Source organism: Melozone crissalis, unplaced genomic scaffold (genome assembly GCF_028551555.1).
Source record: "Melozone crissalis strain CALT ecotype California unplaced genomic scaffold, PUWL_Pcris_2 ptg000034l_1, whole genome shotgun sequence".
Classification (NCBI taxonomy): Eukaryota; Metazoa; Chordata; class Aves; order Passeriformes; family Passerellidae; genus Melozone; species Melozone crissalis.
In genome coordinates this window covers 9,092,079-9,164,167 of record NW_026535812.1, presented here as the reverse complement: position 1 = coordinate 9,164,167, position 72,089 = coordinate 9,092,079, and the positions used below count along the sequence as shown (strand labels likewise).

Genomic DNA, 72,089 nt, shown 5'->3' with positions numbered 1-72,089 from the left:
AATAAAGGGGACTAAACCACTGAAAATATTCAAGTGCTCAACTTGAACCCTCACCTGACTACAGATCATAAATTAAAGATCACTGGAAAAGTTGAGAGCTGCTTGCCCAGCATAAGGTAGAAAGCTTATGGAGACACTGATAAACATCCAGCTGCCCAGTTAAACACAAGCAGAGATCAAATAGGAAAGCATGCCAGGAAAAATCTTTTTAGAATGGGTTCCCAGCAGCTGCTTTGTGGGTAGGAGCAGCCACACATCACCTGGCACCACTCAGACAGGCTCATGTCTCACCCCAGGTAATCTCTTCCTCCTCCTCAGTTCTGTGGGCCATGGAGAAGCCCAGCATGGCACGGTCAATCTGCTTTGAGCATTTTAGAAAAAGTGATATTTGGAAGCCAAGGAGAGCAGGAGAGCAGGATTCTCTCCCATGAAACGAGCAGGGCAAGGTTCACACATGCAGCGGCTTCACTTGCCCAGGTTCAGAGGTGTAACTGTTCTCAAAGCTGATCACACTTCAGAGAATTCGAGAAGAAAAACAGACAAAACTTTAATCATGAGGGAAACCACAGACTCTGAAATCAAGGAGACAGCTCTTGCTTAGTCCCGCTAAACCACAGCACTGTGGGTTTAATTTTCATAGATCAAGGAACGGTAAAGACGTCAACATTTAACAATGCAAGCTCGGCCTCAGACATGCCCAGAGCTCCCCCTGAATCCAGCAGGAGTTTAGTGAGTGTTAGGAATACAACTGCTAATACAGGGCAGGATACCAGTCCGGCTTCCAGCAAGGTCTGTGTCAATTTTTCTGCCCTGAGATTAAAATACCTGTCAGTAATAAGGAGTACTTCATATCAAGCTCTAACACTGCTCTTGAAAACTCAGAGTTCAAAAGAGATTGCAAACAGAGGAGATCATGGCATTTACTACAAAAACAATTCTACCCTTTTAGGAACTCACACCATAAAGTAAAGACTTCAACCTGAGTGTCACAGTGATCTCCCACCCTCCCAAGGACAGAAAACACATGCAGGGGGAGATTCACTCTCCTCTCCCAGAAATAGTGCAGGGCAGAGATGAAAGGAACAGAGAATGCTATCACAGTAGCACAAATCCAGCCCAGCCAAAGTCAAAGCACTTGCAGGACCTTAGAGGAACAACCCACTTTTTTTTTTTTCATTGTTATTTCTTCCAATTCCACCAAATGAGTTCACAAAGAAAGAAGCAGCCCTTCCTTGTTTCACAGCCATGTCAGGATAACATCCCGGGTCACTGTGACCTTCAGCAATTGTGAGATTTTCATTTTCACATGAGCACCAGATGTTGAGCCCTCTCCCTCTGATATTCACTCTTCTACAACACCAGGCACTCCTCACCATGTGTGTTTGCAGCACTCCCTCTGAGTTTTGCTTGTGAAACCTCCCCTTTTAACTGTAGCTGTTACAGCAAACATCCATTAATTTCAGCTCTCAACCCTGTTGACCTGAATCTTCATGGGATTTCAAATACAGCTTAGATTACATCACTGCTGTTCTCAACAGCAGTCCCTTTCTAGCTGAAGCAACTAAGATAGCACTTCAGTTTGATCTATTACATCTTGGCATCTGTTGACTGTACTCACTTTTTAAAGCATTCACTTTTTAAATACTCAGAACAGCTATTTGTATTCTTGTTCCAAAAGTCTGCTTTGGAAACACAACAAAAGGAGCAAAATAGCAATCTGGGGTGTAAAGAGCAACAATAGGATGAGCCCCAGGTGTACAGCAGAGAGGACAGAAGGTGTACAATAGAGGCAGCAACAGCTCATGCATCCTCACCAAAAGGAGGGGTTCTGCCAGGGGAGGGAAAGCATTAAGCTGTGATTTCTGAACCTGAGGCTAAGATTTGTTCCTGTGTTTCAGTGTTTTGGTGTCAGTCCTGATAGCCACAGCTGTGAGCATGCAGGGAAAGGATCCCTGAATGCAGAATGCAGAGAATGGGCTGTGAGCTATGCAGGATCATGCCAGCTCTAACAGGACAGCATTTCTCTCTTCTTAACTGACAGGAAAACTTTATTTCCTTCAGTTAACACAAGCACTCCTAATCCAGCCTTGCGTGGAAACTGATGGAGTCTGAATAATCCAATCCTCCACTACCAGGACCTTGGCTAATGTAACAGCCCCCCAAAACCTCCCATATCTCCTGCATGAAAAACCTTTGGAAGGAGCTCCAAGAGAGCTGGGAAAGCCCAAGGAGAAGCCCTGAGATCCCCCTCCCCATTGCTGTGTGTCCCCCCTACAGACCAGGCACACCCAGGGGTTGCGCTGGCATCAAATGAGCAAAGCGAGCAGCCCCTGGGAATCCCTGCCACATTCCATGTTCTGCTGGCTCTGTGCCCACACCAGCCATGGCAAACTGCCCCTGTGCCACGTGGGGAACAGAAACAGGGGGGAGCACGCATCCACAGTGCAACAAGGCTGATCAAAGGAACCCAAACTAAATTCCCAAATGGATTATTTAAAAATTATACCAAAGAAAAGAAATATAGCAATAAAAAAATACCTACTCTAGACAGGGTGGCTTACTCACAAATGATAAAAAAACCTCAGAGAGGATGTATTTTTCAAATGCAATATTTTATATCTCAGTGGGCAGACATGAAAAAAATTTGTTAAAGCAAAGATAACCATTGTTTTGATGGAACTGTGCTTTTAGGACTTAGGGGAAAACTCTCTCTTCCCCTCTTGGCTGCTTGTAACATGTGAATAATCAGCCCAAAGTAAACAACATGTGGTCTTGTGTGGTCTTTTCATAGGAGGTTTGAATTTCACTTGAAACTAGGAAGTGACAGGAAGTGGGGAGTTCTGCACAGATACAGGAGACCCTGTGCTTTCCCAACAAGCTCTGGAAATGCTGTGTGTTTGAAGAAAAAAAATCATTCCTGTTGCAGATGGGAAATGCAAAAAAACTTACATCTAAATACATAGAATGAATAAATGTTTGAGTCACATAACTAAAGAATTTTGTGTAGCCTAAGTTACAACATTTCCTGACTCTTTCATGAGCATTTCGATGCTCCAGCACCACTGAGTACCAGTCAATTCTTAAACTGCAGTGTTAAAGGAGTTCCTGAAAGCAACATAATTTGCAATATAGCTCTTGATGTGTGGTGGTGGCTGACATAAATCACCCACCTGGGAAGAGGAGCAGTGCCAGGCAGGCAGAAAGGCTCAGCCCAGCAGGGGCTGTGCTTCCCGTGTGAGGAGTCCATTGGCTGCTTTCTTCAGCAGGCTCCTGAAGGAAAGATGAGTGTTTAACCTGCTGCTGCCCATTTTCACACACACATGGGCTGTGGAAGGTTTGTGTTGGTTTTCTGAACCACTGCCTGCTCACCCAGCCCCAGCATGCCCCAACTCCTCCCACCATGGCAGGGAATCACACAAAGCATCAACTCCCCGAGTTTTCCAACTGTCTGCTCCCTTTCCCTGCCCCAAAACCTCTCCCCCACATGACCTATCCATATCCCATGTGGTTTTGACCCCCACCCTGCCCAGCCATTCAATCCACTCAGCCAAAGCCCAGGGTTTGTTCCCTCCAGGCACCTCACAGGATCTGGTTGGGTCCCTGGGTCCCCCAGGCTCAGCTCTGTGGAGTACAAGGGTGAGGGGACACAGCCTGCTCTCATACACAAAATCTGCCACCCTGAACTGAAAATGCAAACTGGAAGCCACTGCTTTGAATACTGGGGCTCATGTGGTCCTTGCCTTCATTTCTGGGCTTGTCACTTCTGAGTTAAACATCCCACCACCTTCTCCCTCAGTGGCTCTTGTCACCTCTGATTTCTCTCAGATTATCTCATTTTCACAATGAGTCCTTCAAAAAACAGGTTGCCAAAGCATCTCCTTAAAACCCCTCTAAAATCAACCTGCTATCTTGTAGGCTGGGAAGTGAGATAGAAAAAAGATTTTAAATAACAGTAAAATACTCTGAAAAATACTCATGTGCTCTCACAGTACACGTCCTTACACTTGTCCATGCCTTCTGTGTCTTTTCTCTGACATTACTGGCTGTGAACACAATGTGTCACATCAAACCAAATGCTGTGTTTGTGCTGGAGCAGGACTGTGTTTTTCTGGAGCTAAATACCTCACATTTTTCTGAGCCCTGAGATAGCAGTCACGCCCCATACACTGGGGAAGCACTCCAGGCTGGGACAGCTCTGCAGGGCTCCAAGTGCTTTCCCATCACCTCTCTTCAAGAAAGAGCTGCCCAAACCAGTTCCTTCCTTCTCCCCAAAAATGAAATCTCTCTGCCACATTTCCCTGGGGTGCAGCTCAGCCCCTTGCTCCCCACAGCACCAGCACTGGGGACATTCCAGAAATGCTTCCAGCTCCTAACTCTGCTCCTTTTCCTGAGAGCTCACCTATGATTTAGTCAGATTTTTTTTAATTTTAGATAGTTGTTCATTTGAAAGCAGAGAGGGGTGCATCTATTCTGGAAGGCCCCTGCCCAGGTCCTCATTGTTTGGTATATCCTATTAGGATTGGAGCACAGACCAAGAAAATATTAATCTGAATTCATTTCCATTTGTAAATAACAGATTGAAATGAAAGAGTGAATGCAGATTTAACAGCATTAGGATTAGCTAGCAGAATAAGCAAAAAAAGAACCATGAAAAAAAAAAATCCATGGTTCTTTGGGATTAAGGAGTTTTGACAATTAAGCTTTATGATTTGCTGCTGAATCAACCAACAAGTCAAAATATGTCATTATTTTTTTCTAAATCCAAGAACTAACAAGGAAAAAAAATAACTCCAATCAATGTTTTGGTCTATTATAAAGGCTTTTTTTTTTTTTAATATCAGGATCTGAAGATCACTATAGAACATAACTAAAATGTAAACAGCGCAAGATTGCCAGTGATGAGCTGTGCCAGGGTGCAAGTTTGAGATGACAAGGGCAGAACCAACTTGTTCTGTCCTCCTGCATGATGTGGGGGTGAATAAAACAAAATAATCTCTTCCAGTTACAAGCAGGATGAAAAGCAGCTGCAGAGTCACTCAGAGAGGCACAGGTCAGAAATGCCTGGGGATAACACAACCCTCACCTGCAGGAGCAGCAGGCAGGACCTGCCCCTGCTGCAGCCCTCTCAGGAGGCAGGGCTGAGCTGAGGGACATCACAGGATCCCAGATGTTCCCTGCAGGATGCTCACAATCCCCACAACACTTCATTTTAAGGAAAGAAAGTACTTCTTTTATTACAGGCACTCAACCAGCACAGGCACAGCCTGGGAGCTGCTCGGGTCCACAGGACACAGCAAACCCACACAGAGATCATTCCTCACTGAAGTGCTGGGCTGGTTTGTTTTTCTGTGAGGTGAATCATACTCTGCCCTTTGGGTTTAATACCTACATCCTTTTCTAGAAAAACTTCCTACCACCTCAGCTCTGTGAATTGCCTCATAACATCCCACTGATGCCAACAGCAACAAGGGTTGGTCACCACTTCTCTGTGCCCCAGAACAGCACAAATCTGCCCCTTTGCAGCCACCTCCAGCTCTCACAGGTCAGTGTTTGCTGGTCCCTGGTACATCTCTGCCATAAGCTCCCCTCAAACACAACTCATGTGGACTCACTTTGGTATTCAACAAAGCACAACAGGTTTCCTGCAGGTGGGAGCTGTGATAGATCCTGTCTCATCAGAAATCTCAGGGTAGGGAAGTTTAGATCACCACTAAAACACTAAGTTGCCTTTTTAGTTTTTTTGGTGTTTGGCTTGTGTCTTTTTATCCTGCCTCCCCATTACTCGTTTCAAGTTCTGATGAGACACAAAAAGGAAAGAAAAGAAAATGAAACACAGCCATTAATTTGGGTACCCAGTGCTCAGACACTTCCAATAAATTGCCCAGTGCCTTGCTGTAATCTAGCCCAGGAAAGCAGCCCTTTTGCTAAATTAAAGATATTTAGAAGCTTTATGAATAAAGTGATCCTAGGCTTTGCCCCTTAATTCATTAACATTTTCATTTAATTCCTCTTATTTTACTCAACCTCTCATTTCAGAGCTGGTCAAGTCACAGCCTCATAGATTCATTATCACATGGAGAAATCCACGTGCAGGCCATCACCACGGGCTGCAGCAGCACCCTGATGTGGGATCTCAGTCTCTCAGAACTGGGGCGCAGGGTGAACAAGACCCCCCCTGGGGGGCTCGGGAGTCCTGGAATGCTGCCAGAGATGTCTGGTGGCTGGACTTTGATCCCACATGGGAGATGACATCAGTATGAGGACGGGAGGATTTCACTGGGGTGAATGGTGAAGGGACAAGTTAATTGGAGTGTGAGATACAGGGTTTAAGATTTCTGTACAGGGGGGTCTAGAGAAGTAAGATGGAGGAATTGGGGCGTGCCCTTCTCCTTCTTCTTCTTCCTCTAGACCTCCATCTTCTGTGGTGATGTTGGCACTCCGGGATTGGACCTTACTAGGGGAACACTGGTTAATAAGGGTAGAGGGTATTGGAGAAAAATGATAAATATTGTATACGTAACTCCGGGTATAAAGATAGGTGACCGCCCCAGGGGCTTTCAGTGTGTGCCCATGGCTGACTGCTGAGCAGAACTCTGTCAGGCCAAGAGAAAATCTTTTAGATAAGCAATTAATAAACACCAAGACCAAGAACAAATCTGAAGCTTCCTCTCGTCCTTTCGAACCCGGGGGCCCAAGGCCATCTTTGGGCTTTTCCCCAGACCATCTGAACAGCCCAGAAATCCCACAATTGGCGTCCCTGGGTGGGCTATCTCCCACCAAACCTTTCGGGGGGGGGGAAAGCCCTGAAGAGCTGAAGAGCCAAGAGAACAGCACTGATAACTCCAGAGGAGGGAAGCCTGAAGAAAGAAAGAAGAAAAAGAAAAAACCGGCCGGGAGAAGCTGCAAAAATCAGCAGTCACTGAGAAATCCCATCTCTCAGCTTCTGCTGAAGACAGCTCGTAGCAGAGCGGCCTGGACTGGGACCAGAAAGGCGCCTCTGATCCATCCCTCGTAATCTGCTGGACGGAGAACAAGGGCCTCCAGACCACGCTGGCGACAGATTCGGTAAGAAGGCCAAAATAATATTATGGGGGCAACACTCTCCCAAGAACAACGGGAAATCTTATCCACCTTACAAAGTGTAGCAGAATTATATACAGAAGGGATCCCAAAGAAAGAATTAAAACAGCTGTTATTATGGGCAAGGCTCAATTACCCACTTGCAGAAACATATCTTTTGTTCGAAGTCGGGTTTTGGCAAGAGATTAATAGGCATTTATATATTTTAGCAACAAAAAAAGATGAGACAGCGTTAAAGCTACTCTCGCCGGCAAGAATCATGTTACAAGGTATTGCAGTCCAGTCTAAAAAACTGGAAAAGCAGCGAGAAGCTGCGGCACCCTCAGAGGAGGGGGCGGAGCGGCAGAGCTCCGGGAAAAAAATTGCTCTGGCTTTGAAAGGCCAGGGGGAAAGGGCTCTCGAAAAAAGAGAGCAGGAAAAAATATTAAAACCCCCGATCAAAAAATGCAACAAACCCCAAGGGCGTCCTGAAACTCCAGAGAGTGTGGAGGAGTCAGGAGCAGAAGGGGGGGAGCAGGAAGATAAGGGATCGGGGGGGGGGCCTGCTCGCGGCGAAAGCGGCGACGCGGCGGCGGCGGCGGGCGCGAGCAGCGCCGGTGAGGATGAGGACACGCGCGCAGAGGGCGAAACTCGCAAAAACCGGGGGATAGACTCACATACCAGCGCGGGGGCGGCGAGCGCGCAAGGCGGGCTGAGGGAAAACGCGCAGCCCCGGAGGGCCGCCGCGGCGGGACGCAGGAGGCGCGCGGGTGTAACGTCAGAGCCGGTGCGACGATCAGCTCGAATCGCGGGTAGAGCCGGGGTGCCGGCGGGGGAGGCGAACACAACGTCAGAGGAGGAGGGGTCGGATTCCGGGACAGACCGAGGGGCGGGAACCTCGGAGGTGAAACAGGGGGGAGACGATGATGACGTTACCTTGGGGGACACCGGAAGTAGCTCAGAGAGCACGCACGCGCAGAGAGTAAGACGCGGGCGGGCCCGAGCCCGGTCCCCTGTGACGTCGCGGGTGAGGAGGGGCCGTGCTAGGGATTCTACGTCCCAGGGCTCCACTCCGTCTCCAGATCTGGTGCCTTTGGTCTCGAGCCTCGGAGTTTCAGTTCCTTCCCTCCATGGGAGACGCCGAGCCGGAAGAGGAAGTAGGGTAGTCGAGATTGCACCGTCATCCGAGCCAGGGGGGCCGGTGACAGCGCCACCTAGTGGCAGGAGGGCAGAAGTGCACGACATGCCGGGTCGGCTCGGCGGAGCCACAGCGCCATCTCGTGGCGAGACTGCAACAATGCAGCAATTTTTTCCAACAATATATAAAAAGAAAAGCACCTCGAAGAAAACAATGTTAACACGACAAAGGGATTATCCATCCACTTCGGGATTTCATGAAGATGATGAAAGCTCAGATGAAGAACAGCTACAAGGGGAAGATGTCATAAGGATCACAGCATCGGAAGGTGTCCCAACATGGATGCTATCAGCAGCAGAAGCAGCAAAAAGCCTCTTGCATTCATTCGATACAGTAAAGAAGAAATATCAACAGGATCCTCGAGTTTCCTTTTCGGATTTAGGAGCAAGGCCAAAAACCTCAAGGCAAAAAATGAGACACTATGAATCACCGATGACATCTACAACACCATTATTCATGCAAATCCCAATGGAATCTGATGAAGAGGGGTTTCAAGAGCCGGTGAAGACAATGGATTGGAGGCAAATCAGAAAAGCATTGGAAAAGGAAAAGCATTTATTCCCGGGATCAGGGGATTTGACAATGCCAGTGACATATGATGCCCAGGGACAGAATCCAAGGTGGGAAAGGATGGGTCATGAGACACTCAAAGACCTAGGGAAGGCAGCTCAGACTTTTGGGCTGAACTCACAATACTTCAAACAGCTATTAAGAGGGACATTCTCTATGTATGATCTCACACCATATGACATTCGAAGTATTGTGGCAATGATCCTCACTGACACACAGAGTCTTGTCTGGGAAAAAAGGTGGAGAAAATATCTTGCTGAGTTGCGGAACAGATACCAAGGTGGGCCGAATGCGAACCTCACAGAAGGGCAATTAGCAGGGGATCCTCCAGATGACAATCCAGGGGAACAAGCAGCGCGGCTTCCACGGAGAGTGTTAAGCGACATCAAAGAAGCAGCGCGATTGGCAATCATGCAAATTACGCCGACAGGAGCTCCGGATGTCCCGTTCTCTTGCATCAGGCAAGGTCCCACAGAGCCATTCATGTCATTCATCGACCGACTCACGCAAGCCGTGGATCGACAGGTGACAACAGAAGAAGTGAAGAGGCCTCTCTTGGAGAATTTAGCTTTCGGCAATGCCAACCCGGATTGTCAACGGGTGATTAGCACCATGCCAGGACGGCCATCCTTGGCAGAGATGGTGGAGGCATGCAGCAAGGTGGGGACGCCTCAGCACGTCGCAGCGATTGTAAAGGATGAACTAAAAGAGGAATGGGAGAAACAGCTAAAGGGACGCTCAGAAGGGCAATCAGAGGACAAGACATTGGAGAAGATGTTCGAGAAATTACTTCATCAACAGGACGAAAACATCAACAAAATTCTCGCGGCAATGCAGGAAGAGAACAACCCCCAAGGAGGACAGTGCTACAGATGCGAGGAAGATCATTAGTGCTTGTCCAGACTGTCAGCTTGTGCAGCCACCTTCTTCTACCGGGGCCATCAATCCGCTGGGGCTGCAAAGTCTTCAGTTGTGGCAAGCTGATGTCACGAAATACCCATCTTTTGGGAGGCTCAAAAATGTTCAAACAACACATAGGCAAAGCTAAGGGAAAATCCTTTGGTTTTGATCAGAAACCCAGAAACAGGTTAAATAGAGGGTCCTTTCAAACTAATCATTTGGGGAAAGGGTTTTGCTTGTATCTCCACAGATCGAGGTCTGAAGTGGGTGTCGGCACGGCATGTGAAGCCATTCCGAACGCGAGAACACGAGAATGCTGATCCAAGAAGCAGAGAGACGAGTACTCAGACAGAAGTCGAGACTCGGGCTGCGAAAAACGACCCAGAAGAGAAATGAAAAGAAACTGAGGACTTTGGGGGGTTTTCACATAAAAGCAAGAAAAAGATCTTTTTGGTGCAAACAGAAGGGGGAGATGTGGGATCTCAGTCTCTCAGAACTGGGGCGCAGGGTGAACAAGACCCCCCCTGGGGGGCTCGGGAGTCCTGGAATGCTGCCAGAGATGTCTGGTGGCTGGACTTTGATCCCACATGGGAGATGACATCAGTATGAGGACGGGAGGATTTCACTGGGGTGAATGGTGAAGGGACAAGTTAATTGGAGTGTGAGATACAGGGTTTAAGATTTCTGTACAGGGGGGTCTAGAGAAGTAAGATGGAGGAATTGGGGCGTGCCCTTCTCCTTCTTCTTCTTCCTCTAGACCTCCATCTTCTGTGGTGATGTTGGCACTCCGGGATTGGACCTTACTAGGGGAACACTGGTTAATAAGGGTAGAGGGTATTGGAGAAAAATGATAAATATTGTATACGTAACTCCGGGTATAAAGATAGGTGACCGCCCCAGGGGCTTTCAGTGTGTGCCCATGGCTGACTGCTGAGCAGAACTCTGTCAGGCCAAGAGAAAATCTTTTAGATAAGCAATTAATAAACACCAAGACCAAGAACAAATCTGAAGCTTCCTCTCGTCCTTTCGAACCCGGGGGCCCAAGGCCATCTTTGGGCTTTTCCCCAGACCATCTGAACAGCCCAGAAATCCCACACCCTGACAGCAGCAGGGGCTGCAGAGGAGGGAGCTGCACATCCCAGCCCGGGTTGCCATGGCTACCAGAGATGCTCAGCGAGATGAGATTGCCATGGCACCGGCAGCAGAGGCCACCGGGGGCAGGGGACACTCTCCTGAGTCCAGACGCCATCGTTTTAATTAATCAGGGGTTGTAATGGAGCCAATTGCACACAGGTAATGCAGATTTATTTCTGGGGCCATTTCTGCTGGACTAAACTTAGCAGAGGTTCTAATCCAGCTTTAAAAACAAGTGGCAAATCCGCACGAGTTTGTTAACAAAATAAATCACAGACAAAACATATTGGATTTCTATTGTTGCAACAATAAAGTGGGGGTAATTAATATGGATTAAACACAAGTAAAAACCAGATGAGGATCCCTCACATCTACATGAACTCCATACTACTTTCAAAGATGAAAGGTGGAGGCTTCCATCCCAGGAGGAAGATACAGGGCAAGGAAAACCAAGCAAGCAGCAATCTCCTCTGTACCAGCATTTTTAATCCTGGAAATTTGTCCACAACTGGGGGTGTTCAAAACTCACTCTGTGTGACTCACAGGCACTCCTGAGCAGGGCCACGTTATCAGCTGCCCCCATTGAATCAGATACCTGCAGCACTGAGACACTCACACAGCTGAGCTGTTGCCAAGACACCATTCACACTTCTGGCTCCCATTATCATCAGCTAATAATCTTCCGCCCTGGGCTTTCAAAGCACTCCAGAAGGATCCAGGGCTGCTGTAAGAAAACAGAGCAAGGGAAAAAAGCTTCTTGCTCTTGCAAGCAGTCAAATTAAGTTTAGCCCGTGGCTTTTACATGCCTCAGATAACCAGAAAACCAGAAAAATAAAATCCCAAATCCATTACTTTAATCATCTGGGGATCTGAGTTGTGAATTTTGAATTACAACTTGCTAGGGGTTGGCAGGAGCAATTAAACTTTAAAAAGCAGACATGACCACAGGTTCCCCTGCCTCCACCCGTTTCTCCCTCGAGTGCTAACAAGCTCTGTCTCTGCTTACATCCACAGCTGGGTCCCTCCTCCTTCCCTGAAGCCCACAGCACTGCCCCATCCCTGCCCAGCTGCTCTCCCATTTTGTTCAGAGCACAGAGGGTTTGAGCAGAGGTTCAGACAGGGGCACAGAACTGTTCATCCTGAGCAAAGCCTTTGGGATCAGCATCCCAGGGCTGGGGAAAGTGCTGCTGCAGAGGCTCCTCAGCATGGACAAGGGCAGGGAGACAGAAGAATTCCAGCCAGCCTCAGCTCACCCCATTATTTTGCTCTGACTGAAACAAGCTGTTATCTTTGACCCTGCTCTCCTCCTAGGATGCAATCACAGCACTTGTGAAATGCTGCTGCTTCTGCAGCACTGAATCCTCAGTGGGGAAATCAGTTCCCCATAGATGTGGGTCTGAGCAGGAGCTGCAGCCCCCCAGTGTGCGCCACCTCTCCAGGGCTGTGTGTGCCAGGCTCTGCCCTGCCAACACCCCATCCATGTCCTTACCCTCAGCAGGAGGGGAACAGGGGCACAGGGAGATCAATGCCAAGGCTGCTGCAGGAAGCCAACAGAGCAATAAATGTCCAACCTCTGTTGCAGCAACCAGACTGTTCTTACCCTCAGGTGGGTTTGTGTCAGATCTTAGTTCAGCTGAACTTGATATCAGCCTTCAGAACAGGTAAAATAAAGAAATCCTTACATCTGTGAAAAAAAAATTGCAGGCAAATAAAAGAGGGATAAGAACCCCAAGCCAACACATTTTGAGGTTGGTGTGATGATACCTGAGTGTCAGAAGTGGAGATATCTGACTTGCACCCTTCGTTCTGTTGCTGGTCACGTCACTGGCTCCAGGATTGAGAGGAAAACACGACGGGGTCACTGCCCAGCAGGAACACGACCTCCAGGGGGTCAGGGGCTCTCCCTACAGCAGGAAAACTACAAAGGATGGATTCAGAGGAGATAAAGATTTTTTTTACTTTGCTCTGCTATTGTGAAACAGACAGTCAAAAAATCTTTTCAAAATAAATAAAGTAGGACTGGGAAAATAATTCTTTACAGTAATGAAAGGTATTGCTTTTTTCTTGGTCCAAAATGTGAGGGAATCAGGTCAGAGCCATGGGTCTTTGCTCTTGTGGGAGATTCCCAAATTCACAGGAAAACAAATGTCGCTGCTGCTCACCCAGTCATCCTGCATCACCAAGGCATGCACGCAACTGCTGTCGTAACTGAGTTATTGAGGAGCTGCAAACATTTCCCACCATTTTCCTGTAAGGTTGTGGGGGTTTTTGGTCTAGTGACTGAAAAGAAAAAAAAAACAAGTCAACTCCAGCCCAAAAAATTAAAATTACATTTTAAATATTAGTTACATTGTATTTAAATAGTATAAATGTCTATTGCCATCCTTCACACCTTCTGTCAGCTGAGTTTTCTTACACTGCAGTTTCAGGGGATGAACACGCTCAGACTGCGCCCCAAGATATTCACACAGCTGCCTTTTAAGGCTATCACATGGACCAACAGAGAAACACCAGTAGAGATTTTCTTCTTTGAAATTACCAACACAAACATTTCAGTTCATTAGCTGAGGAAATCAAATAAATTCAAGTAAATGATCCAACCTCACACGGTCTGAGTTACTGATTCCCTCAGTGCTGCAGGAGCATTCCCCCCAGTGGCTGCAGTGACAAGGGGCTCTGTGACACTTGTTTGCTGATGTCCCCTGCATCCCACAGTGCTTGGGGACCCCCTGGCTGAGGTGGGTGCAGCTGCTCCAGCCCCACCTCTGTAAACACCTCCAGAAGTGACGCCTGCTCACACCAAAAAACTCCTGCAGACAGCTGGAGGTACAAACTCCAGAATAAAACAGATGAAGGGAAGGGATAATGAAGAGGGTTAAAGCTTCAATATACTTTAGAAAAAAATTTGACAAGACTTGTGTCAACTCAGTTAATACAGAAAGTCTTTTGCTGCAGCGAACACGTGCTTCCGATTTTAAAAATGATTTATAAATTAGGAGTAAGATACCAGATGTGGAGATGATGCAAGCATTTGAGATGCATCAATCTTTAAAACTATTTTTCTCTGAAAACTATGAGAAAGGTCTTGGCAGAAAAATCAAAACGTTTTTTAAAAAGGGTGAAAGGATACTAATTGTTTATTAAGGGGAGCTGGGAAGAAAACCAAAGCAGGACTGGACCAGTGGAAGCTGGGTGTAACATTCTACAGCCTCTGCTGAAGGTTAGCACAGTGTCCTTCACTGCATAGGGTCAGTGTTTAGGGGGAATGAGCTCAGCTCAGGGGCTGCTGTGGGGAGGAAAGGCTCCGTTTGCCCGGTGGGGTTTGTGCAGGCCCTGCATGGGGCGGGCGGCTCTGCCCTGCCCGGTCACAACCCTGCTGTACCAGGGCTGAACTGCAGGAGGGAGCCGGGGCAGGAGAGCACCCACTGCCAGTGCTACCCATGGCACTGCCAGTGCTACCCATGGCACCACCAGTGCTCCCTATGGTACTGCCAGTGCTACCCATGGCAGCACCAGTGTTACCCATGGCACTGCCAGTGCTCCCCATGGTAATGCCAGTGCTACCCATGGCGCTGCCAGCACTCCTGTGGCACTGCCAACGCTCCCCATGGCACTGCCAGTGCTACCCACAGCACTCCCAACACCCTCCATGGCACTGCCAACACTCCCATGGCACTGCCAGCACTACCCATGGCACTTCCAGTGTTCCCCACATCCTTGTCAGTGCTCCCTGTGGCACTGCCAGTGCTCCCCATGGCACACCCAACGCTCCGATGGCACTGCCAGCATTCCCCACGTCACTGTCAGCACTCCCTATGGTATTCCCAGTGCTCCCCATGGGACCACCAGTGCTCCCATGGCACTGCCAGTGCTCCTTATGATACTCCCAGTGCTCCCCATGGCACTGCTAACGCCCCCCCATGGCACTGCCAGCACTCCATGGCACTGCCAGTGCTCCCCATAGCACACCCAGTGCTCCCTATGATACTCCCAGTGCTCCCACGGCACTGCCAGTACTCTGGCAGACAAAGGAATAGCCAGGGACTCCCACAGGTATAGGGAGAATAGAGCATGGAAGAGAATGAACCACACAATTCTTTAAAGAGGTCTCACTTAAACCAAAATCTGAGAGAAGCCAGAGTCTGGCTGCAATCTCAGCCCTGAGAGGGGAGGAAGATGTGAAATGGTGTCAGCCTGTGTTCCTAAAGAGACTTTCCAAGGCTTTGCTGCACTGAATCAGCACAGCATTCTTCAAACCACAATGGGCTAGAAGTTTCTATCACAATAAAGCTGTTCTGAGTACTACTGGAGCTTTCTTGAAAAAGTAAACAAACAAAGACAAACAGATGGAAATAATTATAATTTGAATACTTGGAATTGTTGAAGTGCTGCTTTCAACTGTCCCAAATTGGTTTGGGCCCTAAAAACCCATCCAAACTTTTTCTGGCTAAATCTAGAAAAGAGAAAAAAAAAAATAAAATCAATAAATAAATCCTTCCTGGCACAAACAGGTGGGAGGTTCCTGGGCTCTGGCCCACCCAGCACACACTCCATGGAGCCCTGAGGCACAGCCTGGCACCCCGGGCACTCCCACCCTCAGGGAGGGACAGGCCCTTGGAGTGGCACAGCCAGGGAATGCCCAGCAGTTCAGGTACTGAGCAGGCATTTCCTGTGGCACACAAGGGCCAGGAGCATGGTCCAGCAAAGGAGAGGCGCAGCCAGTGCTCCCAGCACAGAGGGGTGGAGAAGGGCTGAAGGGGCAGCATCCTGGCACCAGGAGTGCATCCCGTGGCCAGTTAAACAGTCAGACAGCCCATGGCAGTTCAGAACCTTGTTTCATTTTAACTATGAAATATTTAGACTAATGGAAAAAGACAGGTGTCAGAATAATGTAATTTTTTTCTCTTTTCCTTTTTTTTTAATCAGGTTTTTCATTTCCCACTGAACTGGGGCTGCTACAGACCAGCAACACTGACTGCTCACAGATCCTCGAGGACTGCAAACCTTTGTTTTCATGGCAGGTATTTCTCAAATAGAATTCTTTCTCTCCACCAAATTAGCTCACCTGGTTCCACCAGGAGCACAAAGACAGAGTGGGACTCACTTGTACAGTCCCTGAGCACAAAGACAGGGTGGGATTCACCTGCACAGTCCCTGAGCACAGGCTGCTGCAGGGGAGACCTGGCAGGCACAGCCTCCCTGTCCCAGCATTTCAGAAAAAATCCTACCTAGAAATATCTGCCAGTCAAGACTTACAGAAAGCATCATGTCCCCTGTGGAAGCAATCCATTTTATCTACATCTTTTTGTAAATTCTGTAAAATAATATAAAAAGACAAACCATCAGTTAGGGGAAAAAAGCACAGCAGAAAGATCTGATCAGCCCATGGTGTAATAAAAAGTTACTGGTAGAAAATAAAAGTGAGGAAAGGAAATGGAAAAATGGTTTAAAAACAAGTATCCCTTAGTAGCACAGGGAAAAAATCTAGGGAAAGTCCCAAATTTCAACTATTTATGAAAACATGAGGAAAATTACTGTAAAACACACACTTCCCATCAGCAACATGCTGCCCTCAACCAGACCTGCCACCTGCCAGTCCTGGAAAACCTCAGATAAGCTCAGAAAACCTCCATAGCTGAGCACATGGAGGAATAACTATATGGGAGACACCTTCAAAGAGATACTTCAGAAGTTTATCAAGACTTCAAATAAAAATGAAAGAAATTTCTGACCGAAGTTTTAGCACATTTTACTTACAACATCCTCGGAGAGACATCAAACAGTCCAGCAGGAACCACCTCCCCACAAAGCTCCATTCTGCACCCAAAACCTTCTGGCCCTAAATGTGCCCTGTTGCAGGTCACCCACACCATGTTTGCCTGTCAGCCTGGGAGTGCAGAGGCACAGGCACACATCCCACTGGAGCTGCACTCAACCAGCAACTTTCCAACCCATTTTGATACAGAAATTACTCATGAAAAGTCTCCCCTTTTTTGCTTCTCCTATTGTTTTACAGCTCCCATGCAGCTTTGGCAAGCAGGGGAGGGAAGAGGATGTGATGCTGAGCAGGTCACATTGCTCATTGGCATTCTCAGTCCTCCTGCTAATTGTGTTCCACTGCTTTAGCTGGAACAGTCCTGAATTGCAACAAAATTGAGGAAAATCACCTCATTTCCAAGAAACCTGGCAGAAATACCTAGTGAATGTGTGTGAGATCCAGAGAACTGATGAAACATAAAACGCTTAATGAGTTTCAGTAAATAGCTTCCTTACAGCTTGTTAAACATCCACAGCCTATCTTCCAACTACATTGCATAACAGGAACTTTCCAAACCATTCTTTAGCCTTGTAAGCTATATGCTTAAGATTTAAAAATAACTATGCAAATATGGTACTAGAAAATGTAACAAAAATAGAGTTTGCTGAAAAAATCCCAATACAAATCTTATTTCAAAAAAACTGAACTGTATCTGACCAGCACTATTAAGATAAATACAATGAATTTTATTGGAATTAGACAGTTTCATTTGCTATCAATAATTTCATATTTCAAAATGATGCTTCTTTTTCTCTTAACATCTCTAGGAGCCTAAACTAGCAGAAGCTCAATGTAAATTCACTTTATGTAAGGAAACTCACTCAATGTAAGGGTCTACATCAAAATCTCACCATTTCAGAGGAATAATGGTCATTGCCAAACACTACTGATTGCACATCAATGGGAAGCCATATAAATTTTCCATTGAGGTTTAACTCTTACATTCATAAAGTTGTCTCTCAATTATCTGCAAATAATTACCAAAACAAAAACCAACCAACCTACCCAACCTTGCTACCAATAGAAGGCATTGCAGTTCCAGAGACAGAAATAAACACACACTTGTAATGCAGTGGGAAAGGGTACGGTGGAATACATGGAAATTCAGGGGCTAAGATTGAAATATGGTGCATGGCTTTTTCTGCTGTTGCACTTGGCAAGGCTGAGCACCCCTGAAATCTCATATCAAACATCTTTTTGACATTTCATGCACGACAGACTCCCCTATCCCTTTGAATACTTGTGCTCCCAGGGAACTGAACCCACCCAGCTCCCAACAGGGCAACAGAGTTAGTTTGCTTTTCTGCCAACCACCTTTACTGGGGACCAGGCAGCATTTGGGGATGCCCATCCAGGAGCACCTGCAGATGGAAGTGCCCTCATGGCCAGCCCTGTGCAAGGTCTCTGGCTAAAGCCCAGCCTTGTTTGCACACAAAGCAGGAATTAAAGGCTGAAGCCAGTCTACATAATGAAATCTGGAATTCAAATCACGGAGACACTACTAGCTAAAAGCCACAGGTATCTAATTTAATTGTAGCTAGAGTACAGAAAATACCTGGCAACACTCTGAAATGTCCAGCCACGCACAGCTGCTGTCCCTCCAGCCCCACAGCTGAATCCATTTAAAGTATTACAATTATTTTTTCAAAAATTACTCACCTTTTCAACTCTTTGAGTACACCCTCTTCCTGCTGTCACCCTGGATTTTTGTAGACAATAATAGCAACTCAGGTTTACAATGTTTTTATTTGTATTTTTATTGTATCTATTTTGGATCCCCGTGCCTCTATAATGGCTACATTAACATATTTTCTGATATGGTTATATTTATCCTTCCTGAAATTAGTTGCTATTATAAACACCTATAATAATAGTTCTGAACTTGTTTATTTCTCTTTACTAAAGAAACTCCTAACAGCATTTTATTAGCTATAAATGTCTAACAAAAAAACCCCAAAAAATCAGTTAAAGTGAATCACATTATCCTAAATAATTTGAAATAAGTTTTCAGTCTTAAAACCCTCCAGTATTTTTGAAAGAAAAAAATAACTTAGGATATAACTGAATCTAGATGAAGCTGAAGCCTTCTCATGGCTGGTTAAAGGGATAAACAAAAATATCAGCTACACAGCAAGGAGGGTTTGACATTTTGTCAGCACTATGAATGACCCTGGGCATTTGGGGAACCTGTAAATAGAGACACAAAAAAGGTAAAAGAGGCTTCTGCTGAGATGCCTCCAGGCTGGACTGTCACCAGCAATGGTTTGTGAGCTTGTAACCAAAATATGAAATTTAAGTGCTCAAGATCTCTTAAAAAGTCCAATTGCAAGCATCTAGTATCTGACCCTTCCACACACAAACTTACAGGGAAGTTACACACTAAATAAAAGTCCCAGTACACTTGGACAGGAAAAAAAAGCCATAAGCCTACAGCTTATATCAGGCATTACCCACAGCCAGAGCTTTTAAACCCAGGTAAATGGCAGGTCACATACAAATAAAAATTGGCCAAACACTATTAAATTTCCTGCAATGAAAATCCACACTAACCTTGGTAATTCCTGCTCCTGCATTCAGTCCAAAATGGTCACATGTATTTGAAACACTTGACAATAATAACACATTTCTATATTACCAGCTCTGTACCACTGAAAAAACTGGATGTACAGGACCCAATTTGTGAAATTAATTTTATTTTTGAAACATGATATCCAATTACAAATAAATAATTCATACAATATAACTCAATTAGGGTATACAATGTTCAGGCAGTTCATAGTAACAACCAAGATCACATTGAAAATGAGTTTACATTAAATAACCCATTACAACAATATACAATTGGTCATTCAATTCATGTTCAGCCTGGTCCAAGGTGTAGGCAAGTTGAAAATTGTTCCTCTTACCAGTAAAGAAAGAGATGTACACTATTTTATACCAAGTCCAAAGTAGTTAATACACCACAGTAATAAAAATTAAAAATGCTGCATTGCATCACCTAAATGTAGTTTTAGTACAGAATAAAAAGGTTGTGAATTTTAGCAGGACAAAGGTTATTGCTAAGGAGTTTTATGTCCTATAGCAATTTCTGCATACACTTACCAGCTTTACAGGCTGTTCCTAAGGCAGGGTTTGGATTCCATCCCTTCCCTGCATCTGTCTGTAAAGCAGTGGGATGTAGGACCTGTTATGTTCTTAGCTCCAGTCACACATTGCTGTCACTGCCATTCCAGCAGGATATGTCCCTGCTCAGCTGCAGCTCCCTCTGAGGTGTGCTCCTGCCTCTGGGAGACCTGCAGCAGCAGCAAACTCACTTTTCTGACATGCAACTTGAATTTCTCACCTACCCAGAAATCCTATGCTCTGTAAAGAACACTTAGATCTAGATGGAATGATAGCCTGAAGTCCTGAAAATGTTTTAAAGAATTGTGAAATTTAAAGGATATTCACAGCATCCCTGGAATTTCTTGGTCAATCATTTCAATAATGAAATACATCGATTTTCACAAGAGAGTAAGCAGTTACAATTTTCAAGGATTCAGAGACCTGATAAGTTTTTATTTACAAAAGTTTTGTTAAAAATCCCCCTCTTTTGGGGGCCCTTCAGGTGAGGTATATGCCCCTTGCTCTTAGTTTGAACTCAGATTGTTTGAAGTTTCAGTTCTTTCCATTACAGATCCCCCATGTGACAGAGGCCATTCCTCCCAAACACACATTTCTCAGTTCTGCACAGCTGCCCACAGCCCCTGGGACACTGCAGTGCATTCCAGCAGGTACCTTTGTACTTTTGTTCTTGTTACTCAGGCATGGGAAGACACGCACACACAAAAAAAAAAAATTAAAAAAATTATGGAGGAGATTCCCAGCTGGGAAGCAGTGCATCTCTGCAGGGCTGGAACCAACCCCTCCAAAGCTGTCCTTGTGCTCAGCAAAGCAGGAGGGGCAGCCAGAAGGAGCTGGCAGCCCAGAGGAGCAGGGGAGGGATGGAGGGAGCCCCACACCTGAGCTGCAGCCTGAGTGACCATCCCAGCCCCCAGCACAGGTGGCCTCAGTGGGACATGGAAGCACTCACAATCCAGCAGGAGTGGAGTCTCTCTTCTGCTATAAATCAAAAGAAAAAGCCCCACACTCATCACAAATCAAAGATTTTTAAAAAGTCTTTCTATCTCCAGCACTGAGACTGAACTTAATGAACTGCTTTGTTTTCACATTCTGTAGAAGAAATAAATGTCCACAATGAATTTTAATGCCTAATGAAAGAGAAACTATATATATCATATAAATTTTAAACATAAAAAACCCCTGAACTGTAAAATCAAATGCACAGTTAGACTGCAACCCCATCTTGTGACTGGATTAGAAAAAAGGAAAATAAAACTATTTCCAAACCATTTTAAAAGTTTCCTTTATGCAATTTCTCAAAAGGGGATTTAAACCCTTAGCAGAACAAAATACTAACTTCAGATTTGTTTAACCAAAAGCAGATTTATTTTCTTAAATCTGCTGCACAATGCACCAAGTGATATACATAGTACTTCAGCAATTTATTATTTTTCACTAAAAATCACAAAAATATTTGAACAATGTACAGTCTGTGCTGAGTTTTATTTAACAACCTGTTGATGGAGCACAGATAGACATTCAAATGTTAGTAATGTTTAATACATGGTGTGACACTTCCCTACAGCCTTAGCAATTTTTCCACTTTTGGATTCTTCAGTCATTTTTCAACATTGTCTTATCTTTACTTGTCACAAGGTTTTTCATTCATGATCTGGATATCTAAAGGCAGTAATCTCAAAAACATGGTTCTGATTTCTTTTTGTTGCTTCTATTTTCATTTGATTACTTACACCAAATTTACCAAATGTTAACAGTGTGTCATGGACAGCAGCAGGGGAAATCCATAATTAGCACAAACCACCCCATCATTTCATCAGGGAACCTGCTTGATAGCCTTCAACTCCTATGAATCTGCTTTCTATAATCAATGGAGAGCATTAATTAAAACAATATTTCAGAGGTTTACAAAATGAGAATTTGCACATCAAATACCTCCCCAAACCTCATGTCACAAAGACAATCAGCAGGAACTCCTCTCCCAAAGCAAGTTTCAGCATGGCTATGTGCTACCATAGCAGGGCACTAAGTAAGCATCAGGACCTTGAGTTTTAGTACTACAAGTAAATGATACACAAGAGAGTAATCTCCAAATTAAAACCATTTTAGTATTTGCTTCATCACAAAGTTGACTATTTTGTATGCCTTTTCACATTCTCATGTAACCCTGAATATTCTTTCCAGAAATATTTTGAAAATAAAATTCACATCTGAAACAAATCTGAATGTTCTTACTCAAGATGAAAAGAGCCCCCATATTTTTTCAAACAATATCCATGAATCTCTATTGAAACAGAAATTGAGACTATTTCTCAAAGCAAGAATTTGATGTAACAAACCAAGCAACATAAATAACTCTGGCTGACAAATGCTTCAAATATCTGTTTTTAAAGCAAAAAGTACTACACAAAAGAACAGAGAATCAAAGGGAGATTTTTAATGGCACAAAGGGCAGCTAGGCACTGTGTGAGCTGAGAACATAACTGTCATTATGACTTTAAAAATCCCCCCAGGAAGATTTGGGTTGCAGCTAGGGCAGAGCAGGGGTCTTGCCAAACTTTAATAAACAACAAAAAAGGAAATCCACTGTAATGTCCAGACCTAATGAGAAAAGACAAAGGTTGCTACAGTCCCTCTGTTAAAAGGACACAGTCAAGCTTGTAAAGTATAAGGTGAAATTAATGATGAGAGTTCATATTAGCACTACACAATTCAGCTCTGGATGAAATGGTCACGAGCTATTTAAAAAAGGAGTTTCTGTATCTGAGAGATTATTCCTAGGTTGAACTTCTGCTGTGTTAATAGCATCTTCTGTATTAAAGGAGCTTCAACTAACACCTGCAAGTCTACCTGCCTTGAGGCAGAGCTGTGCCACAACCATCCTTCCATTTTCACATAAAAATAAAAGTAACCATTAGGCACATATTGAAGGTGCATTACACAAGCTGGAATGTCAAACATTTTCTCCCTCAGATTTACACAGAAAAATAGCACAGCAGCAAATAACCTGGTCCTCTGTTCAACAATTACCTTGTTACAAGCATTTTCAATGTGCATAATGTCACAACATCAATACCTTCTTATCTTTAAATAATTAGGTAAAAAAAGGCCCCCAGTATAACCATTTCTTATATAGCCAAGTTCTCTCTATATACATCCAAATTTTAAAGATACAAATAAAACATTATACAGGATTTATAAATGTTTAAAAACTTGAGGCTTCAGAATCATGGTTTCCCAAAAAAGACCTGGGAAAATCCACAGACTGACAAGGTAGCAGAGAAAACTGGAGAAAAGGAGACGCCCAAATTTGCTGCCACAACATTTTACCAAACTCGCCAGTCATCGCGGTGATGTTATTAGAAAGAGCAGTTTACGCTGGGAATGAGGAGTGGTGGTTTTGTGTGTTGATCTCAAGTGTCGGGTTGAGACAGGCAATTCAAGTATTTGCTGTTGGCTCCAGCTGAGCAGAGCAGCAGCGGGCAGGGGCTACTTGACGCTGGTGCCGTACATGCGCTCAATGTCCGGCTGGTAGAACGCCGTCAGCTCCTTGCGCTTCAGCTTGAACGCGTCCGTCACCAGACCAGTCTCTGGGGTCCAGGGATCCGGGCTCAAACGGATCTTCACCGGGATTTCAAACTTCTCCAGGTTGGCTGTGGAAAGGAACATTTTTAATACAGAACCTAAATGGAGCTGTTTTCCTGAAGTTAAGCGCAAAAGGAGAAATCATGTTCTCACACAGGTGACCTGAATGAAGAAGCGCCCCTCCAACTCCCCATGGTTGGTTTGACCACCTCTGGGGTCACAAGCAGAAGGACAGAATTTGCTAGTACTTGTTTGTCCAATTTCCACAGAAATACTGGAATAAAGCCCAGCTGTTCAGGTATCTATGCAGCTCCCTAACTTCCATGCACTTCCTCAGTGCATGGAAATGATATCCTCAAAACAAACTCTGTTGGAATTCAGGACACCCCTCTGTCTGTCTTGGATGGCTCAAACCCTGCCGGGGGGGGGCTCAGAGACCTTGGCACAGAGACCAGGACACCTGTGACTTTGATTATGATCCATGGAAAAAATTACCAATTTTATATGAGGATCTGCAAGCCACGAAAGTCTAAGTAGAATAACAGTTAGTTTGTCACGGAGGTGAAAAATAGATTTTTGGGGTTTTTAGAATGGTGGTTCAGGAGGCAAGAGAGACTGGACACACCCAGATTCTTCTTTCTCCTTCTTCTTGGCCTCCACTTTCTACTGTGATGCTGGCACTTTTGGATCGGTTTAAGGTAGAATCCCACTGTCTAACACAGGTAACAGGTATTGGGAATTTATTGTAAATATTGTACATGTAGTTTTTAGTATAAAAGATTAGACTGCCCAAGGGCAGCCAGTGTTCCTCTGTCTGACCCGCTGAATGGACCTCAGCAGGCCAGAGAAAGAATTTTATAGATAAGAAACAATAAACAACCTTGAGAACGAAAACAGAAGAGATCTGACTCCTTCTTCAACTGCCAGGCTGGGAAAAGAGACTTTCTAACACACCTCAGGGTCACTCTGACCAGCAGAAGGCCCGAGAAAACTCTACTATATCAGAATCATGGTAGTCATCATCTGGAGAGAAAACCTTAAAATCCATACTACTTAGGTTAGAAAAAATGTGGGAGTTTGTTTTTTCCTCATAGTTCTACGTTGATTAAGGGAATTCAATTCATATGGGAACTCTTCCCTGTACTGAAAGAGAGCAGTGCTCTCCGTGTTACACCTTCAGCACAAAAAGCTATCATTTGCAACAATTTCTGCTGTGGTTTCAGATATGAGAAAGGAAAATAACTAAGAAAAGTAGCCAACAGATAGCAATAATAAAAAAAATACTCTTCTTTCAAGTTGAATTTCAGAAATATACACAAATGTGTATTTATCATGTGCAACCTACCATTTTTAGATTTTCCTGCCTCTTTTTCTCCCTTTGGCATTAGATCACTAGATTTGGGTTTTCAGGGTTTTCTTTGCAATTTGTCACTAAAATCCATAGTATTTAAAGGTAAAGCCTGCGATACCAACGTGAAAACCAAAACCAAACATAAAATAACATCAAAATCATTGAATCAAATACTACCTTTAATCAAATCTTTTAAAAGTACTTAATTCTGTTTAGAACAATGTTATACAAAAAATGAAAACAACTTTTACATCAGAGCAGTATGTGAGACAGTCTCATACCTAATATGCACATTATGATTATGGATCTATAGTTGGCCCACACTGGTTTTGGACCAGCAGCAAGGCCAACAAGATACTACAGGACATCCCAAAGAACACACATACATATATACAGAGAACTGTACTTGGAAAGCTTCACTGGTTTTATATTCTTTCCTCAGCTACGGGTCACACTAAAAGAAGCTGCATGAGACAAAAGGACTAATCCAATTCATGTTTTGTTGTTGGGGAGTTTTGTATGAAAATCTTACTTCATACAGGTTCAATGAAATATACACAACCAAGGAAATATTTTAGGGCCTATGTTTACCTATTTCACAGACATTGCAGTCTGCAAGATTGATCCCATCTACCCAGGCACTCACCTGCCACAGCAGCCTCAGCTAGCACCTTCAGAACCTCTTTTTCCATCTCAGGACTGTTACAGATCTCTTCCCAGGTTCCTTTAAATCCTTTTTTTCGGGCTAGTTCTGCGAGCTCCTTTTGATTTGGCACAACAAATCCAATGACATAAGAATGGAAACTGAGAAGCACAATGTACTTTAGTATGAATTTGGCAAAGTAAACAACTCTTCAAAAACAACATTTCAAGCTGGGGGTTTTACACTTCACACAGAGATATTGCTCTTAACAGCTGGCTTTTGTTCACCTGATAATCCTCCTGAAATACCACACAAATTACCTCTGCCTGCTTTAAAGTAAGTAGAAAGAGAAGCTACTTACCTTACAGTAACTGGATTGCTTCAAGGTGTGCTGTCCATATGCATATTCCACTGTGTCTCCTGCCCAAAGCTTTGGGAAGCAGCACCCACACGATGCCTCTGCTCATGTTTGGCAGCCCGGAATGGAGCCTGGTGTGAGGCCTCCCTACCTCAGTTTCCTCTCAACTGCAGAGTCCAGTTACTGTAGAGGAGTAGAGGACTGCAGTGAAGAGGGGTTGGACAGCAGGTTGTGGAATGAGCATATGCACAACACATCTCAAAGGATGCCTGCTTCTGTAAGGGAAGTGACTTCTCTTTCTCTTTCCAGTGATTGTCCATACACTCACTCTGCTGCTGGCATTCTTTGTCTCCTCCTGACATGCCAGAGCACAGGAAGATGTGATCTCTAAGTCTTTGGGCCCTGAAGCACAATTCACTCTGAAAACAGGTATTCAAAGCTTTTCTGATGGTGCAAAGTTTAGGTAAAATGTGCACAGAACTTCACACAGCAGCTTGACACATTCTAACAAAGCAGATCACAGAGCCAGAGTTGAAAGTGATCTCAGAAGAGCTCCTAATCAGTTCACCTGCCCTGAAGCAGGGTCAGATACATCAAAGAGATGTTTGTCTACATCTTGCTTAAACATCAGCAAGCACTAATGCCAACACTTCATCATTCATAGCATGGATAAGCTGCTGCTGATGGCAACTCCTGACTCTTCCTCTTTGAAATTTACCTCACACGTGTCAGATGTCCCCCTCTTTTCCACAGAAGCTATTTATTCATTTACAGATTTTCCTTGTCACCTTTTTAGTCTTGCTTCCTTTTCTAGGTTTATTTAGACATATCAGCAGTGCCCTTTCCTCCTAATTCATGCCATCACAAATCTCTGCCCAGACATTGCCATTTTATTCTGGATTCCTTTCATGAGGTCAGTCTCTTCAGATGGGCTACATGTGGAACTCAGACCCCTTAATACTTGTTAGAGCAAAGAGATCATTGTGCATTTTGTAGGCAATACCTCTGGTTATGCCTTTTGCCTTCTTATAACAGTATGGCACTTGTGGACTCATGTCAGCTCCTACAGAATTGCTACCAGCTGGTGGTTCTCACCCTTAACTTCTGCAGTTTATTTAGCTGTAAGTATAATCTACAACTCCTCTCTTTCAACTTACTGCTACTTTCAAGCAAATCTCCACCTAGCCAAGCCTGCTCTGAATTCTCATCCTATCCTCCACTGTGGCTTTGGTTCCCTTCCATCTTAACTATCTACAGAATTATTAAATCTTTTCAACTCTCACCAGACAGATCATTAATACAAAATATGGAAACTCAGCCCTAGCATGCAGATTACTGTACTACATGCTTTAAGGTCTTCAAGATACTTTGAAGATACTACCTCTAAATATGCTTTTGGTTACTGCACAGTACAATTTCCTCCTTTGTTACTGGAATGAACCATAATGGGCATCTGACAGGAGTTGAGAAGACAGCACCAACGTCCATTATAAACACAGACTTCCCTGGCAGCACCATCACAAGCTTTGCCTGCCAGCACAAAACCATTCTCATTTTTCTCTTCCTGAAAATGTATTAAAGGATGATTTCAGATTAGCCTCACTATCACTACTGCCTGCATCTCACCTTCTGCCTTTGCCTCTGCCCCATTTCCCCCGTGCACACTCATGCTGTACTCTGCACTAAACCCCTTGTTTCACTCCTGGTTCCTATAGTCTTTTGACATGCTCAAGATCATGTCCTGCAATATCACCAGTATCTCCAGGGATAAACAGTACACAGAAGTAATCAGTTGGCTGGGTAAGCATCAAACTTTCTGTTCATCTAAAATTCAGCTCCTTCAGTAGAAGTGTACTTGTTTTGGACAAACAGGTTCATCCAATTTTTTTTTTCTTGGAAAGAACACCTTGCAGCTCTCAGTTCCTGGTACATGTAGTTTTTCATTCTGTGCCACAAAGTTAAATCTTCACTTGTTGCAGTTCAAATGCTAAAGCACTGTTTTGTCTTGAGAGTTATCCTGAAGGTACATCTTCCCTCTCGAGCAGTCACTGCCCTGTCACTGCTCCTTATGCTGATCCTTTGTACTTGGTACCTTTGTCTTGGAAGTGATTTTCAGTGGAAATTTTCAGACTTTGGTCCTCAAGATCTCCTTAGTCATCTCTTACATGATGAAAGATTTTACCGAAACGTCAGTCCTACACTAGGCAGCCTCATTCCCTTGCTGTGCTTACGGTGCTACCCACGTAAGGCTCTCAGACCTGTGGTCAGAAACATATTTAATGGCACTACACATAGATACCACTGTTTCTATTCTGTAAAGCCTGGTTCTCACCTCCCTGAGATTACTGGGGACTTCCTCAGTTTTTTTGCCATGTTTGTCCATTCCTCAGGTAACTGAGCTACTCATTTTCCTGACGTGATGCTTAAAATCCACTTCATGTGTCTTGGATGGGTGAAGTGTTGATAAAGCAGAAGGAGTCTCCCCTGATAGAGCTCTAATCACCATTCCTTTCAGCAAATGTTTTTATTCCTTATCTCATTTATTTTGTCTGAAGTCAATACAGCTTTTGAAGTGGCAATATCATGCAAACAACTCTGATGCTCTACTACAGAGTTCAGAGGAGCTTTGCACCCTAAATTTTAAGGTCAAATCAGATATTCAACCCATTTGTACAAGTCTGCCCTCCTTGTCCTTTTGCACGTGGGAGACAGAATAGCTACAAATAAAGGACTCCTCCTGCATACAAGATCACCCAGGCCAAGTATTAGGAGAGACAGGATCCAAGAAATGTCACAGGCACTGTTACAAAACCTCTCTGAGCTCACACTGCTGAGGTGAGCCCATGCCCACAATGAAATGTGCATATGGACAACCATTCAGGGACTCTATTACATGGCTACTCAGGCCACATTACACACATAACAGTATTAAGAAAGTAAAGCAGCAACAAAAAACCCAATCTGGAATGTCCTGTCTTGTTTGTCCTTGGTCTGGACTCTTGTTTGTAAGTTACCTTTAAAAATTGCTCATAGGTTTTCCTGTTTTTAAGTAATAGACAAGACATGGTCTATCAGAGTCAAGTGTCTGGCTGACAAGTGCATTTTAGTTTCCAATGTTATGTTGGCCTGGCAAAATTAACACAAAAATTTGGTAGCATAAGTCCAACAGTGAACTGCAATCCTGGAAGAAAAGAAATCACATGTAGGAAGCTCCTTCTCCACAGATTACAGAGGGTGCTTGGAACAGCTGCAGCTTCAGGCTGTCAAAGCCAGCAAATGTGAGACTCACACAGTGAGTCCAAACCACAAATAAAGCTTAAAAGAACAGAAATTTCCTCAGCAGTGGCTGGCTCAATGTATGCCAGCCTACTGATCCAAAGCTGTCAACTGCAGTTACAGAATGACTGCACAAACCCCCCAAAGTTACAGAGAACCAGGTGAACAAACCCCAAGTTAATTGTTTTATTTATTACCACTGAGCAATTCTCTGGTATGCTTATCCTGCCTTCTTTCAAAGTAAAGCTGGGCTTTTTGAGACATTAATGGGAGTCAGAATATTTCTGATCATTCAGAAGCTCCAAAATAACTTTCCAAACATCAGTATCAAATGTCAACAGGAAACAAAGACCACCTGAAGTATATTTATATGTGTAAGAGCTAAGAAACTCTAGAAAGAGAAACTTAAGACATGTTTGAGCCCTTATCACCTCATTTATTAGTACACATATAAAGCAAATAGAAATGACATTTGACTGTCATCTATTGTGTGTTTGCACAGTGTTTAGACTGTGGTTTTTCTCAAGCTTCAAGGTGGTGTACTGCAGGGGTAAAGAAATGTAAATTTAATTCACAAGCCAGCTACTGTGCCATTGGTGCTTTTTTCTCCCACCTTCCTCTGAAGTACCCCAGTACTTCCTCTGAAGGACAAATGACAACTAAACACAGCAAGGAACAAGGCGCCCTAGGGCTTCTAAAGGTAACAATCTCAAAGTGCTTGAGTGATGCCTGCAATTAATGCAATAGAGCTCAGCTGCTTTTCAGATAGGGGAAGGGGGAATGTAAGACTCATCATTGGTATTTCCCAATAAATGATGACAACAAATGAGAAGGGAAAAATAAAAATTTGATTTCAGATCTTTTAGTTTTGATAGTTATTCCATTGTATTATAAGTAAAAGCCTTTTTTTAGCTGATTTTAAAAAATTCTACACATTGAGCAGCAAAAAAAATTTGTTTCAAGAGGACAAAACAGAGCAGTAACAAAGTATAAGGTGCTCTTACCTGCTTGCATATGCACAAATATTATCCACTAGTGGGAGATTCTTCAGAGCTGCTTCTACTTTGCCAAGAGAAACATACTCCCCTGCCTGCAGCTTTACAAGATCCTTTTTGCGATCTATCAAGGAAGAAAGGAATTAACTGCTAATTACAAAATAGAAAACTCAAACATTGATTTAACAGTTTCTGAAATGCTTATTTAAATATACAAACTGACTCATGTTTGGTGAATGTACCAGAAACCTTTAATGTTAGGTTTCTAGAATGCATTTTATCAGTCTGTCCCAACAAAATTAGGGATATTACAATTCCATGCATTTTCTGCCTTCAGAACAGCATTTCCTATATGACAGCACCATCATGTGCATGGAAGACAAATAGGACTATGCAAAGGCACTGCTGGTCAGGAGCACACATATTGTGCTGTCTGGCCCAGACCCATCAAGCAAAATATGCACCATTTGGTGGCATTATGTTATTTATTTCAGGCTAAATCCATATTTAAAGAGCAATTGCTCACCTTTCACTTGAAAAACAACAATAGGAACCAAAAAGTATGCCTAAATTACTTGAGGTTATTGAACACAACCATACAAAATTATACAATATAAGGCAGCTTATCTACTCAGTTAGCTTGTATTTAACTCCCTAATTACTACCCAGTCTCACTAACTTAGGGAGTCAATGTTAAGACTGTTTCAAAGTGAAACAAAATTCAGCTTTTAAAGCACACAAACAAGGTTACATTAACATATCAGAACTTCTCTGGGATACATGGGAAGGGTTTAGATGGCATGACAAGATATGGAGATTTTTTTTTTTCTTACTGTATTTCACAGCCCTGAAAGATGTGTGTGTATATGAATATCTATACATATACATGTCCCCTGAATTTATTAACTCACCAATAATTTTTAGACATCCATCATGATGAAACTCTCCAATGTCTCCAGTATGGAGCCACCTCTGCCCATTCTCATCAACAGTGAAATCTTTTTTGGTTCGTGCTTCATTTTTGTAGTAGCCCACAGTCACATTCTGCCCTCCAATAAGGATCTCACCTCTAGGATATGGTTTATCAGTGTTGTAATATCCACCTGGAAGGATGGGGAGTTTTATTAAGTTTATGTGAACGAAAATATATTCCAAAGGAAAAATTTGTGCCATCCTTCTGGCAGGAGTAATGTGTTTTATCAGTTTCACACAGGCTCAAATAAAACCAAATAACTTTGCCTCATAGTTTAGAGAAGAAAAAATCCATAAGTTTTTGCATTAGTCCAAAACACACTTAAGTATTATCTATTTCTACTCCACAGTACACAAAAGCCTACAGTAAAAGGAAGTACTGAAACGCATTTCAAAATTTATTATATGTATTTCACAATATATCCATTAAGCTTCTATTCTACATGCCAATTTTAATGACTTAAGAATAATATTATGAAGACTATTTTAAAATAATTTCTTAATGGCAACTGAAGGTACCATGCATACTACCCAGTCAAAATGCCACTTGCATTGATAACTTCTGTCTGGATATTTCCCTGTTTACAAATTACTGAGGAATTTATTTTACGTTTCTTCTCCCCAAGAGCAAACTTTTATAGGCAAAAGTAGCATTTAAAATGCAAACAGCCAAGAAATAGTCTTTAATTACTGCTACGGAGGAAAGCCCAATAGAAAAACATACTTCTTAAAGAAACAATTAAATCATAAGCAGGAATTCTCACCTTCTTCCCAGTTCATTAACTTGATTTCACAACAGACCAAAGGTGCTCCCACTCTTCCTGTAGTGTAGTCCCAAACTAGAATTTAAATAAATGCATTTTCAGAAAAACAAAAAAACAGAGATAGCCAGAAAAAAAATATTTTGTTGTTAATGCATCCTGCTATTATGCATTAACTGCTATTTATTTCTGAACTTTAATTCACAGAACCAAACCTCCAAGAAAACCCAACCAAATTATCAACAGAACACAGATAAAATTCTTATCCCACTAGGAGAGTAGACAGCTGTAGTAACAGATACCCTCAGTATCTAAAAGATGACTGAAACCATTAGGTTCTGTTATATGAAATTAAAATCTGGTGCAGGAAGATTTTAATTCCTGACACCTCAATATACTCAACAAAATTTGAAAAAAATTATTATTGATGTCATAAGTGTACAACAATGCCAAGATGCACGCACGCAGCTCTACCATTCATTTTCCACGTGGGTCACCTGTTTCAGCACAATGCATCCAAATCAGCACTGCCATTGCTTGATGCATTTTTGGGAACACCTGATTGCAGGATTCCCCAATGACATTTGGTGGCACCAGGAGAGGAGCAGGTGGGTAGGCCTGAGCCGTGCAGGGCTGAGCATGGGCACTGGTGCTCAAGGGAACAGTGCCACCCACCTTGGGTGATGGTGCCAGCCCTGACGGACACAGTGCCACCCACCTTCAGTGACAGTAACACTGCCACTCACCTTCAGTGATGGTGCCAGCCCCAAGGGCCACAGTGCCAACCAACCTTGGGTGACGGTGCCAGCCCTGAGGGACACAGTGCCACCCACCTTCAGTGACAGTGCCAGCCCTGAGAGCCACAGTGCCACCCATCTACAGTGATGGTGCCAGCCCTGAGAGCCACAGTGCCACCCACCTTGGGTGATGGTGCCAGCTCTGAGTGCCACTCACCTTCGGTGATGGTGCCAGCCCTGAGGGACACAGTGCCACCCAACTTGGGTGATGGTGCCAGCCCTGACGGACACAGTGCCACCCACCCTGGGTGATGGTGCCAGCCCTGAGGGACACAGTGCCACCCACCTTCAGTGACAGCGCCAGCCCTGAGGGACACAGTGCCACCCACCCTGGGTGATGGTGCCAGCCCTGAGGGACACAGTGCCACCCACCTTGGGTGATGGTGCCAGCCCTGAGTGCCACTCACCTTCGGTGATGGTGCCAGCCCTGAGGGACACAGTGCCACCCACCTTGGGTGATGGTGCCAGCCCTGAGAGCCACAGTGCCACCCATCTACAGTGATGGTGCCAGCCCTGAGAGCCACAGTGCCACCCACCTTGGGTGATGGTGCCAGCTCTGAGTGCCACTCACCTTCGGTGATGGTGCCAGCCCTGACGGACACAGTGCCACTCACCTTCGGTGATGGTGCCAGCCCTGAGGGACACAGTGCCACCCACCTTCGGTGATGGTGACAGCCCTGAGAGCCACAGTGCCACCCACCCTGGGTGATGGTGCCAGCCCTGAGGGACACAGTGCCACCCACCTTGGGTGATGGTGCCAGCCCTGAGGGCCACAGTGCCACCCACCTTCAGTGACAGCGCCAGCCCTGAGGGCCACAGTGCCACCCACCTTGGGTGATGGTGCCAGCCCTGAGGGACACAGTGCCACCCACCTTGGGTGATGGTGCCAGCCCTGAGGGACACAGTGCCACCCACCTTCAGTGATGGTGCCAGCCCCAGCGGACTCGGTGAGGCCGTAGCCCTGCCCCACGGGGCAGCAGAAGCAGATGTTCATGAAGCGCTGCGTGGCCGCCGAGAGCGGGGCGCCGCCGCACAGCAGCACGCGGATCTTCCCGCCCAGCAGCATCCGCACCTTGCGGAAAATAAGGCTGAAAGGGAAAAGGACATCTTGGAGCTTCAAGACAAAGCAAGAGAGAACCTAGTTTTGGATCTGAACTGAGTTTTCACTGTCTTCAAATACACTATGACTTCCAAAGAAAGCCTTGAAGGAGCACATGGAAGTTTTCAGAAATACAGTCACAGATTTTTAAGATGGTTTCCATGTTCTAGTTTGAAGATGGGTTAAATGTTTGAGAACACAGATTTAATGAAGCAGTAAAGTTGCATGATTTTCTCTTCAAAATACTTTAAGTTGTATAAATTTTGCAAATCCACTATCCTTTACTCTCATAGAAACCCAGAGTTAGACTCAATGGTCCTATGGGCTCTTTCTAATTTGAGGTATACCATCATTCCCCTCTGTTAAAATATGGAGTCTGCAGTTTTCTGTAGGAATAAACTTCTACCCAAAAATTGTATAAATCTATTATTAAATTCCTGATGAAAATTCAATAAATGTAAATTTTCAATCAGTTTCAAGTTAAAGAACACTCAAATTGTATCAGTAAGTAAATCCATCACACCAACTCCTGATTTGTTGTTTCAATTTACACTCAAGTACAGATTTGTTCATGTTCAAAGTGTCACAATAAAATTAAGAAAAGCACAAGAAAATCAAATACTGCTCCTGTGGTAAGACTTTGATTTTTTGGTGCCATTACAAAGGAAGTTAACATTACCTGTCACAGAGTGGGGTAGTGTAACCTTTGGAAATCTGTTCCATTTTGTAGTTGTAGGCCAATATAAATAGATTCCTCTGGAAACTGGTCATTTCATTCACTTTATTCATGACGTTTTTGTAGATTCGATCCATGATTTCCTAGTACATAAACATATGAACTTTATCTCAAAGAAACAGAAATCCTGAATTCAGTACAGCAAAAAGAAAACACCATCTAGAAATTCAAGTGAGCTTCAGCTGACAACCCCATTCCCAGGTTCCTTCCTCTTCCCTTGCTAAGGGACAGCAAGATGTTCATGGAAAGGAGAAAAGCAAAGTCTGGGCAGGAGCAGCAGTTAACCCCCAGCTGCCAACTCTATTCCACTCTTTCACTGTAACAAACTAGAAATGACTAATTAAAATGGGAATTGACTCTCTCTATCTATCTTAACTTTGAAAAAGTTTGATACTCGTGCAATGATTGTTTATCTCCAACATTCAAACAAGTACCAAAATCATTATTTTAAGGCAGCTTAACATCAAAGATTCTACTTTTTCTATTTAAATGTTAATAGTATTAATTTTGTTGCTAAAAATGGAATTATATATTATATTTTAAAAAAGGTTTGAAAAATAATTCATCCTTCAGTTACTTACCGGAACTGCTGCCATTAGAGTTGGTTTAAGTGTAGTAACATCCCCTTTGCTTCCTTTCTTTATTTTAGAAGACTAAAGTGAAGAACAAGTTTACTAGCAGACACATTCAAGATCTTTAACATCAGAAACAAAATTTTTACTGTTTTTAAAGAAATATTACAAAGATCTGGTGTAAGTAATTTTTTTAAATTTCTTTTTTACTTTACTGTAAGGACTTACACCATACCTGGTCAGCCAGTGTCTGAGGGGAGGAGTAACCGATGCGGCATCCATGAGACAGACACACGAGCTCAGCACTCAGCTCCAGAACATGGGCAAGGGGCAGGTACCCAATATAAATGTCCTTCTCCCTGCAAAGAATTTTTATTTTAAAATATAGCTTTATGCTGCATCACTGGAGTCCTCAGATGCATCATTAAGCCAAATTCATGCAAAGTTTACTGCAGAAATGAGAAAGCAGAAAATGCCTTTGAGCTTGAGAGCATATTTCAAATCACATGGGTTTTGTTTCAAGAGTTGCATACTACACACTGTAGGTTTTAGGCATAAAAAAGGGTGATTGTTACTCTGGTTACTCATCTCAAGAAAATTAACCATGTGTTAGAGTTGCAAAGGCAACTGAATGGATGAGATTAAAAACTGCACCAAACAGAAAGAAGCCACAAGATTTAAACATTAACCAAGGCAAGCACTGCTTAGGGAGGCTTTCAACCACTCTAGTGCAAGGTGGCCTCACAGGTTTTTGTGTCCTGGTCTTGCCCACATACCAAAGAGGAGAGAACAAAGAGTACATGAAGTAGTACCATGTCATTTAGTGCAGTGCTGGAAGATGCTCAGATGTCAGTGCATAGTATCATGTGTCACAGACATAGCAATATAAAACAGTTCATATTTTATCCAATAATTAATGTAAAATTAAAAGCAACTACATGACTTCTTTATTTGCTGGTCAGTTGGTACCCACCCCAGATTTGGGATCCTCTCAGCCATTCCAGTTATCCCAGCAATGATGTTGCAATGGGAGATCATAACTCCTTTGGGAATTCCTGTGGATCCACTTGTGTACATGATCACTGCGATATCCGAGGGCACAGGCCTGGATGGCTGCTTGTTTCCTGCAAGTTGTTAAAAAAGAGGATGTGTGATGTGTGGAGAGCCTCTCAAGCTGGGAGATCTGACACACTGACACATTTCAGCACTGCTGCAATACAGCACCACAGGACTCATGCTATTACATTTTGCTTAAAAGAGATTATGGTCAAGCTTAAGTGCCTTCACAAAGAGTAGGAACTTGGCACTAACTGAGCAATACTTTGACTGATTGTCCTTATCCACCACAACAGTTTTCCTATTGTTTTTCCCCTGCTCCTGCAGTGGAGAGAAAAAAAGGCAGAGCTTTGGCTTGTCCAAAGCACCACTGAGCATCCCTGCCTGGGAAGGTTCACTGCTTCCACCCCTCTGTGCCTCACGTGCTCCCTGGCACGGAACAACACCTGCAGCAATGCACTGCTGAGCCAACCTGAGGTCCCACCTCCATGAATATTTTAAACAAGTTCAACAGCTTTAATTGGATTAAAGTGCTTTTTAAATACTTGTGCTGAGAGCAAGAAAATACAAAAACTACTGTGCTTACTCAGAGGAAACTGCATCACACACAGTGCATGAGGCACAGTGCACACACTGAATGAGAAGCATGAAAGCAACATTTAATAGTTTTCCACTCACTGAATCCTGCCTATCCTGCACAATAAACAACACAGAGGAAAAGAAACACAAGCAATGGCTCATCTACTTAATATTAATTGGACATGCTTGACCATAAACAATTCATGATAGCATTTCAGAGTTTATGAATGGTTAACTTGACAAAGATAATATTTCTTTATTGTAGTGCAGAGTATGTGATATTTAAAGATTAAATACCTTTTTACACAGCACATAGATTAAAAAACTTCAGGGAGCTAATGAATTACAGCCAAAATTTTTCTGCTGGTGTTGTATTAAACTGTTTTAGTAGTATATGAAACTGGTATATCAAATAGGAAATGCATCTTCCAAAGAAATTGAGAGGTCATGATGCTTGGACCAAATATGCCATTCTCCTGAACATCAAAATCAGATGGACTAACCACCCCCCCACTCCTAAAATACAATCCAACATTCCTGAGCCTGCAGTAGTTAAGAGATTCTGAAAACACAAAGAACAAAAGAAAGCAATTACTGAATATATTGAAATTCCTTAAAATATCAGGATAAGCAGCCCTTCAGAACCAAGAATAAAAATTTCTTAAGATTACAATTAAAATAAGTAATAAAATTCTGAATTAGAGTTCTAAAAATATTACATAGACCAGAAATAGACTTCAATGAATTTACACAGAATGATGCTTTCAGAAACAGAATAAGTGACCAAGTTCTATCAGATTCAAATTACTATTTTACATTTTGCTATCTGTGAATTTTACAAAACTTAATGGCAACAAATTACTTATTTCTTTTGTTATAAAATACACAATGATCTTCCTTCTGTGCCCTGAATAACCTGGTTTTAATACATCTGATCATAAGAACGCTTTTCAAGTTTCTATCCTGAATTAATTGCTTATTCTAAAAACTACCCTTCAACCTGTGACACTTGATCGTGGAGTCCGTTTTTACTCTGTTGAAAAACAAAAAACAAACTTACACCCCAAAATCCAACCACCCACAATGAAAATAAAACAAACAAAACAAAACAAGAAAAAAAAAACCCACATGGATTTTATTTAAAGGAAAAGGACATAAGAAAAGGTTAAATCTGCAGAATTTTGAAATCTGCAGTTTCTTCAAGCTTACTCAACAGGGTCAAATTAGGGCACCAAGAGAGATGGTCTGAAGAGGAAGAACCTACCAGTGTCTGCCTTGGCCCCCATGGCTTGCACAGATGCCATGGTGTGAACAATGACCCCCTTGGGGAACTCTGCCCACGTTGTGGGTTTGCCATCCACTGTAATTATGTGTCGCAGTAGTGGAACTTGAGAAACAATTTCCTGTGAAAATGAAAAATTGGTTCAGAAATTAAAAATTTGTTTTATGCCAGGAAGTAAAAAAAAACCCCACAAAACCAAGAACAAAAACCTCCATGCTATCTGCTGCACACTTTTTAAAAAGCACTAACATAAAACATCTCAGAATTTTAAGGGATAAACCTGCCAAGATCAAATAGCTGCAAAGCTCGAAGTTTTCCAATTTTAAGTCAAAAAACTTCACCAAGCATTTACTGATTTGCATTTTATTTCATGAGAACCCCACAAATAAGACTACAGTGATTTATAGACATAATTGACTTTCTCTTCCCATAGAACATAGAGAAAAATTGGTGATACTGAGCTCACAATAATTCTTAGGCTGCTCCTTAGTTATTATGCTATTTAAAATAAGCAACAGCTAGCAAAAATATTGAAAATTACTAGTTATGCATTTCAAGCAAAACATGAGTTCAAAGACATTAATCAGTTTTTTCATGGAAGAAGAGATCACCACCTATAGCAGAGCAAACACATTCTCTTACTGCAAGCTGAAATAAATGTGCATGGCATAGATACTGTCATTGTAGTAACTTCTTGAAAAAGTTTGGGAAATTCTCATTCAAATTTCCACAGCAGCACAGTTTTTCATTAAAACAATTTCCTTAACTGAAAGGTCCAGTTTCCCCAAAACACACAATGATGAAGCTCATGCAGATTAGTTGTTCCACTTGGGTATTCCATCAGGGTCAGTAAGTCAAAAAAGTTCTTTGACTGTGCTAATGGTTAGTGAGCTTTTTCTCCCCTGCATGGAAAAACAGCTCTAACTCTTTAAAAACCCATCTTTAGACATAAAAATCATTCTCTGCTGAGAAAACATCTGATAATAAGCCAGGAGCATGATCACAGTTAGCTCTTTATACATTTTTCTGCTCTTCCCATTGTTACATTTATAGGCACTAAATCCACCCAGAAACCACAGCAGTTTCTTGTAAAGGTGTTTTTCCAGGCAGCACTCCAGCTCTGCAATACTGCAAATTGCTCATTCTCCAGCCACTGAGCAGCCTACAACCCACTAAAAGCAAACTACCACTTTCTGTACATGAACAGAGATACATAAATCTTCTTCCCAAAGTGTCTGCCTTATGGAAAGGCAATAAATCATTGCTCTGTACAATGGAACCAGGCCATTTAGAATGGTGAACAGACACACTGCAAAGAGATAGCCAAAGAACAGCTTTCTGACCTTCAGTTTTGTTTGCATCAGCTCTTTACTGGTAATGATGGTGGTCACCTCTGTCTCGTTCAGCCCATGAACTATTGCTGGGCCTCCCAGCGTGGCGTACAGGGTAACAACTGAAACACAAAACACGGCAAATGGTCAGTCCCTGGGCCACATTTTCAAGTGTAGTTCACAAAAAAGAACTGAGATTAATCTATTCCAACTTAGGCAACACAGTAAAAATATTTATCAACTCAAAGATGGGACAGTTTTGCATTTAAAAAGCCTCTTAACATCTGAATTTAAATACAGTGTGATCTTCAGTTACTCCCAGAAGGAATAATGAACAGCCATTCTCTATGTGACTGTTTACTCTTTTCCAAGGTCTAATTAGAGGTCCCAAAACCACATCACCTTATGAAATTCTGCTGGATCTACTTTCATACTGTCACTGCCTTTACCATTTGAAAAAGAGGCAAACCTTCTCAGCTTAATCACTGTCTTACATTCCTCTGGCACACAGGAAAGAAACAGCTTTCATCCATGTGACTTCTCTTTCCAGAATTCACATCCTCTCTTACTAACCTTTTACAATTGACTGCTAATAACAAATTATTACAGCATGGTGATATGTGTCATCAGCAGAGAATTCTCACATAGAAATAAATCTGTGACTAGCTTGTTCTGCCATCTATTCAAAATAATGTAATAAAGGTTTAATCATCACAGTCATTAGACCTTGAACTGACATCAAGAGAATCATACAGAATAGCAAGAAAGAAAATATTTAGAAAATTGACTAAAAGAAAATTTGTTTTCTGTTTGTAAGGTCAGCTCATTAGTGAGCATGTTACAAAATGATTAAATATTATTTTCAAGGTGATAATATGAAATTTCCTGGAATTTTCAATGGAATTGAATGACGAGAGACCAGAATAGACCAAGGAAAAAAAAGGCAGCCAAAAAGTGAAGAGAAGTATTGCTCAAAAAACAAAAAATTCTATTTTCCAAGCATAACACTAAACAGGGACATCTCATAAAAGCTCTAAGATCAATCAACACAATCTATAATTATAGTATTCTTGATGGGAGTTTTGTCACATCAGGTATCTGAATATTTTCTGCTTTTTGGTCTGTATATAGCTGAATATTTAAAGAATGTAATTATGAAAATAAGACAACCCATTGTACATTAGGACTGTGATCACTGCAAAGATTAAAAATTAAAATTAAATAAAGTTTTGTTGTATTTTATTTTAGTATTTTAAATCCAAGGAGTTACTAACCCAAAACAACTCAAAAGCAGTTTTCTTACACAGAAAAGTAAATAGCTGACCTCTACTTATTTTTTTTCTTGTTAAAACAGCCCATCATAGTTCAGAACTGTTGCAGGGCAAATGCACATGCACTGTGTTTTCTTTAATTTGGTGGGAGCAAAGTCCAGAAGAGTGCCTCTCCTCGTTCCCACGAGCTCTCTCTCCTTGCTGCAGTGACCCCTGTTATGTAAACACGTAGCAGAAATTCAGCTGCCCCGAGCCAAGGAGCAGAACTGAGCTGACAACACCGCCCAGAAGGCAGAGCATTATCTCGGGAATAACCACGGGGTACTTAATTACTCATCTGCAAATAAGTGCATTAAGACACTCATAGCTATATGACAGAGCCAAAGGGAAAGAGAGACCATTTATATGATGGTGCACTGATGTCATGGAGAGAGCAAAACTGAGCATGACTCATCTCTGAAATCCTCCCTTCTCCACACTGGCACCTGAAAGTTTTTCAGGCAAATCTGAAAGTTTTGATAGTTTTTTTTCCTCTCCTCATTCTCTTGAAAATGTACTGAGAAGGGATTATTTTTTATTCACCTTTATACATGCAACAGTACAAGTAAGTCTTTGTTATCTGACCAAAGGTTTGACAAAAAGAAAATCTCCAACAGCACTAAATTTGCCAGCTTGTAGAAAAAGACAAAACTTTACCCTAAAGAAACAAACAGAACTTTAACAATTTATTTCAAGGTAACTGGAATGTTAAACTGAGTACTTCAGCACCCACCATACATCAAGAATAAAAAGCAAAATGCACCTTTAAAGGCTTCAGCCAAATTCACTTCTGACAAAACCACTTCTGCTCAAGCATGATTGAAAAAGGAACCTAACTTCTTCTATTCCACCATTTGGCTATGCATTTTTGTGTTTTATCTGCCTCCTCTGGTGAAGAGCTGTTCACACACATGAAGAGGTACTCGGGAAGAAAATCTGTTTTCATGCTAGTACTACTTCTTCTATCTCTGATCTAGCAATCCCACTCCACCTCCTGCAAATATAAGACTTAGAGAACTTCAGAAAAAAACAGATCTAAAATCAAGCAAGTATTTCTAACCATAAAATAACTTGTTTGTGCAAGTAATCCATAACAAACATCATTTTAATTCTGTAGTGCAAAAGGCATTCTCTCCAACACTATGTACAAGGCAGATGAACCTGCTCTGGGCCCACTCCATCAGACTGAATGCATCTCACATTTTGAAACACACTGAAAAACGCCAACACAAGCCATTTAGCAATGTCTTGCCACTATTACTGTTTCAACATCATCTGAATCTCCCAATTTGTCCTGCACGCTGCCTGTGGACACTGCACAGCTCTCTCCTCATCTGCCAGCACGAGTCAGCCAAGTTCACAGAAGATGACAGAGCTTAGCTGCTGAACCCCACGTCAGAGTGTGTGCCGAGGCACGTCGCAGCAAGGGGATTTAAACCTCTAATCCAGCAACCCAAAAACACTCACATACCATTCTACTCACAACATCCAGCCCCTAGCTCAGATTTCTCCCCTCAAATTACAAATCTCCCTGGGATTTGTCAATGTGCTTCAGATCCAAAGGAAAAAAAAAATGATACAAACCCTCGCATTTTATTCCCAGGACAGCCACTAGGAATGTGACAGATCCCAAAAGTGATAAAAGGAAACTGGCACAGAGACATGTAGTTTAAAAGCACACAGGCATCTTATGTGAGAAGAGTCTGTGCAGTTCTCTGCTCTGGTTGGCAGGCCAGCAGCATTCACCCACCGAGGAACCAACCAAAACCACCACCAGTTTAGGTGGGAAGGCACCTGCAAAGATCACACACCACCATTGCAGCAGAGTGCTCAGAGCCATGGCCAGTCTGGGTTTTATGGCTCTCCAAGGATGGAGATTGCACAACCAAATCTTATTGAAAGGGTAAATGTAGCACAGGAGGGAAAAGGCCAAAGCCTGTGAGGAACAGCAGTTTCTGGCATGCTCTGAGGGACAAGATGTGTCCCCCTGAGAGCATCCCAGAACCCAGCCAGGCTGGGCTTAGTTAGGTAAAGGACATTAAGGAGGGATGATAAAACAGACATTTAAACAGCTACAGCACACTGAGACCAGCATTCAGTACATTCCTGACCAAAGAAAAAGGCCCAACCAAAATCCAAATTGAAGAACTGACAAAATATCCAGATAAAACAAAAATTGCAGGCACAGATGAAGGTTTGACGTCAACTCCTGAAATTGAGTCAATGAATTCATGTGTGATTTTTGTTTGTTAGTTTTTCAGAACTTGGGAATCTGTACTGATTTGAGATTAAAAGAAAATAAACCTCTCACAAATTCATTGAGCAAACTATACTTACCAAAACCATTCTTAACATCTGCCAACAGATACAGGTTTCTCTAGTCACCAAAGCAAAAGGCTACAAAGTGCACAGTTTCCACATTATGCAGTATTTTTTTAATTTGAAAACTTTAATGCTCTCTATAAAATCTAGATAAAGTTTTCTTAGTACAAAAAGCAAAGCAAGAAAGAGTTTCATTTTCAGACTGTGAGGCTGAAAGCCACAAAACCTTCAGGGAAGACAGGTACTCACGCTGGTAGTTGCACATAAAGCAGGCCTGGGCTGCAATCATCCACTCAGCTCTGGTCTCACAGAAGATAGCAATGTTGGTCTTTGGCTGCTGACCCAAGACTGCTAAGCCATTTCCAAAATTAACAGCTTTAATGTATACATCTTCATAAGAAAGCCAGGTGTACTTGCCAAGGATGACCTAATAAGAACAATAAAATCAATTTAGAAAATGAAAATCCTTAACACATGTCCTACAACATCTTCACCCAAGTGAAGAATCCACGGATGTTTGAGTAACATGTGCTTGAATTGTAACTGCAGTTTATTCAAGATAAAGATGACATTTTTTCTTGCCAAAAGCTACAGGGCCTGTGGAAGTTCCAACATAAATACCATATCACAACGCAATATCTCCATGCGCGTTACCACCTCAGTTTCTATTTTCACAGAAGGGAAAGCACACAATTCCCACCATCTTTTGTAGCTTCAGGAGCCCTCTGAAAGACTGGTTGGTTACCTGGCCCACATACCTCTACTTTTTAAATAAGTTTGGTTTATGTAAAGGATGGGAAGCACTAGTTAGCACAGTACATTCTCTATATTTGCTTTCTTGGAGATGTGGGCTACAATTCTACACAAATACAACACTCAGATATTCATTAAAGAAAAAAAACAAACAAACTAAACTTGAAAAGGGAAACTGGAATCCAAAAAGCAGTATCTCCACGAGCCTTGAGTCAGAAATTGTGAAATCCCTTTCCCTTTGTTCTGAAACAAATGTCAAGGGGATGAGCAGTAATAATTTTGCCCTTTTTTACTGTTGAACACAAGCAGGACAGAAGACAGCATAGGAAATGACTGGCAAACCTCAGTTCTGAGAAGTCATGTAGAATATATTATGCAATCTCACTTTTCCATATGGGAAAGCTGGTGCACAGTAAAACTGGATTTGAATTTACAGGTTCCTTGTATGCACTTGCACCTTGCAGCACTATTTCCTTACTGACTGATAGGACATTTCTTTGAGACCAACCTAGAAACTTTCATATGTAGATACAGTATGAAGAAGTTTTATACTGAAAATCTATACTTCAAATTATATCCCACCCATCTATTTATATAAGCACATTGACAATTCTGAAAAACAATTTATTAATCAAGTATTTCAGACATGTTTTTTACAAAGCATTAGTAATAAATGCAAGCAAACACTACAAAAGCTAGAAAAGCTAGAACTAGAAAAGCTCCTTCATTCTTTTTTCCGTATTTCATTCATCAATGGGAACTAAATCTCAAACTTTGAGCTGTCAAATCAACAATTTTTGACATGCAACTACATTTCTAATGAGTCTGTATTTCCACATCTGTTTCTTTAATAAAACATATTTTAAAATCTCTCTCAAACTCTAACAGAAAAATAAAATTTAGTAGATTTCCTTTGTTAAAATTTTTCCAAACTGTTTCCTAGTTAACATTAGTTGTAACAATGCATTTTACCTACTACAGCTTCACTGCATACTGCTCATTAACCTACTTATTTAGTAGGACAAACAGGTACATGTGCAGCTGCTTGGAATTTCATAAATGCCTTTGTGGGAAAATATCATTTAACAAGCCCAACAAACAACATTTGTCAATAACAGCAATATATAGCAATTCTACCAGAAAATACAGATTTCTCACACAAATATCTGCTCAGTTTTTCCTGGTTTATTTCCAGAAGCTCTGTTTCAGTGGCAAACAGGCTGTTTCAAAACCCAAAACCTGGGAGTCCCAGGATATTTCTGGTGTGGAAAACTCTCATTCCAAAAAAAAATATTGCACCTCTTCCTGTCCATACAAATTTTGGTAATTTGGAATTTAAATTCCAATTTGGGATTTTTTTTTCCCCAAAGGCAGTATTTTTGGCAGATGGGGAAGTTCTTGACAAGCTCATCAGCTGAAAACAATTTATAGCAGTGACTTGGGCAATACCCTTTCCCTCATTATACTCTGCCTACAGTGCAGCCTCAGGAAAACTGCTCACAAATAATTAGGCCAAGAAATACAAGCAGATTCTTGTTACTGTTTCTGGTAAGCTTGCCAATCCATAAGAGGTTTTAGTAATTTCCACCACTCTCACTGAACTGGGGAACATAAATCAGTAATTGGCCAAAAACTAATCTCTCCAAATAATACTTGTGATTCTACTTTTTTCTCCCTTTATTCTCCTACATAATTCATCTTAAGCTTGTTGATATGTAGTGAAAGATCACTCACTGGTGCTTTCTTTTCTTAAAAAGGAAAAATCCTTTTTAAGGATGTGTAGCACCATTGGCTGTAGCTATTTATATAAAAACACATTTCTGAAGAACACTGAGGTGAGAACAGGTAAGACTTTTTTCAATGCAGTAATTTTGAGCTTCACTTTCCTACTGCCTTCCATATATTCAAATTCCAGTGCTCCTTCCCCATGCCCAGTGTTCCTTCTCTATTCCATCCCTCTTACATTTATATTACATACACATTAGTGAATAACAGCTGTTCAGAGAGCCAGTTTGGTAATATGGATAGAAGTCCCCTTCTCCTGCATTTCTCTAGCAGCTTCCTGTGCAGGACACAGAGCAGGTTACAGTTTATCTCACACTCCTCATGTTGGATGTGTCTCCAAACCCATTTCCCTTCTTGGCCCTGCCCTCAGTACTTTTGCTGACATTTTCCAATGCACAGGCAAGAAAGACAAGGAGCTACTGGAGAGAGTGCAGTGAATGCCACAGTCATGAGGGGTCTGGAGGATCTCTCCTTCAAGGAGAGACTGCAGGAGCTGGGGCTGGTTAGTCTGGAGAAGAGAAGACTGAGGAGATCTCATCAATGCATACAAATATCTCAAAGGGGTGCCAACAGCATGGTGCCAGACTCTTTTCAAGGGTTCTCAATGATGGAACAAGGAGCAACAGCCATGAACTAAAACAAATTCCACTTCAACATGAGGAAGAACTTCTTGACACTGAGGGTGGAGAGCCCTGGAGCAGCTGCCCAGGGAAGGAGTGGAGTCTCCCTCTGGAGACATCCCAAACCCACCTGGACACGTTCCTGCACCACCTGCTCTGGGTCACCCTGCCTGGGCAGGACTGGATGGATCTCCAGAGGTCCCTTCCAACCCTAACAATTCTGTGATTCTGCTTCTGCTGCCAACAGGTAAGACTGGCATTAGGCACCATAGCCCTTTAAACATTCACACACGTTTAACTTAACTTTCAGAGCTTACTTCTGCTTGGTAAATAATGGAAATAAAATAGCTGTCCAAGAGCTGGCAGAAGGGCCCAAAAGGAGAGTTAGGGCAGAGATGGAAGAGCCCCAAAGAGAGCAGGCAGCAGGGACTGCAGCGCTGGGTTTTCCCTGGAACCACGGCATTCCATGGGAGAACGCTGCCCTCTCGTGCTGCAGCCTTCCACTGCAGCCTCAGTCACACCAGCACACAGAACACCAGCAACTATCCACTCCATTAGTATTTGGAAATCCAGAGAAGCAGAGAATAAACACACAGCTAGCATTTCTTTTACCTGGATTTTAGAAACTAATTAAAATTTTTTGTGTAATAAAGGTGAAATAAAACCTTGATAAAGCTGCAGGCTCATGTAGAGTCATTAAACTACCTGATCTCAGTTACCTTTGAAGGTCTTCCTAAAAGTACCTTATAAGGTTTAAAGAACATTGACTATGATTTAGAAACCAGTGATCATGAATTGAATACATTTTCCTGTAAAAGTATATTAAAAATAATACAAAGGAGGTTATTTGAAATGCCCACTTTTGGCCTTCCTCACATGAGCACGTGGATTGCAGCTGAGTATATCTGAAAACCCCCACCCTAACATACCACTTACATAGCAATCTATGGTTTTCAACACGGTAAGGTTCTTGGCATGGCAAGAACCTTCCTGAAGCTTCACTTTAAGTTTCAGTATCAGCAATAATAAATAAAGTTCTGAATTCACAGAATTGCCCATGTGCTCGCTGTTGCACCCAAGTCTCTCAGGCTTTAGATGCATCACCTTCCCCAACAAAGCTGTGTTTTCTTCTCCCCACTATGTCCTATTTATTGTGCTCCCAGTAATTCTGTTCTTGGTTACCAACCCTTTATAAAGCTGAGCAAGACAAACAAACAACCCCCAAAACAAACAGACATGTCCCTCAAAAAATAAAGCAATTAAAGAACACACACAAAGCCAAATCCATATACCAACATAGATCAAAGCAAGCACCTGATGATATAACCTACAACTAAGATGACACAAAATAACAAAGCTCATCTTTTGGGCATTATAAAATTTCAGCTGTGGTTAAACTAAGTCCCTTTTCCAATTAATTACATCTTAATCTCAGAGGTATTTTCAACATTATTTTATACTGACTTAAATACATGGTTTATGAAAGGAATATTAGGTATGCATGATATTGGAGAAGGAAATTGCAGAGCACAATATAGAAGGAAATAGAATAACTAACCATTTATGAATTACTATAAAATGCAATAAGTGCATAAGCAAGTATTGTATTTTATTCACATCCATGAATTTCTGCTACTTTGGAATCTGCACAGAAACAAATATTTTTGCAACAATACACTATCATAAAAATTTTAAAAATTACAGGTTATCTGAGATATCATTGTTCTCACAAGAAATCAATGGAGTATCTGATCTTAAAGATGTTAAGAAGCTCTAAATAATTTTAGCTGCAAGTGCAAGGACACTTACTTTTCCCAATAATCAAAAGCTGAATATTTTACCCTTTTATTGAAATATACATATATATAATATAAAGATATACTACAATACTGTAAAGTATAGAAATAACATGTATTATACCTAAGAATTAAACTTGTTGTGCACCTTTTTGAAGGACTGCACCAAACCTCAGCAAGTTGGCTTTGTGCTAAAGGGAGCCAGGCAATAAAAGGTTCCTGGAATGAAAGAAATCAAAAGAAGAGAACCCTGACATTTAGAATCAACAAGGTATCTTGTGAAATGTTCTGATTTTCCTCACTTGCTAACACATGCCATGAGACCTTAAGAAACAATGTATTCCCTAACAGGAAAAAAAAAAAGAAAACTAAATGGTCTTGTGTGATAATGCCACAACTTGGAACAAAGTAACAGGAGATTAAGTATGGTAACTGACCACAATGAACCCTTGTGTCAAGCTTAGAAAAAATTACCTAACTTGGGTAATTTCTAAGCCTAAATACTCACAAACAAGTAATTTAAGTGGATCAACACAAGCATCCTTCAGATTTTCAGATTTCCAATATTCGCAACACTCTGCTTGCATAATGGAAAAGGCTAAAACTCCTAAATCCTTAAGTCTTACATTCAAAATTATGATTAAAAAACAAGGCACATGTTTTTCATGTAAAAAACAGAGCGGCCAAAATTCTGATCTGTGCTCAGAAACCATTCTTTGTACAACATGAACTTTCTGTTTCTTTATAGGGTAATGAGGCAGCAAAATGTGCATCAAGCACATTTCCTTCATGCTGCAAAACTACCTCCACAGCTAAGGGCAAGTTTCACTAACAATAAAGTTTGTATAAAGATTTTAACAGAACTGAACTTTGCTATATATTCTGTTATTAACCAAATTTGATTTTAAATATACTCCTCTATCAGAATTCAAACTAGCAGCATGAAGAGAAATTTTCTCCATCTGCACAGAAACTCATCTTAACTAAAAATTATCTATTGTGGATATAATAACTTCTAATACAGGAATGCAGAACTTTAACACACAGAGGTGCACAAATATGAACGTTCTGTTGAAGTATTCTGCCCTTCTTCAGGCAGAAGTGCATTTTTCAATGTGTCTGAACAAATACAAAGCAGCAAATGACAATACAGGCTTGAACATGATACACTATAAAAATCAGTCCCTTGAAACAGAGCTGCTGTCAGACACTGAAATCACATCTCCCACACACATCAGGATTACAGATTAGCAGAGTGGTTCACCTTAAAGGAGACCAAAAGAAAAAAAGACTCCTCAACCAAATCTGAGCAATCATTTTCCAAACAAAAAATTCATTTAAGTCCTGAATTCCCAGGACAGAACAGCAAATCCTTAAATCACAACTAAGGCTGCTGGAAAGGCACATCTGAGGACTGGCATATTTTTGTATATTTATCTGATGACAGTTCAGAATAACACAAAGGGAGACTTTTTTAAATTGACTTAAAAAAGAAACCTTTAAAACCACTTACATCACCAGCTGAATATTAAAAACAAATGCCTAAAACATACTTGTGGTTTTTTTTTGACTGAAACCATAAATAGGACATCTATTCAAGATGCAAAAAGGTTTAAATTTGGTTTAAACGCCAAGTATTGAAAGATTGGGAATTAGATAATTTAATTTCTTTTCACAGCTACTGAATCTAAGCAGAGAAATATATTTTTTCCCAGCTTTGCTTTACTGGACTAGAAGTGCTGCATAAAAAAGTAAACATACTTTGGAAAAAAACTCTTGAAGACAGACTGCAAAAAGACTTACCTTTTTAAAAACTTTTCCTGATGGCTGGATTTCATCTTCCTCTTTCAGAATTTCACGTGTTCCCAAGAGTTTTTTGTCCTTATATTTCGTTTTAGCATATTTAAAAACTTTGTCGAGTGTATCACACCCAGGATATAAAACTGAAGCCAAGCAATGCAGACTGTTCACAGATCTGTATGCACCCCCAGGCTTGTTATTCACAGGCCTGGCTTTAACCTGCTTGGCTTTTGCTATAGCCTGCTTTGATCCTGAAAGGATGTACCATGGAATGTATGTTACAAGGGAGTACACCAGGACTATGAAGTTTATAAACTGTAAAAGAATAGGGTTGATGTTATGCTTCAACTTCATTTTGGCCGCTTGAGAATGTTACAAGAGACAGTTTGGAAGCATGGATCAGCTAGACAGGGGCCCAAACAGATCTGAAAAGAGAAACAAAAGAAGAGGTTAGTAGTAAACTATCACTGTTGGCAGAAGATATTTTTAAACATGATATTACAATCCATATCCCAGAAAGTGTCTTTATGCAGGAGTTGGAAGTCTGAGTCCCACACACAAATGAAAGCAGACACATGAGGTAGAGTTGCTCCACCTCCCTTCAGCAGGCTGCATGCAGTACAGTGACATTTGCATCACAGGTATTTATCTGGAAGTGTTTTGTGATTATGCAGTTTAAAAGATCCTCTTCAACATCAGAGCACCTCCATGTGCACCTTCACTAGGAATCCCTATGACCACTGACTGTGAAACCTCCAAACAAGCCCTAGGAACAAGGCAATGTCACTCGGCACATGGGAACCCCAACCACTAAGGATGCTGGAATGTTTCCCCAGTGTTGGACACACTGGGGCAGCCACCTGAGAGAAGGAAAGCTGTGTATGTGACAGAACTTTGCTGCTTTATTCCCAGGGACTTCCCATCAGTCCTATGATTTCAGTCTCAGAACCAGTATCCAGTGAGCCCACTTGTACCAATAAACATGAGCTAAGTAATACTGGGTAAATACCAGAAAAGAGCTTATAAATATCCCCAAATTCCTAGCAACAGCACAATGAAGAGATGTGTAAGTTTTTCCAGAGTCCTTAATGATGCCAGGATATTCACTTTGTCTTTTTTAAAAGCATAATTTACTATATCTAATGACTGCAATAATGATGCAACTTTCTAATGTATTCTACTGTTGAGTCATGAAATTATGCAATCTGTCTAAAAGATTAAAAAGGTAAATCAACAGAATAACTGAAATCCTTATGGAAATCAGGGATGGTTGCCATAATGGCTAAAGATGAACTTCTGCAACAGTCCATGAGCCATTAGTTGAAAAACAATGTTTTGTATATAATAAACTACAAATGCACTTCACCCAGTAAGCTTTCAAACTTATTGATACAACGTATTAAAAGCAGTACCATAAATCAAGCAACTAATAATGATGTATACATAATCTGCACAGCTTTTGACAATTCTAAATTAATTTTTATTTATGACATGCATTATTCTGTGCTGATGTCTTACACTCTTTGACTTTTCCTCCATTAACTCTCTGAAATCCCTAATAAACAGAAATTTGAGTTGAAAAAAGTAATGTTTAAATCATATAAGATCCTTCAGTAGCAATGGAAAGAAGCCTTGCTTCATTAATCCTAGATCTGCAGTCCTTTTGGGAATGGATCAATCCAGCATCCTTCACTTCTAGGATGAGATTCATTCCATCTTTCCCTGAACACAAAACTTCCTAAAACTCCAAGCAAAAATATTTCATGATCATCTTTTTCCCTAACAAGCTGCTGTAATCTCACTGTTAACAAACTGCCAGCAATGATGCAGTGAAGGAACCAAACAACATCAAAGTCTGTTCTGCAGAGCACCCTGAGACACAAACTCAAATAAACCACAGGAGCTCTTCACAGCAGGAACTTACTGCAACAAGCAGCAGCGGAGGAAAGATTTAAAATATTTTAAAAATTAAATGGAAGTGCATATATTTTAATGTTCAGATCAAAGGCAAAATGCAATGACAAATAGAAAACAAACTTAAATAGGCTAAAGGGCAAATTCAGTAATCGCTTGAAGAGACTTATGTTCTTAGGGTGCCACTGAAGGATACGTAATGAAAATAATCATGATCCAGCCAATCAGCTACTGCAGGCCAGAAAAATTATACTGTTGTTGATAGCAACACAGAATAAGATGTTTAAAAGCCAAATTCAGAGTTCACACAACAAGAGTTTAGTAATTTTTAAAAATTTTTTATGTTGTACTATTATTTTGCCTGGCACAGTTCAGGAGATGAACATCTCTTTTCTCCTTATAAAGCTGGAGAACTTCTCTCTGCCTAAAAAGTAGAAACAGAATTTAAGCAAACACAGCTACATATAAAAATTAAAGCTACTCATTTAATACCTTTAGGCAAACTGTTCTTCAAAGAATTCTAACACACAGCCAAAGCTGTTCAAATAATATTTTCTCTAGGTTTCATAACTTTCCTTGGTTAGAGAGGCACTGAACCCTTCCAGAACAGCAGCCTCCCATTTCATTTTGCAGTTAGTTATCCCAACAGCTTTATTTTTTCCTCAGAAGGAGAGAGGAATCTTTTCCACTATTTCTATGCTAACCATGCCAAGGTACCATGTCAAGTTCCTCTTCTGGCTCACCCTTGCATAATAACCTCCTAAACCTGGAAATCTTTGCTTTGAATTGCAAACATAAATTGTGCTTTGCTCATCATTTCATAAAAGGCTGCATTGCAAGGAAGGGTCTAAGGAACACTCCAACAGAACAGACTAAAGTGACAGTCTTGCTCAGAAAAGCAAGCATCCTGTTCTAGAACTCTGCTCTGATGTACATCTCTTAAATTGCTAATTATTTCAGTTATTCCTTCACAAAAGTGAGCCTATTACCAGTCATCTATTGAAAACAGTTTATTTTAAAAATTAAGACAATTTTTTTTCACTCAAAATGTAATATTTTTAAGATTCAAAATTATCTTTTGCAAATGAAGTTTCTTGTCTAACAGGCCGAGTAAGAGTCCATTTTTTTCCTTCAAAAATCTTATCACTATGAGATAGTAAACTTTAGCAAGAGAGAGCTCAAGTGCCAATGTCTTAAGAATTTGACAATGGATTGAAGAGTGTGATATTTACAGAGCATCTATGCTTGTTACTAATTGTAATCACCATTGCAATTGGACATTGGAAAAGTGCAATGCCTTTTGGAACAAGAAAGAAAAATATATTCCAGTAGTTTCATTAGCAGAATAAGCTCCAGGACCTTTGTAGGGTGACGGTTCTAAGGAGAGCTGAGCCATGACACCAAGTTCCTGGGTGGCACTATAAAGGCTCCCCCTCTTTCCCTGTGTAACTGAGGAACAGAAGCTGCATTTTAACTCATCATTTTGTTGATTTGTTTGCTATGTTGTTGAAGAGGAAAATACCAGGTAAGCAAAGGAGATGCAGTTTAAACTGCCTTTGTGCCCCACAGATTTATAACTGCCATTCCCAAAAGAACATCAAAGACAGCTAAGTGGATCACTAAACATTCAATTAAAAATCATTTTGATGAGAGTATAGAAGCAAAACTCTACCCTGACTTGAGGCTGGAGTGCTAGATGTAAGGCAATTATGTTTTACAGCAAGCAAAACCAATGCAGCTGAACATGACAGTACATTTTGTCTTGGTTTTTATTTTCCTTTTACAAAAGGTCATTTAACCTCCATTAAGAAAACCACTTTTAATGCCAATGTAAAAGAACAACACTGTTTACATTAAGATACAATGCTTGCTCATGCATTCTTCTCTGTAACAATTATTATTTCAAACCTTTAATGCATGCTATTTTAAAAACTCAAAATGAAAATACAGTATTAAAAATCAACCTGCAGAACTAATCTAAAAATGAGAAGTTTTAGTGAAATTCTCAAGGTTATATCAAACCTGGAAGGCCTAAAAGGGAAGCAATGTTTGCTGTTTAATATTCTGCCTTTAAAAAAAAAGTAGTACCCAACAAAAACAAAACTTTGAAAGGGTTAGTGAAATACTATACATGGTTTAACATGCAATTGAAGTACAATATGTTGTACTTTTTAATTTTGGAAGTAGATAACTGCTTCTGACTATAAAAAGAGTGTAAGCAAACTCATCATTTTGGGGCAGGGAACAGAAAGCAGAGGACATGATCCTAAGCAGTTTTTGCAAGTATGAGACTATGGCACAGTGAGAAAGTTCACTGCATTTTCAGCACTGGAATTTTGTTCTTAGGTAGTTTAATCACTGACAAATAAAAACACATGACACGTGGTAATATTCTAACTCACTGGTTTGGTCTGCAGATTAGCAGTAAACACTCAGGTTCTTACAGAACATGAGTCCATCCTGGTTTCACATAATCCTGCTGGGGTTTTTGAGGATTCAGTGCTCAGACCCTGACTAGTGATGCAGGAAAGGTTGGGAGGTGAAATCCTGGATGAAAGAGCTGCTAATTTATACTAGAATATAACTCAGAGAAAATCTGCTCAAGCAAAGGGTTCTGGATATGCATAAGAGCTGTTCACTAACATGTCATTCATGTTTAGTCTGGTAGTCACCAAATGGGAAAGAGCAAGACCATAAATTAAGTCTGACACACTTTTCCAACAGCAAAAAGAAGCAGCAACCAGCACACTCATTCATGAGTCTGGAGAAATAAACCAGCACTTTTCAGGACTGATCCTTCTTAATGCATAATCAGTGATTTGGCCTGATATACTACTTACACTAATACTGTTATACCCTTTAGTTTCAGAAGAAAACTTTTGTTAGATGACAAAGAAAAAAATCCTTCAAGGAATGTGTTTACTAATTGACCTGCTTATAACAATTACATGACAATAAAAGCAAGAATTAACAAGAAAAAAAGGAACCTTATGCAACTTCTCATCGTGGCAGGTACAGGTTCAAGAGCTGATACAAGGTGTTCCAGTCTCAGTTTACTCAACAGGAGCTGTCACAGGCAACTGCATGAAATCTAAAAATGGAAAATTCCCATTAAATACAGCAATTATAAAACACATCCTCCATTTTTTCACTCGTATTTTATAATAAATAAAACCTTTTTCTTATCTGATACTGCACTGTATCACCTCAGAGAGTCCAGGCCCACTGCATACAAGTTATCACAAAGCCAGATGTGACACACAGCACAGGCACTGCTCAGACCTGAGTCCTGAACAACCAAGGTGGCTGCAGCAGCTCTGGCTGAACTCAGGAGCTCATGGTGCTTGTCTCCCTGAGAAATTCTCACTCCCCAGTGCCTTTCAGTGTACACTGAACCATTCTGTACATTCTACCATGTAGGGCAAGAAAAAACCAGACCTATCTTTGTGTATCCACCCACACAGAGAATGCACTTCAGCCTGAGCAATAAAATATTCTTGAACATTTTACAAAAAGACTTAATAAAATAGTAATCATTATATTTATTGACTTTGCTCTACTATACATTAAAGTTTTATTTATTGTGCTTTGCAGAAAGAAGTCTTGAAAACCTGTGCCAGCAAATCACATTTAAAATAGGCCAATGTAAACATTTTGTACCTATTACCTTTATGCAAACATTACTATTTACACAGTTCTCAAAGATAATCTTTTCCAGTTTCAGTGGATTAACTATTTGCTGTTTGAGGTGAGCACCCAGCATGCTCACTGCCCTGGTTTTTGACTTCCATGACTTTACACATAATAATCAAACTCCAACCAAGAGACTCCAAGATACTCTTGCAAAAAAACCCCATTTTGGTCAACAATTTATAGTTGTAGAAATACATATTAAATTTCTCTTATCGGTGAATCTTGCAAAAAAAAATCCCACTGATTTATTAACATTCACTGAAAGGATAAAAAGGTTATTCACAGGATTAGGCTTTAACAGACAAAATAACAGAGCATCTTCATGTACTGCCCACTCTCTTCATTACAAAATGTAACAATAGGAGTTCTCAAGACAATGTAACAAAGCTCTTAATATTTTAAACTGTACCAAAAAATAGCCTATATTAGTTTACCTCTGGACTCAAAAAGTAACATTAACAACCCTGAAGAGGCAGGCTTTTACTACATCTGGAATTCACTCAAGAGCTGTCAGTATTTGCCAGCACTCAGCAAGTAAGCCTTGCTTTTACAAAAAAGAAGAGACCAAAAAGAAAGAAATCCCCATCACTGATTTAAAAATACTCATGTAGCCATCTATATAAAAATAAGAAGGCAAACCAAATGTGCACAGACACAACAGCCAATGCTTCACAAGGCAACTCCCTGGACTGTGGAGCAAGGAGGGCCCGAGGCAATGAACAGGGCAGAGGAGAGCCCCAAACATGCACCTACCTAAGGGGAAGGTCTCCTTGGCAAGATGGGTTTAAGGGACGGCTCTATTTGAAAACAGATGCTCTTCACAGGTACAGCAAAAGTGTTTTCACATATTTCTTGAAACAGAGAGGATAGAAATCCCAGCAAGCCCTACTGAATGCTGGAAATGGATGCTTTGGGTCCCTGGAGAGGAGCAGCACATCCTCCCAAATTGGAAGCAACAACATCATGGGCACAAGGACACACCTCACCTCCCCAGCCCACCCTTCCCTGCTTCCCACAGGCCTCTCCTCCCACCACCTCCTGCACTCCCTGGGCTCTGCTGCCCTGGCACTGCCTGTGGGGGCTGTGCTGCTCTCCAGGCCGTCCTGGCAGACCCCTCTCTCCCAGGCCCTGTGGCTTCCACACAAGTGCACACGCAGTCCTTGTCCCCTGCTTGCTGATTTTCCAGCCTCTGACCCCTCACAGTCTCCCTTTTCCAGGCTGCTGCTGGGTCTCAGCATCACTTCTAGCACAAGGGAGACCTTCCATGAGCTTCCCAAACATCCCCAGAACCCTCCTCCAGGCAGGCCTGGACCCTGTTACAAACAGGAGTGCCTCTCTGCAGTCAGGCTGGGAACAGGTCCATGGCTCTGTCCCAAAGGACATCTGCTTTCAGCAGGGAGGAACAGCTCAGCACACTGACCCCCAGGAACCCCCACCCACTGGGAACAACCCCAGCAGGACCTTCCTCAGCAGCTCCACATGACCACACAGGCATGGAACAGCCTCTGCTACAGGGAGATCTAAAAGAGGACTGCATGGCTGTAACACAGGCGCACACTCAGCCAGAGGTTCTCCTGAAACTCTTTCAAACATACAAGAATGAAAGTAATTCCCACATCAACTGCAGTCCCTGATGTCTCACCCCCAGTCCCAGACAGGAGACAACCTGTCTGTCCCTGGACTCTCCCCTCCCTGCTGCTCCACATCCTGTGAACTGCTCTGGTCAAACACAAAGGAGGGAAGGTGGGAGACCAAAATTGCTATTGATTATGTCTCTGCCCCCAAAAGGAAGCAGATCTTCATGACATTGAGAGAATAAACAGTCTCTGAAAGGACACATAGGGTAATTCTGAGCTACCTTATTCAGATGATCTGCAGTCTCCAGCTGTGACCCACCTCCAGCACAAGGCTGGGGGAACCCTAAGGCTCTTTAAATGCTTCCCCTCGCTCTGCCAGGGAGCACAGGGCTGGCAGATGGCCAGAGCCAGCACAGCACTCCCACTCCTGCTTCCACAACTCAACCCACTCAAGGCTTCAGCATAAGCACATCTACAACCCAGCTCCAGTCCCAAGGGAACCTCAGGCACTGCTCTGCAGGAGCATGGCTCTGAGCAGCACAGGGGTATAGTAGAAGTCCTAGTAAAATATCTGTATTGTATTTGAATATCTGTATATAGGCCTTACCCTGATAAGCCCTGGTTGTTTTTGATGGGCTGCAGCTGTGGCTAGTGAAGATAACTGTGATAAAAGGGGGTGGGCTTGGCCAGTCAGAGAGAGCCTAGAAGGAGCCCTGACTAAGAAGCAGCACAAGAAGTCTGTGCTGAGAAGAACTGCCCCCAAGAAATATCATTGAGAAGGTACAGGGCTTTAGAAATATGATTGCAACAGTATGGGACTCTAGAAATCAGATCACAACACGACAGGGGCACACAGAGCAGCAGGGAACAGGCACCATGACCTGCAACAAACCAGCTCCCAGGTAGGAGTTTGACACGCTGCTGGGGCAGCAAAGGGTGTGCATGAACTGCACAGCCCCAGGCTGTGATTTCAGCCTGGCTCAGGCAGATTTAACGCTGGGCTGCTAATAAAAACAGACTGTTCATCTCCAAAAGGTAATTCCACTCTTGCCCTCCATTGTACCAACACACCAGTGCCTGTGTGGCTAGGAGTGAATCAGATTAGCTTGTTGATCCAGTTTAAACCCTCTCCTTCTCAGGGTGGAATGCTGGATTTTCCTCTGTATCAACTTCGGTTGGAGCCTACCCTGAGTCACTGCAATCACCTAAATCAACAGAAAATTAGCACTACAAAAGATGTTATTCTTCTGCTACGGCAAACTGAGTAACCATGACCTGACAGGAGTTACTGACAAGGCAAAACCCGAGGAGCAGAGGGAAGGAAGGAGCCTGGCAGGGGAGCAGCACATGAAATCCCACTGGGCTGTGGATGAAGCAGGCTCAGCACAGGGCCAGCAGGACACCCTGTGACACGGGTGTCACAGCACTCTGCTCTGGGGATTAACCTGCTGCGCTCCTGCTCATCATCTCACTGCTTACTTCTATAGAGCTCAGCCTTGGGGGGTGCAAGTGCTACAGGCTTAAATACCTTTGAACTTTGGGTATGGGCTCATACACATCCTATAAACACAAAGGGGTTTCATTTATGTCCTTCACATGTCAATGCTATGTTTGCAAAATTATACTCCAATTTCCTTAGGAAGCAGCCAAAAGGCATGTTATTAGGATTAATCAATTATTGCATCCTTGTTAAACACCAAGATACTACAAAGGTAGGAATTACATGAACAAAAGAAGTCCTTCTACCCTAGAGAGACACTCTCTACTAAACTAAACTAACTAAATTTTGATACAAAGGAGAAAGTTTTATTATCTAGAAAAGATTCCTTTTCCTCTTATAGATTAATGTACATCAAGTAGGAAAAAAAAAAATCACACCTAGTGTTGGCAGACAACAGGGAGCCAAATGCAGAAACACAGAACTAAACTAGATAGAAGGAACTTCTTGAGGGCACAGAACTGTTCTTTCTCTAAAATAGAGCCTTAGCATATCCAGTTATTCTAAAAAGGTAATGGTAAGTGGGTATTAAAAACTTCAATTTGATGTCAACCTCTTTTAGGTACACCCAAACCCTACTGTTTGCAATTTCACTGCACACTGCAGGACAGCAAGGTTTGTACATTTCTCTTCTCCTTCCTAACAAAACAGAGTGACATCTATAAGAAACTGAAAGCTAAAGTGACATCACAAAGCAGACAAACAAAACAGACAAACAGAATTATTTCCCCCACAAAAAAACCTACAGGACTCTAACACACAGCTTGACTGCACGGGCTACAAGCTTGAGTTTAAACCTTTGTTCCAGGTGAAAAATAAAACCAAATCAAAGTGAGTTCAACACTAACAAGCTGCAGGAACAGTAATTAAACACTCCTAAAGCTACCTTGCCTTGCAAGATGAACACCCTTCCAACAAAATCTCAACTAAAAATGCAAGCCTCGTTGTAACACTGCATCTTAGATTTTTTCTATTTAAAACATTTTAAAACTTATTTTCCTTAAATAAGGGGTTTTTTTTAACTTATCCAAGACAGTTTAGATATTTAGTGGATTGACAAACACATCTTTATTAATAAAAACAATAAAAGACAGGTCTAATGTGACAACTTTGTCAGCAAACCTGAAAGCGCTTCCCAAAAACAATTGTGCTAAAACCACTTCTTCAAAATCACGTATGCCAGAGCACAATCCAGTGCTGCTCCATCTATCATCTCCTTCCCCTCCCACTACATACATGACACTTCATGGCAAACAAGTGTCTTAACTCGTTTCAGGCACTTTGCCAGACACTGTCAATACATTGCTTCCATTTCTTTTCACAAGCAATTATTAGAGCATTTAAGAAATGCATTTAGTGTCAAACTAAATTAAATGTTTTCATGTTTGTAACAGAGAAAAAAAAGAAACTAATGGGTAAAGTACCTTACTAGTGGAGAAGGCCTCAGAGGAACTTTCGTCTCTGCCAATTCACTGCTAGAGAGAGATGAAACCACCAATTTCCCCAGCATCCTGCTGGATTTTCAAACCACAGACACAAATTAAACGTGGAAAAGTACATAAGCACCACGGCACATACAGTATGAAAAAGTCTGCATAAAAATAAGCCAGAAGCCTCAGCAGTAACCTTTGCCTACTGAAGAAGTGGTGGAACAGCTGAGTTATCACTGCCAGCTTATCACTCCAAATTCCTACAGTCATTTTCCGGCTCGTTTAAGTCAATTGCCCTAAGTGCTTCCACTGGGAGGCAGACTCTGCTCTCCATCCCGATCCAAGGGACTCACCAGAATGCCTTCATGTGCTGGTTTCTACTACAAAACACAGCCTAAGATCAGCTCTCCAGTTTCTGGGAAATCTGAAATGCTAAGGCATGAACAGCTCTGGCTTGTTTGTTTCTTAGAAAACAGAACAAAAACAGATGGTCTACTGCCATACATTCAATGTGGTTTGTACTGTCATGTATTCATTGGATCAGGACAAAAAGACTTTAACAAAACAATCCCACATATTTTTAACTGTAAAGGTGCTTGGGGATTTTTTTCTCCAGCAGAAGCTATACGTGCAGAATATTGTTCTGATTTACTTTTAGATGAATTTGAGTTCATGTAGTGCCACAGTAAAAATTATAACCCATTACCCTATATTCATTTTTCAGTTCATTTTGGCCAGGTCCAAAATCTGGTAAGCCTGTATATTTATGTTGTCTTTACCTTCTTCCTTTAACATTTCTTCTCTATTTGATGGGATTTTGTCAGGGATAAGTGTTGACCCTGATGCTGGCTCATTCCCTGGTGTGCAATGTCAATTCACATACCAAGATGAGATATTTAAATTCTTTATTCTAGTTCGCACAAAGTAGGGATCCAGGTGTAACCCCACAAAGTTAGTAGAACTTGACACTAGTTACACATTTTACCAAGGCCATCAGTGTTACAAATACACATAACTAGTACTCAAGCCCCTGTTCACTGGTTACCTCTCTCACCACTCCTTGCCCATCAGCCCACATGCCCAGCCCTTCTCTGCACTGGGGTCAGGCTCTGATTTGAGTCTGTGCTCATGGGTGGGTGCCCATGAACCCCCTGCCAGAACCCCCTTTGCCCAGTCACTGCTCAGTCCTGCTGACTCCACTCCTGTGCTCCTGTCCACACAGCCCTCTCAGCTTGGATTGTGCTCCCCTTCCCTCCAAAGCCTACAAGTCTCTACAGGTTTCACAACGCAATTGCTTCATCAGAACTGCCTACCTATAGCTACTAATTAACGTCAAAACAACTGCACAGCTCGGTGCAAATCTTGAGGGACTTGATAACACCAGAAGCTCCTGAAAAACAAGCAGCAGATGAATGCTCAGGTAACAAAACAACTCTGAGAGAACAAAGTAGAAGATATAGACTTAACAGGAAAAAGTGTGAAAATTCCAAGTCTTTAGGCAAATTTCTCACGAGAAAAATATCAGATGAACGATACATATAAAAGAATTTTACAACACATTTCAAAGCAAGAAGGACATCCACAGCATGATCAAAGTTATCAAAGTGATAAAGTGGGATGTTTCACCATTTAATTTGAAAGGCTAAATGACATTAGCTGGTGACATTTTTAATACACTTTCTCTTTTGAAGGATAAATACATTCTCAGGTTTCAATTATTTGGAGTTTTGCTAGATTTGGTTTGGTTTGTTATTTCTTTTTAAACATCATCGTGTCTAGTCATCTACAGTGATTTACTCTCAAAATAAATGGAATTAAGTAGATCCCACAAGAATATCTCCTTTTCTCACACCCCATGCTCTCTACTGTAGTGCTCCAAACCCCAGAACAGGAGCAAGCCCTCTCCTCTGGCCTGCAATGGAAGCCACAAGTCCTTCAGGAAGGATCACCACTTTATTAAGGAAACACTGCTGCTCCCAACCCATGTGCATGGTTCAGATTGTGTAATCCAACATTCACTCTTGGTACAATGAAGAAATGCCCCGCAATCCACATAGCAGAAAAACAACAGGAATGCAATTTATAAAAACCACAGCCCTAGCAGGTCTTGTCTCAAGCCAATACTCACACAAGAGTCATTGGGAGTTTCAGAGTTTGTAGACTGAATCTCTCTGTAAGGACTAACCAAAACACCTCAAAAGCAGTGCTTCACTCCAGCACAATATAAATGCAAAAAAATAACCTGTGGAGCTTTTCTTGAGCACAAATACAAAGAGAGAAATGAAATTTGCTCCAAGTTCTGGGAATATGTAATTTTCACTTTTGGTAACTTTACCTCTGCCACAGGTTATAAACCTATTCTCAAAACCAGAGTTATCTGCTTCTTAGATTGCTCACAGTGGTGTCTGTGAAACCCCACATCCTAAACACCCAGGTTTACAGATGATTAAGCCTGACTCTTAAACTGGTTTAACAGAAATACTTTGCTTAAGATTTGGAGTATATGTCCAAATGCAACTACTGTCCTGCAATGGCCAGAAACTGCCTCCCTCCTAGTATTATTTAGGACCTAATGCTAAAAAATTACTTCACTTATTTAACTTCAGATTTCAAAAAACGCCAACTAAACCAAACCAATTTATAAGGCACCAAAAATGCTGCACACACAATCAGTAGAAATGGGACTTCAGTAAATATTTCCTATGGATACAAGCATAGCCTCATAAACACCAAATTGCCAAAAAAACTGGAAAGCCTGGAAACCATGGCCAAACCATTGACCAATCAAGCACTTGATGAAATCTGGGGAAAACTACCAAAGATGATTTTGGCTGTTAATGCTTCAGCCTCACTCCTCCATCTAATTATGGACAGACAGCACATTTTGCATTCAACAAGTTGTGTGGTGACTGATGGGAAGTCACAAAAGGCTGAGCTACAGAAAGACAAGTAGGCTGTTTCTCTACAAACTGCTTTGTATGGTTTTTATTTCTCTTGGCTGCTCTAAAGTTCCAGGGACAGTGGGGAATATGGTACTACAAAATAAAGAAACAGCCAAGGAAAAACAAATTATTTCAAATTCGGTGTTTTCCTAAAGAGCTACTTGATCTAGATTTTATATCTATACTGCTTGGAGAAAAATTACTCTTGTTCAAAATCCAGCACTATAATTTATTTAACCATGGCATAAAGAAGTCTACCCTGCTTATTTGAGTCATCACTCTATTTTCTAGCTTTAGAAATAACAGAGTATCAGGACAACCTCTCTCCATCACACTGGAACAAATATCCTTTTCTCTCTTTTTATCACTCTTCCTTTTGTAAGCAAAGCAAGGCAGGATCAGTCATGAACATGCTCCACAATTGCATAACTCAAAGCAAGCAGGGAACAAGGTCTCATTAAATTAGAAGCCATTTTATTCTCTGAGAAGCAGCATTACACAAGTGTGGTTCTCAGCTCCAAGCCCTTATGTGCCACCCTTAAAAACAAAACTTACAAACACAGGTGGTGACAATCAGAGGACAATATCCAGTGCCCACAGATATGTTCAGACTGGGATGAAGGTGAGGAAGGAACTCCTCATCCTCCCAGGAGATCACTCAAGTCAGTGGCTCAGGATCAGTACACAAATACTGCGTAGGTAGAGGGAGGTTTGGGTAGAAGAGATTCCTGTTTTTCTCTTCAGGGAAATCAAACACACCCTTAGACTCTGATTATGTAAACATGACCAAAATTGAGGTACGTGGCTGGGCAGAGCCTTCACTGCTAAGTTTCAAGAGCACTGACCTTTTTTAAAAAGAAAGGTATCACCACCACAAATGGTAGCAACACCATTTGTAAGAATTTTGTGAATATTTTCAGGAAAAATTATTTTGTCTGTCTTATACAGATGTCAGCATTACATTAATACAATCTGACAAGCTGGAAGTCCAGAATAGACTATTAAACATTTCTAGAAGAAGAATATAAATATTTCAAATGTTTCATGAGCCGCTAGCATTTCAAACAAGAGAAATAAATCTTGCTGTTAAAAAAAAAAAAACCAAAGAATCATGAAATATTAAGCTAATTATCTAATTAAAATACATGCAGTTTCAACCACTGTACTCTTAGAATCTGTTATCTTAGATGTATACACATCTATAGATACACAAAAAAACAAGTCAGGGTAGCAGATGTGTCAGTCCTTTCACAAGCTGACCTGGCCACAACTGCATTTGTGACTGTGTAACACACGATTTGGGCAGAGGACTTTTCTTAACCATAACTGATTTTATTAGCAAATTAAAGATTTAATTTTTTTGAATGTCTGTTTCACCTAGCTTTCCTGATCAAAACCCCTCATCCCCCCTTCCAACACCCACTAACAGCCTTGCCTTGGTGACCTGGACATTCACACATGAGCACACAGCCCTGCTGGGAAGTGGTTTTGTACCTTGCTCTTGAAAGCACTGGATGTTACCACGTTAAGCCTTTTGAGCAGATTGTAAGAAAAGCAGGTAAGAATCTTCACAAGCACCCTCAAGAAAGGTGAAAAAATGAAATCTACACAGTTTTCAGCACTGCAGAATTGGAAAATGTTTTCTATGCATCTCAAAGTTATCCATTAGGAAAAGCATTTCTCTATTCACAGTTTCTCTAGAACAATGCAGTGCAGCAATACTTCATCAGGACAATTAAACTGCAGCTGTAAATGCCTGGAAAGTTCTGTTACCAGGGCTGCACAAGTCATTTGTGGACTTGCAATGGGACAGACCAAACCCAGCTTGCCACAAAGCTCACCAAGCTCCCTGCCTGAGCACTCCTGGGACAGCTCTCTCCCCTGGGTGCCTGCTGCCTTTACCTCTCTTCAGCACTCACCAACAAAAATCCTCACAGAACCTGCAGACACAAAAAACCAGTTGTTTCTCTACATACCCATTTAAATCCTCCTGCAAACCATCACCTCCTGCTGCTTCTGTTCCCTTCTGCCTTTCTTCATACTCATATACTCAAAGCCAACTACAGATGCTTCTTTACCAAGCACAAATTATCTACTCATCTGAATTCTGAGTTAACCACAGGTGCTCCACTTTCCAGTTTTTCATGAGTTCTCACAGAATGAGCTCATAAACATTGATTTTAATAATGGTTTGGTGAAACGACTGCAGACCACACTCAGTTTCACAGACTGTCTTCTCATACTGTCTTAACTTTGGCTGGTAGAAATTTTGCTGTATGTCTGATTAACAGAATTTACATCAGCATGCACATTGATGTATGGCACTGCACTAACTGTTCAAGCAGCACAGCACCCATGGAAAACCTTCCTGAGGATGGCCAAGCCTTCCCACATGTCTGAGCAGCCATCCTGAACAAAATGAGGGATGTTCCATACCCTGTCTCGGAGAGCAGTAAGGCAAAGGCAGAAGTCTTGCCTCTAAAGATGCAGAAAAAGCATTTTTACACAGTTTTCAGTATCCTTATGAAGTTATTTCAGGAGAGAACATTCTACACACAGGAATGTCACACAGCAAATAGATGGGAATGAAAGTGGCAGTACCACTCTGCTGCTTCAGATTCTGCAAGTTACTTCTAATCTTCACTATCTGTTTTCCCTTTCCAGGTCTCATACTGGTTTCATCCAATAGATACAAGCATTCAAGGTAAGGATATTTACACAGCTCTAAAAACCAAAGCACCAGATTTCCAGTTTTATAGTGCAATGGGAGAAGGTTTGCAGTTTGTTCTTGCTGTTTTCAACATCAACAGTGAAAATCCATAAGTAACTCCAATAATTTTATCTTCCCTGCTTTTCAGGAAACTCACCTGACTGAGAAGCCAGCTTGTCCCGTTTCAGATATGGTAATTAACTAGCACATTTTTGTAATTAACAAGGCTCATGAACACTGAGGGAAAGACACTGTCCCAATGCACAGGTGGTGACAAATTGCCACCTCCTCTTGGGGATTACAGACACCTGAAGTCAGCACCTTGACTTCCCATGAGCTGCAGGCTCACTTAAGGAATGAGAGGACACGTGGGTGAGGATTCCTTCCCAGGGATCAGTAAAAGACTCCTGCAAGTTTTGAACTGAGTTGCTTCAAACCATTTTGAATTGTGAACAACTTTTCTCTAATTGATTCAGAAGGTAATACAGAATAAGACTGGAGTTTCCTTCAAAGTTGTATTCCTGCCCCCCCGGTATTTCAGAATAGTCATTCAGGAGGTGTGTTTAAGATCTATCCTTGTACACATGGTTTCCTTCAACAGACTCAAAACCATTAGATCCCAAACTACTGAATCCTGAGAGCCCCTCAGGCTTTACTCCATGGCAAGCCCTGATGTAGACCAGGCCCTCAGGATGAAGAGCAGGTTCTTCCAACTCTAACTGCATAATTAAACAAATAAAGTGCTGCCATTTGAGAGCTGCCTAGGACTGGCTCGAGTGCTTGCTGTACTGCTCCAAGCCTGACATGTAAACCTGCATTGCCAACCCTAAATAAGCTGGCTCACAACCTTCCACTGCAACTGCTCTGTTGGCAGAAAGTAGGTAGAGCCATGGGATAATTCAGGTGGAAAAGGACATCAGGGGGACTCTGCTACAACCTCAAGCTCAAAGCAGAGTCAGCTGTGAAATCACACCTGCTTTCTCAGGGCTTTACCCAGCTGGATTTTGAAGACTTCTACATGAGGAGTCTGCAGGAGCTCTCTGGGCTACCAAGTCCCACCACTTGACACACCTCAGGGTGCAAAATGCCTTATGGACACAGACCTCTGTGACTTCAACTCACACCTGCTGTCTCTTATCTGCCCACCATGCAGCACTGTGAAGAACTTGGCTTCACTTTCTTGAAAAGCTTCACAGAGGTGCTGGAAAGGCCCCCCAAGCCTTTTCTTCTCCAGGCTCAACAATAGGCACAGCTCCTCTACTTCTCACAAAGCAAAGGCTCACAACTCCAGCCAATCTTGGCAGCTGTCCCCTGAACTCACTCCAGTTTATTGACATTTCCCCCATCCCAGGGAGGGGAGCACAAGTGGATGCTGTATTCTGGACAGGGTCTAGCAAGTGCCAAATGGAATGGGGTAATTGTCTCACCTGACCCACTGGCTGTGCCCAGCTCACTGCCCACCATGACCCCCGAGCCCTCTCAGCTGGGCTGCCCCAGAACAGGCTGTGCTGGTGCAGGGGTCACTCCTGGCAGGGACAGAGCCAGAAGCCCCCACCCACCCCTGAGGAGCTGCTTAAATGGGAAATTTGCTTAGTAATCGGCAGCAGATGAAACGGATCGAAACTGAAGCCAAGTCCTCTTAGTGTTAATGCACCTTACTTAGTAGGGCTAAGTCGCCTCTTAGGGCCATATTCAGATGGCCTAAATTCCACATAAATCCTTCTGCCTCCTATTTCTTATTAGCTGGCTTTCAGGCAGCTCCCCACTCAGTGTCTTATGTAAATTCTCTGAATTGCTTTTCAGAACCACCTAGAATTCTCCATTGACTGGGAAAAGGGCCTGCAGTGGAATTGAGGCCACCTGAGCCTAGTTTTTAAGGTCCAGTAACACTGCAGCATCAGACTGCATGATTTTTTGGATTTGCCACCATGGCAGCAAGTAGCAGTTGGCTGTCAGGACAGGTTTAGTTACTCTCCCACTGGAACAAGTATTTTAAAAGAAAATGTAGACTGCTAAACAATTCAGGACTCAGTTCTTCCTGGTACTTTCTGGAAATTTAATCCATAGCTGGATTTCCTTTAACAAGAACACTTTATCCATAGTTCTTTTGAATTTTGTCCTGAGCCATGTGCTATGTTTGTTCCAGAAGTCTTGACAATCCATTCAAAAAAATTGGGTCTTTAGTACGACTCAATGGCTCAAACCATTCACTGGCCTACAGAAAGGAAGAATAAAAGCCCTACAATCAGCACTGAATGGGGGCTGGGGAAAACATGGCTTAAATTCTCACCAGTTCAGGAAAGCACACCATGCTTTAAGTCCAACATGAAGACAACTTTGCTAGTTCTTCAGAGATTAACAGTTTTACAATAAACACTACTCTGATTTTCTGAGGTTTCTGGCTAAACCACATCTTGGGTTCTGAGAAGTGTCAAAAGTGAGAAATTACTCACACCAGCACAGTCAGCTCAACAAGCCTTACTCAGTGTTCTCACATACTCAGGATTCCCCAAGCAAAAGAGATGGAGCAGGGAAGATGGGAACCACCCATGAACACTTCTGAAAAGTGGAACCAGATTCCACACACCATAGTCCTCACACCTCTTTTTAGGCCATTAATAGTGCTTTTATCAAAGCCTCACAGAACTCAGGTGCACAGGCATGGAGAGTCTACCCCTTGTCCACAGCTGTAAGCCAGAGCTCTCTCAAAACATCCCACCTCTGTGAAACATAAAAAATAAAACTGAGGGTGGAATTTATTACCCTACACCCTTACTTGAGTGGAATAGGACATTTGAAGATAGCACAAACATTCAGAACCAAGTGACAGCTTATTGCAGGTCAAAGAGACTACTGTGGAATTAAGTCAGTGAGCCAAGAGGGACCAGATCCATACCACAGACTGACTTCATTATGAGTTTTTCACCTCAGACTGACTGAAGTTTGTCAGCCAGCCATCAACACTGAACAAACAAATGTTAAACCTGAACCTACCTCCCGTTCCTAGGGACCAACAATAATAAACATGCTGAACAACTACAAACAAAAACAGGTCTGTAAGTCACAATCGCTGGTGTCAGCCATTCCTGAGGCATAAATCTACAGGTCATTCTTGGTAATTCTTCCCAAGCTTAAAAATGTCTTTACTTAACTTTTCAAAGCACACAGAACAAATAGTATGAGAAGTGCTGCAGATAGTAATGAACACAAAGTCTTATGAATGCACCCAGATGATTACCTTCCTCTTAGGACACAGTCAAGACCTGATAACACATCTATTATTTCATGCTTCTGGTTTTTTAGCCCCAGGAAGTAAAAATCATAAGCCACAGTGAATTTTTGCACAATGAGATGGCAATCCACTCTGGAGAAAGACTGTATCAAGAGAAGAATTTAACCAGTCAGAAATCACATTAAGGCTGTTGGTTTCAGTTTATGTTTTTCTTTACATGATGCTTAAAACAATAACAAGACAAAAAAAACCCAAACAAATTTCATGTGAACTCAAATTTTTGTATTTTGAGTAAAAATGACTGCCCTTACCCTTAACAGACTTTTTTAAGTAACCAAAATATTTTACCATTGGTATTACTCTTTTTCATTTATTCTGTACTGATAACAACACTTGAAAACTGAGGCTACTCAAATACAGGAATTTCAGGTCTGGTGGTATCAAACCCATTTCACAGGCCAAAAAAAAGTGCTAAACGATACAATCTGATACTCCTAAACAAAATGCAGTAATACTTTACAATAAATAAAAGATTACATACCAGCTGCTGTACATAATTAAATGTTGGGCAGGGGGGGAGGAGGGCTTGTTTCCTCAGTAAGGTAAAAAAAAAGTAGTGACCATAAACTATCTTACAAATATTTTTACTCTGTTACTGCCCTCATTTTCCTGGAGGTTACTGTTTCCTCATTTCCTAGGGATTCTGTAGGAGTCCTAAACACTGAACTTCATGCTATTTATGGCACTATCTGCAGTAGTATTTTAAGGCGTGCTGCTCTCCCTACGAGTGAAAGGTGTTCCTGTGCAGGTCCGGGAAGGGAACGCACCTCAGCCTTAAATCCTGCATCAACCCCGGGAAACCGGGACCGCAAATCCCGGCCCGCTCCTCCCGCGGCCCTGCCGCGCCCGCATCACCCTCGCCCACCGAGCGCCAGCCGCTCGCCGGGACCGCGGTGGGTCCCGGAGCCCGCGGCGGGGACACGGCAGGCACACGGCACCGGGCACCTGCCCCACGCCCGGCCCCCGCTACCGCCTCGGCCGCCGGAGCCCGAACACAAAGCAGAGCGGAGAGCACACCCGCGCGTGTTACCGGCTATTATCTCGCTAATTATCCGGAGCGCCGCTCCCGCGGGGGCGACGCCGGTGCGCAGCCGCCCACCCCGCCGGCAACCGGGCCCGCGGCAGCCCCGCCGGGCGGCTTCAGCACCCCCGCGGCCCGGATGGCCGCCGCACTCGCCCCCGCGGAGGCGGCGGGACGCCCGGCGGGGCCCCGCGCGGCCAGGCGCGCTCGTGGCGGCGCAGGGCCCCGCAGCCCGCCCCGGCCCGCGGCCCCGCACTCACCGGCCCCGGCCCGGGGACGCCGCGGCGGCACCGCCCGCTCCGCGCACCGCCCGCTCCGAGTGCGCGCCCGCGCTCACCCGCGGCCGGGCCGCCCGCCACCGCCGCGCGCGCTCATTCCGTATGCGCCACGGCGCCTCCTGGTTGGCCCGCGCCGAGTGGCGCGCGGGGCCGGGCTCCCGCGGAACGGGGTTACTACAGGTCACCGCGCCGGGGGGCGGGGCCGGCACCGGAGGCCAATGGCTGGCGAGGGGCGGGGCCGCGCAGCAGCGCGTCGTTCCGCGCTCGGCGGTGGGCGGCCCGTGCCCGTACCGGTATCGGTATCCCCCTCACGGAGCCTCCTCATGGCCCCGCTGCTGACCGCGCCGGCCGGGGCGCGGTAAAGAATGCTTTCTGCCAAGTGTCCCGGACAGAGCGAGTGACCGCGGCATGAGCGTTACCCGGAGCCCCCGGCGCGGGTCGCTGTAAGAGCCGGGGCCGCGGCGGGGCCTGAGGCCGCCGTTCGGGCTTTGCCGACTCTGAGGGTTTTACGAGAGCGTGGCACCGCGGCAGCTGCTGCAGGGCGATCGCTCATGGCACGTCCAGCACATCCACCCTGACCAGAGCTGGCCTCTCCTGGAGGTGCTGCTCAAGGCAGGGCTCCTCTTTAACAATTCCTGAGGACCTTTTGTCAATATTGACTCATCCATGCCCTGCAAATGTTCCCTCAGAATTAGAGGTTTTCATTTAACCGGTGTAATGCAATACTGAAACAAAACAAACGAGCAGCTGCCAAAGAGAAGCGAAACAAACCCAACGAATGTGGAGAAGGTTTCAAAGCCCAGGGGACAGCTTTGGTTCCCGCGGTGCCGGGGTGGCTCCGCGGCGGTGACAGCCACCATTGTCACAGGGGGAGGTTTGTTTGGCTCGCCTGGGGCAGGTCAGGCCCTGGCACGGCTGCACAGGGATGTGAGGGCACAGCACGTGGCAGGGGGAGAGCAGGATTGCAGAGGCATGAGCCGGGACACGGCCGTACAGACACCAGCAGTGAGTTACTGTGAGCCAGGGATGAGCTGTGCAGCTGCCACCGCCCCGGCTGGGTCCTGTTCCTCCTGCCCCTCACACACACCACCTTTCCGAGCAGAAACGCTGTTTGCATCTCCAGCCATCTGCAGAGTTACTCGAGTGGCAGAGAATGTGTTCGCTCTTGCTAAAAGCAGATTAACAGGATATATACTTGTAATCCGAAGACCAACTAAGTCAGTCACCTCAGTTACTGGAAAAAACACTTCCAAGTGTTCAGAACTGGAACACAGGAGATGGCTGCTGACTGTTTGAAAACATTATCCACAGGAGTTACCTGAACTATAAAGGTCATGAGCTGCTTAAGCAAAAGGGTTGCTACCTGAATTATGGGTAGGAGTGTGGAGACATACTTAAAACAGCTGCACACTCCCTGGAAAAAAATGAAAAAGGATAAGCAGACATGGAAGGAGAAGAAACTCAGTTTTCAAAGATGAAAAATGCAGACATTTGTGCAACAGAAGGGAATTCAGGCGTTATCTGCCAAAAGATTTACTAATGTTGGTAGAGACAGAGTAAAGTTAATAAATTCGTTGTGAACATTAGCACAGGGAAAAGTCCTAGATTTGTGTTACACCGTCTTTCACATTTCTTCCAAGGCAAGAAAGATTCAGGATAAACTACAAAAGTGAGTTGGTGTAAAGGAAGATAGGAGACAAAGTACTGGGCAGCACAGAGCTTGTCTGCTCAGCATCAGATCTCATGTTGAACCCTCTGCTCTTATTTATTTCTGGGTTAGCACCAGCAACTGAGCCATAAAACACCTTGTCAAAAGCCTCACTTTGAGAAATGCTTGGAATCTGTAACTTGAAATTAAATATTATCCTTATTAAACTACAAGATCTGAATACTATCAAGTTTTATCAGAAGGAGTTTTCAAATAAATTTTAACTTCAAATACAGATTTGTTGTAAACTTTGTACTTCAGCCTCACCCTTATTACAGGGTGCATCAATTTAAGTTTGCCTGAACTTTTCAGTCATTTGTAATCCAAACACTAACTGTGGAACTGTGTATTTATTCCAAATAGACAGCTATTGGCTGTATCCCTAACAGTTCTCAGGGTAAATGAGGAGTTGATGGCTCCTGATTCAGCTCAGCATCAGAAGAGAAAC

The 72,089-nt window shown here is 42.5% G+C and overlaps 1 protein-coding gene across 4 annotated transcripts; it reads right to left on the bottom strand.

The window, feature by feature from the left end:
* Positions 1 to 20,846: 20,846 nt before the first annotated feature.
* On the bottom strand, positions 20,847 to 70,061 carry ACSL3 (acyl-CoA synthetase long chain family member 3). 4 transcript variants are annotated; one of them, XM_054282840.1, is made up of 16 exons: positions 69,993 to 70,061; positions 54,480 to 54,583; positions 49,582 to 50,003; positions 43,074 to 43,251; positions 39,205 to 39,314; positions 37,844 to 37,982; positions 35,918 to 36,068; positions 35,180 to 35,303; positions 34,954 to 35,025; positions 34,316 to 34,455; positions 33,453 to 33,625; positions 31,744 to 31,818; positions 30,919 to 31,110; positions 30,017 to 30,131; positions 25,382 to 25,539; positions 20,847 to 23,452 (listed from the first exon to the last, which is right to left on the bottom strand). In XM_054282840.1, exons 3-16 carry the CDS (start codon positions 49,930 to 49,932, stop codon positions 23,289 to 23,291), a joined length of 2,142 nt encoding a protein of 713 aa, XP_054138815.1. In that variant the 5' UTR covers positions 49,933 to 50,003; positions 54,480 to 54,583; positions 69,993 to 70,061; the 3' UTR covers positions 20,847 to 23,288. The 4 variants fall into 4 exon arrangements, with proteins under 4 accessions (XP_054138815.1, XP_054138814.1, XP_054138816.1 ...); XM_054282839.1 differs by lacking the exon at positions 69,993 to 70,061 and adding an exon at positions 69,916 to 69,992; XM_054282841.1 differs by lacking the exon at positions 69,993 to 70,061 and adding an exon at positions 68,581 to 68,656.
* Positions 70,062 to 72,089: the final 2,028 nt, after the last annotated feature.

What these genes read in the sequence shown, in the direction of transcription:
- ACSL3 (XM_054282840.1), bottom strand. Translation starts at nt 49,932, where the DNA reads ATGAAGTTGAAGCATAACATCAACCCTATTCTTTTACAGTTTATAAAC. An exon ending in GAGAGGATCCCAAATCTGGG is followed by an intron (nt 35,304 to 35,917) that starts GTGGGTACCAAC and finishes AATTCTTTGCAG; the next exon opens with GGAGAAGGACATTTATATTG. An exon ending in ATTTGTGCATATGCAAGCAG is followed by an intron (nt 25,540 to 30,016) that starts GTAAGAGCACCT and finishes TGTGCTTCTCAG; the next exon opens with TTTCCATTCTTATGTCATTG.